This window comes from Nuphar pumila, chromosome 3 (assembly GCF_984573655.1).
Source record: "Nuphar pumila chromosome 3, dmNupPumi1.hap1.1, whole genome shotgun sequence".
In the NCBI taxonomy this organism is placed as follows: Eukaryota; Viridiplantae; Streptophyta; class Magnoliopsida; order Nymphaeales; family Nymphaeaceae; genus Nuphar; species Nuphar pumila.
The window spans coordinates 113230447-113302535 of record NC_143251.1 but is presented as its reverse complement, the minus strand read 5'-3'; the positions used below and the strand labels follow the sequence as shown (position 1 = coordinate 113302535).

Sequence of the window (72089 nt, the reverse complement as noted above, 5' to 3'; positions counted from 1 at the left end):
AAGTTGAAATGTTTGACTCTCACGTTATAAGGGTGAATGAAGGAAGTCACTTTTATGTCTTAGTTGATATCTTTTGGTATACATTGAAAAAGTATAGAAGATATTGACATTGTACAAGGCATAAAAGCAGACCACGTGCAAGCTATAAGAGAAGAATGAATACGCAAAAAGAAAAAGCGTGAAAAATGAAAAATCAAGAAAAGAGCTTAAAAAGAAAGAAAAGTTCAGTGCTTAGAAGTGTGATTGAGAAAACCTGTGTAGAAAACATATGAGTGAGGATAAGTAAATAATAATATGTTTTTATTGGATTTTCTAAGAATAAAACATAAATAATTGTGATATTTAGAAAAGTGAAAGAAATTCTTTTCTATGGTGGTATATAAAAGACTCTAATTATGTTTTGATTTTGAAATAACAGGAAATATTGGTGAAAATAAAGTCTTTAATTAACTACTGCTTATGAGGATGTGTAATATTTTGCATATATGACATAAATGTTTGTGGGTAGCATCACTGCAAACCCTCACGAGACCTTACTCGTCCACTGGGGTAACCCAGGGGTTGAAAGGGCTTGTTGCATGAGCTAAATGCAGCCGTGATTCCTACGAAAGTGAGTTAGGTGATAGTTTTCATTTCATGCTTTTGTCTAGTTTGCTCGAGGACTAGCAAAACATAAGCATGGGGGTATTTGATCATGCATATATTTCAAGGTGAATTAACATTAAAATATGCATGATTTTATGAAAAAATGTTTTAAAAACCTAAGTTTATGTTAGTTTTCGTTAAATGAGCTAAAATGATTTCAAAATAGAAAATGTATGAAAAATAGCTTTATTTGTATATTTTAGTACATATTTTAATGTTTGATATTAACATAATAGTTTAGTTTTAGTTTTCAATAAAAATAAAAATAAAAAAATGGAGAAAAATAGCTTTATATTGTTAATAAAATCATTTTAATTGTTTGTTTTTTTTAGAAAAGAAGAAAAAATTAAATATAAATATAAATAGTTAGAATAGTTTTATTTTTTAAATGAGTTTCGTTGTAAATAAATAAGTTTTGTTTTCAAAGTTTTTAACTTTTGAAAATTTTCTAATAAACCGGTTTACACGGTTTGTAATTTTGAAAACTAAAAAAAAAAATCTGTTACAAACCGGTTCAAGCCGGTTTGGGGTTTTTAAAAGCTGAAAATCGGAAAAAAAAAAAGCGTCTTTCACCCTGTACGCTTAAGCTGCCCTTTCCTCTCTTTCCCTCTCTTCTCTCTTTCCTAATCCTTCCCCTCCACCGTGTTTCTTACCTCTTTCTTCCTCTTCTCCCTAATTCTCTTCTCTTTTCTGGTGGAGGACAATCTCAATTCGACGACGGCGTGCACGAGGTGGAGGCCATTCTTTCCTAATCCCTCTGGTAAGTCTGTAGATTCTTCTTCTTCTTATTCTTCTTCTTATTCTTCTTCTACTTCTTCTTCTTCTTCTTCTTCTTCTTCTTCTTATTCTGATTCTGCATCTTCTTCATCTTCTTCTTCTTCTTCTTCTTCTTCTTCTTCTTCTTCTTCTTCTTAAATCGTGTTGTGTTAGTTCTGGAAAAAAAAACAGAAAAACGAAAAGAAAAAAAATCGATGTTGTTGTGCTTTGTTATTTTTGAAAAAGAAAAAAAAAAGAAAAAATGTTGCATTAGGTTCTGATTTAATCATTCCCGATTTTTTGTTTCTTCAGCTTCCTGTTTTTCGTTTTTTTTTTTTTCCTGCAATTTCGTTTTGAGTTTTTTTTTTTTATTCATTGAAATCCCTGTGTTAATTTTCTGTTTGATCTCATTGCATTTGTTCTTTTCGTTGCTGTAAGTTCATAAGTTTCATTTGTTTTGTTATTTTCCAGAATTTCAATTTTTTTTATTTTACTAAGTTTCTTTTATTTTCTTTCCTCATTTTACTGAATTCCTGTTGTTCCTTTAGTTTTCATGTTCATTTGATTCACGTTATTTTTCAATTTCATATTTTGAAAATTCAATCATTTTCCTGTTTTTTTTTATTTTCAATTGTTGTTTTGCAGTTATTTGTTTAGTTGTTCTATTTCTGAATGTTTTGTTTCTAATTTTTCATTTTCTGTTTTCTTTTATCGTTAACTTGTTGTTTTACAAATTATTTTCCTGTTTTTCACATTATGCATTTCCTGTTTTGATAATTCCTTGCTTTGTTTCTGCTGTTAACTATGTAATTTTCAGTTTTTCTTGCAATTTTAATCTCCTGTTTACTCTTACATTCTGATTTCCAGTTTTTTTAGATTTTACAAGCAATTTCTTAAAGTCATTTCCTACTTGTTATGTTTTCTAGTTTTTGCAATTGTCAACTTCCTGCTTTTATTCATTGTTATTGTTGTTTTTAAATTCCTGTTTTGTTTTTGTTTTTGTTTTTTTTTGTTTAATTTTTCATTGTCCGAATTTTTCTTTTATGTTGATTTCTTTGTTTTACATTACAGTCAATCTTTGTTTGTTTTTTTAGTTTTGTTTTTACAATTTTTTCTGATTTCTTTTATTCTGTTAACTATTGTTTCTGAAATTTTAATTTTCCTGTCTTTCCTATTTCCGTTTGCTTTCAATTCAGTGTAAATTCATGTTTTGTTTAAGTCTCTTTTGATTTCCTGTTGAGTTTTTAAGTCACTTGTTGTTTGTATTGCTTGATGTTATGCTTTCAAATTATTTTTTTTTAGATTTCATCTCATTTTTTGTATTGTTTTTATTTTCAATTCTTGTTTTCTTCATTGATTTCCTGTCATACAATTAATTTTCAGTTCATTTTCTTGCTTTTGTTAAGTAAGCATTAGTTATTAGTTAAGTAATTGTTAGTTAATTGTTTTCTAATTAGTTAGTTGTTAGTAGATTTAATTAGAATTAGTTTTCAATTGTAATTAGTCATTTAGATGTCTTTTCTTATTTCTTTCATATTTCTAGCACTTAAGTAGTATTTTTTAGTATAGTTTTACTTCTATCTCTGGTATTGCTCGTGTTCATTTGATTTGTGCAGGATAGCACATGAGTGGAGCTTAATCGCATACGTGACACAGAAGCACAAGAATAGAAGATTTTTGCTTCATTTTTAGAATTAGGAATTTAATTATGGGTTTGTAAATATCATTTTTTAAGCCCTCTGCGAAGGGTATTCATTTATTGTAATAGTCAGTTGTTTTTACTTTCCTCGAACATTTTACATTTAATAATTCGGCAATAAAGAATAGTTTAGATTTGTGTGCTTGAATACGAAATATTCTTGTTCCCTGAGTTCGACCCAGTCTCATCCACTAGTGAAAACCGGTTTTTATTATTTGATGTCTGGTTTTCACATGTTTTACATATAAAAATCTTTTCAAAATTACAACAATTTAAAAGAAGAATCACCTGCACATGACCCACCTACACCATCTATTCATACACGTCACGAGACAACGCCGAATGCAGGGTCTTCTCAGTCTGACACACGATGACTCATTCAAATAGTGTATATTGATAGTCGATCGTAAGTATTTTATTGTCACTTATTCAATACTTATAAATAGTATATACCAACAGTCGATTGTTAATGTGTATCAATTCATGTGCAGTGCAAGGTTCGAGCTACAAGAAGTAGTACGAGAAATTAGGAAGTTACTACTGCAGCATCTTTCAAGACCGATCGCTCAATGGAAAGAGTACCCGAAGGAGATGTTGGACAGATTATTGTCCTCATTCATAGTATGCAATTGTTTATCATAACTAATGTGTTTCATATTTAATTTTTTTTTATAGTCATGTGTGTTAACTTTCTGAAAGTATTTGTAGGCTTCGCAACGCTTTGCGACTGCGAACGAGGAGAAGGACGCGAAGGTAGTGTGGCAGAAGGTGGTTGTCAATCGATTTGCCGACATGCTGCATAATATGAAGACTGCAACAATAAATGCAGTTGGTGGGATAGATGATCCACTGCAGTGGAAGGGTCATGACCCTTCTACTATCAGAAGAGATTATTGGGAGGGAATGCGCGACAAGTGGGCGAGCAATGAATTTTGAAATCGCTCAGCAAAGGCTGCACAAAACCGAGCGAAGATGCTCGATGCCCATCTACACACAGGTGGATCTAGGATTTTTGGGAGCCACCAGAAGAAAATAGTAACTCATCAATATATATATTGTCAAATTTATAAATATTTTTTGCATACTTTTTAATTAATTTTTTTATCATTTAACCTTGCAGGAAGCAAAAAAATGAAGCATTGTGCTTTACAAGGATGTATTTGTTTAAACACATAAATGTAAGAGCACTGAAGAGTTTGTATCAGAGAAGGTGAGAGCGACATCGGTATGTATTTATTGTATTAATAAACATTGTAATATATAAGTTACTATGAATTACATTATCATAAACATTATAATTCTTAATTATTAATTTATATTATAAACATTACTTTGTAGGAGTCATACGAGTAGCAGATGGTAGAGCGATATGGCGATGACTCTACTTAGCATCCGCCTTTTGATCCTGTAGCATGGGTGATTGCAACCGATGAACCCAAAAAGGGTCGTGTGTTCGGGTTTGGGAGTAACATGAACACTACACCAGTCGTTGCCTCCTGCAGCCAGGGCTCTCAGAGTTCTCCCGCCAGCATCAACTCCCACTGTCTGATTGACCCTGTTATGTCTTAGGATGGTATTTGTCAACATCTTGAGGACAAAATGAGTGACTTTTTATAAGAAGTCATTCCCAACCTTATCCATAATGAGTTGTGCAACTTTTTTCAGGACAAGGAAACTTCGTCTGAATTCAATATGAGCTCCGGTGCCCGTCATGTATAAAGATTCATATAATTTGTTTCATGTCATTAGATTTCAAGCTAGTATATGCATGATTGAATACATATAAGCATGATTTCATCACTATAAAATTTTTGACTACCTTATAAAACATATATGCATGATTGAATCACTATAAAAGTTTTTTGACAACCTTAGAACACATACAAGCATTCTTTCATCACTATGACAACTTTAGAACACATATGAGCATGATATTAGCATATATGAAAGTTTTTTGACTGCTTGATAACACATATATGCATGATTGAATCAATATGAAAGTTTTTTGACAACCTTAAAACACATATATGCATGATTGAATAACTATGAAAGTTTTTTTATTGCCTTAGAACACATATGAGCATGATTAAATCACTATGAAAGTTTTGTGACAACCTTAGAACATATATGAGCATGATATTAGCATATATGAAAGTTTTTTTACTGCCTTATAGCACATATATGCATGATTGAATCAATATAAAAGTTTTTTGACAACCCTAGAACACATATATGCATGATTGAATCACTATGAAAGTTTTTTTACAACCGTAGAACACATATAAGCATGATTTCATCACTATGAAATTGTTTTACTGCCTTAGAACACATATATGCATGATTGAATCACTATGAAATTTTTTTACTGCCTTAGAACAATATATGCATGATTGAAGCACTATGAAAGTTTTTAGAACACATAAGCATGATTTCATCACTATGAAAGTTTTTTTACTGCCTTATAACACATATATGCATGATTGTGATACATAACATATTTATTTGACAGCCATATAAACATTATATGCATAAGTGAATCACTATGACATTTTTTTGACAACCTTACAATACATATCTGCATGATTGAATCACTATGAATTTTTTTTGTCAGTCTTAGAACAATATCTGAATTTTGTTATTGTCTTTCACTTTATTGCTAGTTTATGTGTCATTCAGCCATTTACTTTGATTGCATTAGACTAGGTGCATTGCATATAATTTATTTCATTATATTTTGTTTATCAATACTAACATTTGGGTTCTCTTGTAGGATGTTGGAGATGATCAACTTAGAGGAGCTGATGGAGGCATGGATGGAGGGGCAGATCGAGACAATGAAGAGGATGATGCCCCAAATCTTGGCGAGGATTAGATTTATCTGTTTAATTTATTTTACGTACTTGTAACTAATTAGAACTTGGCAAGGACTGTACTGTAACTTATAACTTTAGTTAAATTTGTTTCACTTGCTTTGTATATGTATTTTTTATGTGTACTTTGTTTTTTATACATAGGTTATATAAATTGTATAACGAGAAATTTTTCTCGATATTCATATTTTAAAAAAAAAAAGTTATATATTTTTTTTAAAACTTGCGACGGATATTATTCGTCGCTAATATCCATCACCAATTTAAATTGGTCGATGTTTTACTAATATGTCGCTAATCCCTCACTCAATTGGTGATGGACATTTGCGACTGATACGTATTCGTCGTTACATTTTAGCGACGGAATACATTCCTTCACAAAACCAAATCAGTCCTTATTTAGCGGCAGACATTATCCATTGCTAATTAGCGATGGGTTGGCGACAGATAAATTCTCACATTTTAGCTACTAGGATTATGTGACCGCCGATTTTCATCGTTAATCCGTTGCTATACACGTTAGCGACAAATTAGCGATAGATTAACGACGGATAGCGTCTGTCGCTAATCCGTATTTTTCTTGTAGTGTATCTAAATTATTGGATCACTTGGCCAGCCATTTGACATTCAACTTTATTCATGTTATACAACCAAATATCCTTTCAGAACTCAATGGAATGAACAACCACATCCTCATTATCATCTACATCTTCTTTGTAAGAGCACCATGTTACCTACAAAATAAAGTTTTATTTATTAATAAGTCCTATATTGTATTATTAATAAAATATATAACTACTTGTTTCATGTATACTTACATGTACTTCAGATTGCACTCCAAAGGACCCTTCCCTTTTCATCATTTTCCTCTTCATATTACTTTTCCTCTTTGTTTTCAACCTTACATGACCTACTCTAGGTATCAATATGTAGAAACCTAGAGTGTCGGAGAACCCAATTGCTTTGTGAAGCCCACAATCATCACAAAGTTACGAAGTTCGAGAAGTTCATAACACATATTTGTGAAATCTGACTCATATTTATAGACGCCAATATTCAACTAATGTGTTTTTACTTAAAAGAGGTTTGCATGCAATGAACATGTGAATTCCTCACTTTCACAAATTTATGATGCGAACTTGCGAAGCTCGCAATCATCATAAAGTTGTGAAGGTTGGGACGCTTGCAACACATATTTGTGAACTCTGATATATATTTGTAGACATCAATCTTTAACTAAGTTTTTACTTAAAAGAAGGTTTACATGTAATGAACACGCAAAGGTCATCATTTCACAAATGTGTGATGTGAACCTGTAAAACTTGCAATCATCACAGAGTTGCAAAGGTAGAGATTTTCGCAACACATATTTGTGAACTCGACCCATATTTATGGACCTTTCAATTGAATGACGTTCCTTCGCAAAATGTCATAAGTTTGCAAAAATCTATGGTGTGAACATCATTCAGATCCTATTATTATCATCTCTTTGTTATTATCGTCCACACAATATCTATAATAAATCTACATAATTACAAACACTTGTTATTATCATGAATTCAAAACTATTATTTTGCATGCAATCTCATGTTTGTGTAAAATTTACAGTATCTTCCAATACAAGTCTAGGGACGTACGGGAAGGCCTGAGACACATATTAAACATTGATGAATGTTGTTAGACATCTAGGGATTCCAGAACGAGTCAAACAGTGAGGTCAAGTTTCTATCAAGGTGCAATTTTGGGTTTCAGGTTCTAAAAACTGGACAAAAGTGTAACAAAAGCTAAGGATAGGATCTTAGGATCACTTACGGGTCTATATACATCTGAAAAGGTGTCTCCCATGATTTGATATATAGTAATACAATCAACAACCCTAATGGCTCACCGAAGAAGTATGACTGCACGACTCGGGTGCATTAGATGAACAAGGGCTCTATAGGAAGATGAGTGACCAGCCTTGGGGTCTAGTCCAAACATGATTGAGAGAGAGAATAGAGAGGGAAGAGTGAGAAAAGAGAGAAATTGAAAAAGATGTCAGGAGAGAGAAACACCTAAAGAGAGAAATTCAACTAGAGAGAGAAAGAAATAAATCAATTCCTTAAACTTACATAACCTGCAAATGGAGACCCTATGCCACTTTATACAGTGTGTGACCCGAGTTCGGGTCAAATCCCAATCCAAAAGTGAAATAGTAACCCATAAACCTCATACACCCTATAACTGCCAAAACAAAATCCTAACTGACAGTCAGAACTAGACTAAAGAGGAGATCAGTTAGCTTGACTAGGGTCTCTCCCTATCCGAATCCTAGTTATCCTACCTAAACTACTAAAAGTATAAATTAAATAAATGAAAGCAATACCAATTTAGACCCTTTTTACAAAATAGAAAAAATGAGAGAGAGAAGGAGAGAGATGTCCTCCTTATTTGGAAAGTAGGGGGCACCCTCATCTTTCCTTTCTTCTTCACAAGGGACATCCCACCTTTTGGCCCCTACTTTGACTTTGAGGCTCCTTCATTTATTTTTCTCCTCCTCCCTTGATGTGCCAACTACCCTCATAGATAAAGGAAGTTTCTTCCTTTATGGGGAGCTCTCCTTGTGTACCATGTGTCCTCCTAGTGAGAACCATATCCGTCTCTCTTGCTTGAATAGGAACACATGTATCCTTTGACTTTTTTAGCCTACACTCATCTACATAGGCTTCCACATCAGCATGACAGACCTCACATAAGCTGGAATTGCCCCCCATGGAGCATGAGGTGGCATCTTGGGTTTGGAGGACGAATCATGGAGCTTCTTTCACAGTATGGGCCATATAGCAAGTTCCGATGACTTCTGGATCTTGACCCGTATAGTCCCGACCCAGTTCTTAAAATGAAGGAATCTAGCATTCTATCTCAAAGACTCACTACACCCGGTCCAATAGAACAAAAAAAATAAAACATCAAGTCTTCCCAAAATCAGAAAAGCAATTTGACAAACTAGGCCCGATTATGACCGTAACAAAAGGTTAGTTCTATATATATGCATTTTTTCTTGCATTCTAAAGTTATATATATATATATATATATATATATATATATATATATATATATATATATATATATATATATATTTATGACAACCTTGTAGTATTTTTGTTTGGTTATTGCCGTAAGTGATTTATATATGTTTTCCTGTGTTTTATTTAATATTTGGAACTAGATTGTATGTTTAGGGTTGTTTTCACAGATATATATTTGTTGGTGTTGTAGTATTTATGTTTAGGTATGAATTATTTATGTTGTTTTGCTTGTCTTTTACTTAATATTTGGTGATTTTGTCTTTAGATAATGTTGTTAGAGTTGATTGTGTACAAGCATTCAATTACTATAATAAGGTTGATGTTGACTATGCACAAACATTCAATAGATTTAATAGGCTTATGGTCGAATTGTAGGTTTTCAAAGTGATTGTTTTAGGCAATTGTGTTAATTAAATATATGAAAGCTATATGAATGACATTTTCTTACATGATATTTTCATTTGTTTAATGATATATTGTGTGATTGGTGTAGGCAATTAATGATGGCCTCAGGTTGAAGTACACTATTGTCTCATTTATTACCTTAATTAAAGATCTATAATGGTATAAAAAAATAGCAACTTTAAGAAATTTATGACTTTGATGTCTTGTAACACTGGATATTTGAAGTAATTATTGAGCCTCTGATATAGTTATTCTTCAAACATAGAAAGCCAACAAATATAGATAAAAGTTTTAAATGATGATAATGTATATTCGATGTTATGTTGTATTGATGTTTACTTAATTGCTTTCAAAGTTAAAGAAACAACTAAAAGTGATATACAAGAGGTAAATGATGAATGAAATATTCACCTAAAAAACACTAACGAGAATAGTGAAAATCCGGTGGAGAATGTGCATATATCTCAGGCAGTATATGTTGAGCTCAGTCTTGAGATAAACATCTAATTGTCCTAAACAGTTGGCAACATTGATGTTTCTAATATGCACATGAAAGGCATGTACTTGCCTGAACCAATTAGGGATATAAATATCGTATGTGCGGGCAATAAACAACTTTCACTGACAATTAATGTAGTATATTATCAGAGGATCTTTGTAGAAGATTGTGAAGCTACATCGGCAAACGAGTGCTATTGATGTTCACTGTAATAATGCAGATAACATCCAACCTTCTAGGGCAGATGATATAACAAGGTATGAATTTATGGACTTTATAATCTATGTTTAAGATGTAGGTTGATGATGAATGTGTTATTTATATGGTTAAATATAAAATTTGAAAATATAGGAATGATGCATATATTGAAGCAAATAAAAAAATAAATATGATATTTTTTATTTAGTTTGTGCATCTTAACAACCAATTAGTGGTAGCAACAATCATGTAGACAACAAATAATTAGATGATAATAATAACTATACCATATCTGATGATGAAGACTCTAAAACAATAGGAGAGGTCCAAGACACTTATGCCATGGGACAATTAATGGTGGATGCCAATGATATATAAATGATAATTGAAAACTCAAACTCTTAGTATGTTGTATAAGTTATATAGACATTTATTAGGTAGTAGAATTATTTTTTTTATATTGATAAGATATGATTGAATAGGTTCTCATTTAATGGGTTCATGTACAATGAAGAACATTTGAAAATCATTAAACCAAATGCATCTCAAATGGTTGACGGGTTGCGTAATAAAAAACTTAATGACCAGGATGCTTTTCAGTGGCTAACAAGTCTAAATAATGAAGACATTGGTGTTGTCCAAAGGTGTAATGATCTAAAGCATTGTCATGAGTTTTTTAAAGTTCATATGATCAGGAATAACTATAAAACAAAATTCTTGAGGAACAATAATAATAGATTGATTGTCGTATATACAAGAAAAAAATCCACAGACTATGGTTGATTGCCCTTGAAAGATTCATAGCACAAAGGTGCACAACAAAACATTCTTTCAAGTGAAGAAGTACGAAAGACCACATATATGTAGTGGTTCATTAAGAAACCTTCTAGTGAAAGTGTCTTTCGCATGAATTGCAGGTGTTATTTGCACATGCCTGTATGATAACCCGAAGATGACTCTAAGAAAAATTATCAATGACATCAGTCGTGAGAAAGGTGTAGAGATTAGTTACAACAAGCATGACATATATGAACATACGAAGGAAGAGCTATATGATACATTTGAATGGTATTTCAGGATGCTTTATATATTTTTGGATCATTTGATGATGACAAACCATGGAATGCTAGGAGTCATTGAGACTAATAGAAAAGATTGATTTAAGTGCATGTTCTTATCCTTTCATTCATGCATCGATGGATTTTTAAATGGGTGCACTCCAATTTTATGCTAGATGATGCATTCTTAAAAGAAAAATACATGGGTATATTATTGTCAACTCATAGTATTGATCATTATTGTGAGATATTTTCGATAATGTTTGCAGTTGTAGATACGGAGAATAAAGAGTCATGGGCATTATTTTTGGACTATATGAAGCAATAACTTATACACTTCAATGACTTTAGCTAGAAAAGATGATTGATAGTTGTCTCAGATAAGCACCTAGAGCTAAAGCATGTTGTCCCTTATACATGACCTAAATGTCATATTGGATATTGCATGAAGCACTTAACAAAGAACTTTGCTAAAAAAATTAGTTCACTATTCAGTGCACTTTGGTAGAGTGCAACTCGAGCAATCACGAAATCATAATGCATATTTTCTTGAAAAATATAGGAGTAAGATTAAGCTGAATATAATTATATTGTGACCAATGTAGAATCACAGTTTTGGGCTATATCTCATATTTTTTAGGAAAAATATATAGGTGTTTAACATTTAATATAACATAGAGCTTCAATTCATGGATTCTCCCCATACATGATTATTTAGAGGCCCTGTCTCATGCTGATGACATTGATTGAGAAAAAAAGAATATCAGGCAAAAAATGCACAAGAACTACGTGTGGTTATTATACATTGCCACCGACGTTTGTATGAGGCCCATGACCGATCTCATGGTTACATTGTTAATCTTGGGAAGAGGAGATGCTCTTGTAATGAGTGATATATGAGTGAGATTATATGCAAACATGCAATTGTATGCATTTTGTATGAGGGTAAGCTACCCTGAGATTATTACCGCAAGTACTTCAATGTTAATTTGTATATAACTGCATACTATATATTTACATTATTTTTATTGGTAGATAATGTCTCACATAATACTTCATTGACTCTTATTTTACTCTATCCATCAAAGGTAATGTGTAAACCAGGGCATCTTAAGGTGAATAGGCGATAAAATAACACCAAAGGATGTTGTATCATACAAGTGTAGTGTATGTGGTGGCTTGATCACAATAGGTAGAAGCGTGCATAACAGTATGTTTGAGTACCTCTTATTGCAAAATATGTGTGTTTATTTATACTTTTATTGTGTGTGTATTTGTTAAAAATTGTTAAATGAATTGCTTCTATGTATTTATCAAAAACTTTTTAATGAATTGCTTAATGTCTTATATCTTCTATGTATATCTTAGGTCTTTTGTGATATAGATAAACCAACTAAAGGAAAACATGGTAACAGAAAACCAAAATCCAAATCCTCACCTGCAAGAATGAATTCAATTGTAGCAAGATATATAAGGAAACATATGTATTTATACAATTAGTGATAGTACGTATACATGTTTATATTCAATTGTAATTGTCCATGAAAATAGGTAGATGAGAACCAACCACATGAGTAGCCAGTAGCCACTTGAGTGTTATTTTTTCATTGACACTTTGTTAATTAGTGATGTAAGTATTAGGTTTGCATGTCTATTTGTATATTAGAGAGTCACACATGTTAGGTTTATATGTAGATTCATTTAAATTTAAGGTGAATGTATCACACTGCAAATGGTTGTCTCACCTGGTTCATGATTTGGGGCTTGTTCTTCTCAGATAACCAAAACTTATCATTTTTTTAAAGAATATGACAAGGTACCTGCTTAACAATATTGCATACTTATATTTACAATTACACTACATACGATGTGTGCTTATGTCTTCAACTGAATTTATATTGTAGGTCTTAATTTCTCTCAACTAGGGCAACCAACATTGGGCTTTGTGAGAGATAATCATAAAAAAAAGGAGTTTAGGCTGTATAATTTTACAGAGACCACAACTCATGAAGATGAGGACATCAAAAATCTAATATAAACTCATTACTTATTCAATAATATCTTTAGTTTTTTCTCATATTAGGTAGGATTAATGTTGAGTTTTATGTTTGTTTTTTTGCAAAGATGTTTGGTTACGACACTTACTCTGATTGGGAAGCCTTTCCCATAAGTGAGATTCCTCAACAATATATATATATATATATATATATATATATATATATATATATATATATATATATATATATATATATTCTTTGCAATTGTTACATGCTTGATTGTGATGTATTTGTGCTATTGTATATGAAGTTCTTCGGCAAAGGAATAAAATTTACTTTTATGCAGGTACATTGTCATGTCTATTTTGTTGGGTGTTTGGGATATAATCTAATTATTTATTTGCTAATAACCTTTTTCAAGATAATACAACACATGCAAGGGTATGCATGGTAAGATACTATGACAAAGTGAAGAAGGAGATGCAATTATAAATAATAAAAAATACGGAGGCAAGCAAGACAAAAGGTCTGTAGCCCAAAACAAAGGTTAGAGAAGCAAAGCCAACCATGACAAAAGATCCACATACCAAAAATAAAGCAGAGGAGGATAAGCAAGAGGCTTATGATGAGGAAACTGATATTAATGAGATATGAACTTTTTTTTAATTGAATTATCTGAATTGTCATTGATATGTATGAATTTGAAATCTGATGTTTCGTAATAAGATATTTTTAAATTTTACATTGTCATTGATATGTATAAATTTATACAATAACATTTTATACTATGATTTGACCAGGTCCTACAAGTTCTGGACCTCGAACCATACTGGATTAGCTAACCGATCCCAAATCGCCTTACTCGATTATCTGTTTTTGCCATGTCTTGCCCATACTACCTTGTTCACCACAACAAGGAACCTCTGGTCTCTTTCTCATTGTGTCCACCAGGGACCATACCTTAAGACACCCAAGCCATAGGTTCCAAAGCCAAAATATTGCAAGTTCGATCTACTTGAATCCATCATATTTCAGTTATAGTACTTGTCGATAGCAGATCTGAATCACCCTTCTGGTCCATCTCTCGATTCCAACGTCGGTGCATCCACTACCAACTCAAAAAAAATTGTAGGTATAACACCTTTTAATCTAAGTTATTGGAGTTGACTGAAACACGAGAAAGTTGACCAAAAGGATGTTGTAAGCTCATCGGAATGCTACAAGAATAATTTCACAAGAATCACTGCAGAGAGAAGGAAAAGGGTTAGGGTTCTAACGAGAAACAAAAAAAAAGAGCTTTAATGACTTCATATATGAATTAGCAAGCATGTAAAGGTAAGAACATTCTCAAAATGGTATTATGAATGTCACATTGGCTTTATGCAATTTTAATTAAAGGAGGTTCACAAGGTCACATAAGTGAATGTTGTGAGGTCCACAAATGTGACAAAAATTTGCCAAACTTGATTCAAACAACATAAGAAGGTAAGGACAGTCACAACATACAACATGCATTTATAAATGTCAAAACACATTTGTGGATGTATGTCATAAATATTTAGTTAAGGAGGTTCACGTTTCTGTGCAAAGGTTGTGAGGACCGCAAACCTTGTCATTTTAATAAAAGGAGGTTCGCATGTTTGGAGTCATTCACAAAAATGATTTGCAAAGGTTATACTATATTGAAAGAGGTATATAGAGAATATTTAGTTAACGAATGTGCGCACATTTGAGGTGTTATATTTGTGGAAAGGAAAAAATGTCCTAAAAAGTTCAAAAATCAGACATTTTAAATATGAGGAGGATTTATGCAAATTATGAGGTATTTTAAAAATTATGCCATTTTTGTAAAGATAGTATGGTCATTATATATATATATATATATATATATATATATATATATATATATATATATATATATATGTGTGTGTAAAAGTTGTGAGGACCACAAACCCACTTTAGAGGTTCACGCATTTGGAGACATTCACAAAAATGATTTGCAAAGGTTATCTATATTTGCAGAGGTATATAGGAAGTATTTAGTTAAAGAATGTGCGCACATTTGGTGACATTCGCAAAAATGATTTGCGAAGGTCATGTTATATTTGTGAAAGAACAAAAATGTCCTAAAAAGTTCAAGAATTAGGCATTTTGGATATGGGAGGATTGCAGCAAATTGTGAGGCATTTTCAAAATTATGTCATTTTATATAGTATAGTCATTTTTCACACACACACACATATATATATATAATGTTAAACTGTATATACTAAACAACTTTAGACTGATAGACAAAAATTTGTAAAACACTCTTAAATTTTTTGAAATAAAATGAATATTTTGTTTTAACAAAAAACAGGTCAAGCATACCCTTAAAGGCAATAAAGTATACTTTATTAATTTGAATTTAGAAAGTCAAAGAGATTTTTTTGTCTTGAAAAATGACAATGTATTGTCAAAAATGTCATTGCTTTTAAAATTACTTTTATTATTACAATCAATTAAGCAATGTTAACATTAGAAATAAGAAGAGAAAATATTGGAAGAATGTTGTTCAAGAAGACCCTCAGGGGTCATCTACATGGATTGCGGACGAGGTGATAGGTAGGGATGGAACAGCTAAATACATCAAGATTCAGGTCAAAATCAGAACCAAAACAGCCAAAAATTGCAAAACCTCAATCCTGGATTCGACCCATTTGCATCCCTAGTGATAGGCCAGAGCATACCTCACACTTAAGAGTCAGAAAGGGCACCACCGCTTGCCCCCAGTGTGAGATTCCAATTCATGCAAAGTTATTTAGGCTCTGTTTGGGTGAGCCTGTCAGATTTCCAGAATCCCCCCTCAACTCCACCAATTGGTTTGGCATAGTTGGAATGGGAGAGGAGTTCGGAGGAGAGCTCGGAGCAGAGTTGGGACTCTTCACTAGTTCAATTTGAAAGAGTTCTGTTGTGAACTCTGCTCCCATCTCCACCGACCCATCACTGTTCTCATCTCCATTCATGTATCCCTCTCAACTCCGGCTCTCAAACGGAGCCTTACAAGCCTCCAAGCAAAGTGTGCAAATTTTGGTGCAAATGAATCAAATACATGGCCCTTGACATGCAAGGCTTGTGATTGCAATTCACACGTCACATACATATTTCAAAAGGTAATCGAACATGCCCCAGATGAAGTCACCCATGCGGCTGTGCGGTAAGAATAGATCTAGTGGGTCTAGGTAAGTTTCATTCCAAGCATGGGATGCCAGATCTCCCCTGCTCATGGTGTACCTGTTGTAGAAGGGGCCAAAGAAACAAGGTCTGAGAACACTGAATAGGTAAAAATTGCCACTTGCATAAATTTAAACCGTAGATGTTATATTACACTCAGCAGAACACCACAGCAAATCTAAACGCATAATGCAGAGTTCAAAAATCATGAACAATTGTTTTTTACCTAAGTCTCAAGAGTTTATCTTGTGATACTAAATACAACCAAAAAGGCTGTGTTTCCAAAGTTCGCAGTGCAGATGGCCTCCTGCATTGTGGTGACCACAAAGATGAACTGATACAGGCAACCAGCAGAGACACTATTTTGCCATGTCCAACCTTGGCTTGACATGATCATTGCCTTAGCTGCAAATCTAGCTGCGGGCGGCAGCTATGAAGAAACTGATGGATAACAATGCACTAACATTCTACATATGGCATAAAAATACAAGCACGATACATTATGCTAGACTTTAAAGGCGAATTCAGTATATGTTATTTTTACTATCAGACGCTGCTCATATGGTTACCGCTTGGTGGCAGTCCGTCTTTGTGTTCTACCAATTCCTTAAGGTCTTACATTATTCACTTTCAAATACAAAATGGTATTTAATAATGTAATGGACAAAATAGATAGCTACAGCCTACCACCAACATGAATTCTGAAGCCAAGCAACTGATGTCAACATTTTCTTGGAGAGACCAAATCTTACCCCTACTGCTGTACAGAGAGAGAGAGAGATTCTGAAACTGGAAAGGAAAAGTAAAAAGATGTATAAATATGATTCCAATGAGAAGTTTAATTGTTAGTGATCTATTAGAAATAAAAAGATGTCTCGCCAGCCCTACATCCTGAGCTTTTCTGTAGTTCACCTTGATACAGGACATGCTGCTACATCATAAGATCCCAATACAAGGTAGAAACCAGAAACCCAGCAACTAGCATAAGGAATCTTAACCACAATAAATGAACAATTAAAGGAACAGCAAAAACTCCTAAAACTACAAAGATTAAAACAAATAATAAGACAGTAAAGGAAGTAAACATCTTATCTCACTCCTGCCATCTCTATTATCCCGACCAATATCATCATCCCCTTAGCTACATCATTTATAGAATGGGTAAAAGGTTAAAAAGACTGTGGTGATGTACATAAAGACACTACCATCTACACTGGTAAGACGAGTTAAAAAGGAAGTATCCACTTACATGACTAAAATGTACAGATACCCACTAGAGCAAATAGACGAAGTCTCTTTTATGAGTGAGGGGTGAAAAGGAAGGTCTGGTAATGGGAAGCTCTGCTGTTAGAGTTGCTCCCACCACCAGCCCCTCCCTGGGGAGGGAACGCCAGAGGTGGAAAATCCTCTTCTTTCAGTGAGTAATTCCTCTGGGCCGCCAATCTGGTAAAATAATCAAATCCCCCTGTTAAGATAATACACAAAGCATCACAAGCGGTCCCGACGAAGATGGTGAAAATGTTAACATATTAAGTATCACAAGCAATGTAAAGAAGATGGTGCAAACAAAAATATATTAAACTACCAACAGTATCATAAGACTAATAAAAACTGACTGCATCTTATAAAAACTAGTGGTCCGGTGCCTGGTCTCAACTTGCTCAACGTCAGAGAATTCAGCACTAGCATGTTACTAATCAACTCAATGTTTTATGGAAGAAACACTCGGTTCTCCTAGCAATTAAGCAACTTCACCGTGCAAAGTATCTGAACATTAAGAAATCGTAGCTTTCAAAAGGATGAAAACCTTTATATTCAAAAAATATCACAAACTATACAAATAAAGCTGGACAACATCAACATGATCAAGAGAACAACAATTAAGCCAATCATCAACCATAAAGCATCAGTCTCTCAGGTTTTGAGACTACAAAGATGTCCCAATTTTTTGTTCCAAAAAAACATCACTGAAAAAAAGGTGAAGATACACAACACCTACGACAACAAAACAATACAATGCCAAGAATCAGGCAAGTACATCAAATTTAAGTCAACATCTCACATCATTGATCATATAAAAAATGTGAAATTAAAGTATAAGTTGAGGATGTTTTAGTTCTTTTATGCTCCAAAATACTGCAGCTTCACCATACACTGTTATACATCTCTTTAAATCATATAAGCTCAGTGGATACGCAAATAGTTCCAAAAGAAAACACATTTGAATATCCTAATTTTGTTTACCTCATGCTGTATTGAAATTAGAATTTGCAGAGATTAAATAAATTTTATGGCAACCAAAATCCTTTTCTTTGTAGATATAAACTTACTGTCAGCATGCAGTTGTTTACTTGGATAGAATGGCCTACTGCCTTACAAAACTACCGCATAGGTGGGTCCGCTTGTACTGGATCTGGAAAAGGTCTACAACTCCACAGCAATGATAAAGAATTTTAATGCTACACATGAAGCTTTGAACTGCATAAATCCCAAACCTAGACAAGATCTGGAATACTTAAGGCTCTGTTTGGGAGCTGGTGTTGGAGCAGAGGGGTGATGGCAGTGGAGAAAAAAATGGGAGATGAGGCTGGAGTTGTCAACTACATCCTTGTGAGGATGTAGTTGAAAATGGTCCATCCCCACCCCCTTCTCTACTCTCAACACCATTCTCATCTCCCACAATAGGATTCCCAAACACATGTGAGGATAGGTTGCATTAATTAAACCCTCATTAAATACAATCTCCCCTCTCATCTCCTGCTCCTAAACAGAGTCTAAGTAGAATTTCGGTTTCAGAGCTGATTCAGAGAGCTGGTTTGACCATTTGCTTCTTCCAGTTGAAAATCAGATTTCAACCTGGCACTGGTTCCAAAAAGTCATAATTGCACTTGTATGATTTTCATGTGAGGCTCATGCTGCGACCGATGGGGTCAAGGCAATGGAACCAAGGATGAGGAGGACGAGAAGCTCTTGGAGGGAGAATATCTTGGCCAACAGCAAACAGGTTTCGGTGGCTGAAGGGCCGCTACATCCCGAGGGAGAGGCCAAGGCATAGGGAGTTTTGGGGCTTATGTGTAGGGAACTCCAGTCACATGAACCTCATGTTCATGAAGAAGCTTAAGGGCTATCTGGATGGTCAAGGGGTAGAGTTTGCATGGGGAAGAGCTAACCCTCTTCCTTCTGGCTTCTTCCTAGATTTGTCAGAGATGCTAAGGGACTGTTTGATGGTGGGTTCTCTACACTCTTGGGAGATTGAGTCCTTTATGAAATTGTTCAACAGGGCTCTTCTCCAAGATCATGGGATGGTTATAAGTCTTTGTCTGCCCTTCACCCCGACATCCATCCAAAGGCCAATTGAAACATTCAGGAGTGAGCCTTTCGGGCAGGCTCGTTCAGTTATGTGAGATCAAGGAGATTTAAAAGGGCCAAATGTATACTGAAGGTACACTTGAGAAAGGGATCTTGGCACGGACTGGGTGTGTGGTCGTTGCTGCTTTGTTAACTTTAGGTAACTAAGGATGTGCTACCATTGTGGTAAACAGAGGTTAAATCCAAACTTGGTGACATGTCGGCAAGGGTGGAAGGGAGAAGCATGATGTGAGCATTTGGGACAAGGGGGTGGTTCATTGCATGGCCGGGGGGATGAGGTCACCCTTTTCTCTAAAGGGAAATCACATACTCATCAGCTCCATCCCAATCAACTTACATGTAATGGGAGAGGGAGTAGGAGGAGGTAGATTTTGTGGTGGGAGGTATTAGAATATAGATCGGATATGGATCCAGTACTGGATCCATATCCATATAGAATAGGTTCACGTTATAATGTATTATGTATTATACATTACTAACCAGGGGCAATCTTGCCATTGTAAAAATATTATTGTAAACCTACTCTATATTAATGATGTTTAGTGCAGCACGCAGGATTATGAAGTGGCTGCCGATTCCAAGGAAATCCCCTCTCCTCTCTCCTCTCTTCCCACTCCTCCTTCTCGGTATTCACGATAGAACTGCCAGCTGAAGCCATTTTAACAGGAGGTTCCTTGGAGCCATGAAAAGGCCTGCTTTGGCCGCTCCGTAAAGTTCATAGTCAGTTCGAATGAGGGAAGTGCTCAACCGCATAGGTGAGGAAGAAGGTGAGTGCTAGGGTAGGCCACCCAGGCGGTATTTCAGCCAGGCATGGCTTTAACAGCCAAGAATCCGACAGGAAAGAGATATGTCCGCCAACCTCCATCGTGGCCTCGACGGTTGCTATTGTAGCCCAAGGCCCTAGGAGAATTATTACTTCGACTCAAGGGAAGAGGACAGGTGGGGTGGTGGAAAGAGGCACCCAGGTAATGATGAGATTGGGGTAATAACCCCAGCAGGTTTGCCCCCTAAGCCGTTATGGGTATCGAGGGTCAAGGGAGTGGCAAGAGTCTGAACAATAGGAATATTAATGGTCCCGTCCTTTCAGCCCCTCATGATTACTGGACCTTCAATTTTGGCAGGCTCGTCTCCTTTTTTTCGAAGCAGATTTGGGGGAACCAATGAGGCTATCAGATAGGGGGTTTAACGAAGGCCAGCTGGACGAAGGCTTTGCCTGTCCTTGGACGTGGAGTTGGGGATATCCACGGGGCAGCATTCAGATCGGGTCACCCCTATCATCAAGGGGCTAATGGCAGTTGCGGGGAGGGGTCAGCCTTCTTCCTCTACGAGACCCGGGGATCGTGCAGGTACTTCAAGTCACTCAAATACTACCCTAATTTCAGACCTCTAGGTGAACCTCAACCCATTACTGAATTTACCCTCAATGAGGCATCGTTTGACGATGACCTAACCTTGCAGAAATGCTTCAGGTTATCAAGCTGAGGATGTCAGACTCCACAAAAAGTATTATAGATCTGCACATTAGGAAGCCAGAAGTCATCTTGCCCATAAGTGCATAGTGAAGTAGGAGCAGAGTTACCGGAAGCCTCTTAGATAGGTGGAAAGCCCGCTTCCTGGAAACTCGCTTCGGAAGCATGATATTCCTCGCTTCCAAAACTTGATGGGAATCTCAATTCTCCCACACTTCTCCTATGCTTTTCACACGCTTCATCTATTCTTCTTATATGTTCTTTTAGGGAAAGTGAAGATGGAGGAACTTTTGAAGAGGAGAGGTTTTCAGCTTGCGAGCCGCTGCATTTTGTGTGAGGTTATGGAAGAATCTATCACTCTCTTATTTAGGGACTGCGACTTTATTCAATCGCTGTTACAGGGGGCATGGACGGAATTTGAGATTTTTAGTTGGTTCAGGGATGCACCTTTAAGAGATAGTTTAATAGCGGTTCGTCAGCAGCAGAGGGGTTCCAGGTGGTTGTTCAAGTGGTGTAGCTGGATTATGCTTGCTTGGTACCATGTTTGGAGGGAAAGGAACAGCAGGTTATTTAGAGAGGTTGCTCTCCCACCAGGGGCCATCATTTCAATCATTAAATGGGAATGGTTAGAAAGGATTCGACTTCGTTGGCCAGATAAAGAAGGGGTAAGGGTATCTCACTAGGGGACCATCTTTTGGCTGCAGCGGGCGTTACCCACTGCACGTTTAGGGGAAGGGATCTTTGGGCTCTCGGATCTTTTATTTAAAGGTTGGAAGTGATATCTCATCACTTTCATATCCTTTGTACTACTGTTTCCAGATAGTGTTAATAAATTTGCCTTTTCTTTAAAAAAATGGATTTTCATGTTCGACAGATCCACCATGATGGAGAATGCAGTTCTTCCTATGGATAAAATTCCACTCATTTGAAGGCATAGAACAAGCCTTGTCTACAAAGCTTTGTTGTTGCATACTTTCTAGGTCAAGCAGAGATAGAAGAAGAGGCCTCTCAGCCAGCTTTTGACCAACATTGTACATTGTCAGTAACCAACTATAGTGACCTTGTTTCTGAATAGATCTGTGAGTAACAACCTTACAGGCTTACAGGTGGTCAAGGTGCAGTTTTGTGACCTGATATGTATCAGGTTTAACCTGCAAGGAACTAACCTACATTGGTATCATCCCAACAAAGGACAGAAGCAGTTTGCAGGGAGTGTATCTGTCTATCTGTCAAAAAGATGCCTCTTCCAATGTATCTCGGTGCACTTCCTGGTGCTTATTCATTCAACCTTTCATTTGTCCAATTTTCCATGATTTGCACACCACCTATTGTTGAAAATAAATGATTCTAAAGCAAATGTCTAATGAAATATAATTTGCTAAAATGCATTCCCCAATTTCATTCTACCTTCAAGCCGACTCCTCTTTCCTTTTTTCAGTTACCTTCTCCACATTAACTATTTCCAATTATCTATTGATCATATCTCCATTTATTGACTGATAGACAGGAACCTCCAAGTGAATCCATACCAACCATCACGTTGCCATTTGAATTGGCTAACCCTGCCATTGATATCTATCTGCTACCAAGCAATCTCATAGAACATTATTCCTTCAACTGATACTTATAAATCCATCAGGTTTCCAATTGATTTGGCTAACCCTGCCATTCACATCTATCTGCAACCAAGCAACTGTGATGAAATGAAATGGAAAGCAAACCATAGTGCATAAGCACAAGAACAAGTCCTACCAGGGACAATACAAATGTTAAAGGCAATACAAAAAGCACCTAAGTGATACAATGGCTACAAAGAGCTTAAATGTGCACAAACACAAGTCCACAAAGGGACAATACACAAGCCAATCAATGATAAATACATGAGATCATAAGAGGCACCAAAGAGCACACACAAAAGAACACAAAAAACATAAAAAATAATAATCTTTATTGAGATAGAATGCTTAGGAAAGCATTACATCTAATGGGATAAGAGTTCCCTATTTATATAAAAATAAGCGAGCCAAGAGGACCCATATAGCCCTTGGGAAAGGCTCCAACAGCTAGAAATATAGTTGTTGGAGATTCCCAACAGCTATATTGATCAAAAGACAAAATTGCCCTTTACAAAAGTGCAAACGACAATAAAAAAAGAGGTCAATTCGCCCCTAAAGGACAGAGCCTATTACATGTATAAAATTACCATTCTTCCACCAATGGGCAGAGCCTATTACATGTACAAAATTACCATAATACCCTTAAAGCACTTACCTATTACAAAGGGAAGAAAAACAATTTAAAAGTATATAATATATGCATATACACTCATACGGATATATATATATATCTATATATATACATTTTAGCACTCCCGCTCAACTTTACGATGTGATTACCAAAAGTTTAAAAACACAAAATAAAGGGAAGGATCCAAGTCTTCATTGATAATCTTCACTAAATTCTTTCATCGTCTATCTCCATCTTCATGATATGATGCATCAGAAACAAAATTTCTTTCTCAACACATATCATCTTTAAGAACCTAAAGAGAGAACAAAACAGAGGTTCCAACCATGGTTGGCAGACGAGGAAGCGGGAAGCGGGAAGCGAGAAGCAGGAGTGGGAAGCGAGGCACTTTCAAAATTTTAGGAAGCAGGAAGTGTGGGATGACTTAGAAGCGAGTCACGAAGCGAACCGGAAGCGACCTAGGAAGCGAGGGGGAAGCGAAAAAAGAAGAAAAATAAATTAAAAATAAAAAAATGAAAAAAAAAGAGGAAAGTGTGGGGGAAGCGAAGGGGAAGCGTGTTTCCGATAAAAGGGAAGTGTGCTTCCTCAAAAAAAGGGACGCTTCTCCACGCGTTTCGGAAGCGCGACATTTCGCGCTTCTGAAACGCGTATTGGGGAAGCGCGCTTCCCCTACTACATAGGTGCTTTCGATAACTTTGGTTCCAACTACATAAAAGAAGATATTCAAACTAAATAAATTTAAAAAAAAAACATTTTAACACAATAGTTAAAAATAGTTATAGGTTATATGTATATAGTTTCAAAACAACTATATATTTTGAACAATATATATATGGAGAGAGGATGGTTAAGTTCCATAACAAAACATAAAGCTACTATAAACTAAACAATTTTAAAAGCGAGTAAGATATGTGCCTAAATCTATAATTTAAAAAAATAAATAAATATTAGCAACAATTCAAGCAAGATACAATAGCCATTAAGATAGATACAAAGAATATACTTCAAAATCATTTTTTAAAGAATTTCTCATTTAAACAATCATAACCATAAAAACAGCATATTTTCTTAAGGAAACATAAATTTTGAACATAGTAGAATTTTGATCACTAAAGTTCAAAAGACAAGCACATATTAGAAAAAATATCAATAAGATAAAAACAATTTTGCAATAATGTCCCAAAGGCTTAGGTAAACATTTCAAATAAAGATATAACTCATTAAATTTACTAAGCAAAATACGACAACACGTATATTAAATCTAAATATCCTCAACATATATATCCATCATGAAATCAAAATATATTTAATGCACATAATAATGGATGATAACCCAATAGGGTTCATGTACAAGAGGCAAAAGAGTCACTCACACAACCCAAATATGGGTTCCAGCATAAAAGTCACTAAGGACCAAGAGGATACACATAAAAATAATAATTTTTTTGAGAGATCAACACAAAATGCATGTAAATTTTTTAAGGGATAACCATTTTTCAGAAAAAGAAAAACGGGCAGCGAAAAAGATTAAGAAATACATGAGATTTTAAAAATTCCACATACAACAAATCATAGCAAGAGAAATGATATTTATAAATCTCAACAACAGTTTGCTCACTTCAAGCAATCACCTCTTTGACTCCAACTCAACATCCTCAAAATTCAAGTGTATCAGCGCATAGGACAAAAGATCAAACACAAATGTCAGCAATAACCTATGTCACAGGGATTCGGCTAGTTGGTTGCCGCACCCGCATCGACGTGACTCGATGCGGGTGCGGGTGTTGGTGCGGTCAACACACCCAGGGTCATTTTGGTCCAATTCTCAGACTTAAAAAAAATTGCCAAGGAAATTTGTTTTTCCCTATATGTCACAGGGATTCTCTAACTAGGTGCCGCACCCGCACCCGATGCGGTCAACCTAACCCTGGGTGCAGCCAACGCACCCAGGGTCACTTATGTCCAACTTTTGGACTTTATATATATATATATATATATATATATATATATATAATTTTTTATATTTTTGCCGCACCCCCGCACCTAGGTTTTTTGAAAGTGCCGCACCCCCGCGCCTGCACCCATGTGACATAGGCAATAACCATACCAGTGACCATGCAGCAACAATACCGACTATCTAAATTGACTACAAAGATCAGCTACAACCACAAGAGTTGCACATCGCTCACCTCACAAATGGTTGTAAAACTGCAATCAATACTATCAGCTACAACACGTGCATATAACTCACCACAACCATGGTTGTAAAAACTGATAAAATACAATCTACTATCCAACAAAAAAAGTCACTCAAATAAGAGGGAAGAGTGGAGAAACAAGATAGGGAAAAATACTACAATGAAGACAAATTGATGTCAATAAGCAAAAAAGATTTGAAAACAATATTCAAATCAAGGTAAAAGCAATAAATTTTGCAATATTATGAGATTTGATTCATAAAGACCAATATAATAATAAGCACATAACAATTGAGCCATCACTAACAAATATTGCTACAAGCATCCAATAAACAAAAGCCAAAAAAGAAATTGTGTGCTACAACTTACTCATAGAACCAGAGGTCAATCAACTGTCAGTCAAAGCCAAAACAAGTGTCAATATGACACTCATAAACTTGAGAATCTATACTGACAAGAAGATTGAGCTGCACACAAAAGTTACCCCAATAACTAATCTAGCTCCATAATACCGAGATGCACAAAAATCACCTTGAAAAGGCCGAATAATAATAATAGTTGTATCGAAGAGAAAAGTGATGGACTAAACTATAGCCAAAAGAAGGCAACAAGAAAAACCTCGAAAAACACTTTAAAAGGAGATTATAAACAAGAGCCGATATGTCAATCATATGACAATGCATCAAAAATTCAAAAAACATAAAGCCTTATAAGGAATGCAATGAGATGGTAATTCAAGAGGGAAATAGCCAATAGTGAAATAATCACAATGCCACTACATTCAAGTGCAATGAGTGCACTGATAATAAACACCTCCCAAGAGGCAAGAACACAAGTCATAAATGGGCACAACAACAGAGCACATAATAACATAAATATTTTTGATATTTTTTTAACTACATCCAACAATAAATTTTAAAAGCATTTAAAGGTTTATCTTTAAAAAATAACAAATAATTTTCCAAAGATAAGAAAAATGAGTGCTTTCTTATGCATAATACATGAGATAGACAACTCAAAAAATAATCATATATATAAAGATTTAAGACATATACCGGGTCAAGATCTCACTTGAATCCAAGACATACATCGATCAAGATTCCTTCACGAAGCACAAACTCAAACCAATGAAGTACCAAGACCCAAAGAGGCAAAATACCAAGAAAATTTTATTGGCTTTGATACCATGTAATGAAATCAAGCGGAAAGCAAACCATAATGTGCATAAACACAAGAACAAGTCCTACAAGGGACAATACAAATGTCAAAGGCAATACAAAAGCACCTAAGTGCATACAATGGCTACAAAGTGCCTAAATGTGCATAAGCACAAGTCCACAAAAGGACAATACACAAGCAAATCAATGGCAAATACATGAGATCATAAGAGGCACCAAAGAGCATATACAAAAGAACACAAAAAACATGAAAAAAACAATAATCTTTATTGAGATAGAATGCTTAGAAAAGCAATACATCTAATGGGACAAAAGGTCCCTATATATATATATATATATATATATATATATATATATATATATATACACAAACAAGATGGCCAAGAGGACCCATATAGCTCTTGGGAAAGGCTACAATAGCTAGAAATATAGTTGTTGGAGATTTCCAACAGCTATATTAACTAAAAGACAAAACTGAATATAACTGTTGAAGATTCCCAACAGCTAATATTGACTATAAGACAAAACTGCCCTTTACAAAAGTGCAAAGGACAAAATAAAAAGAGGTCAGTTCTGACCCCTAAAGGGCATAGCCTATTATATGTACAGAATTACCACTCTGCCCCTAAGGGGCAGAGCTTATCACATGTACAAAATTACTATAATACCCCCTAAAGGGTATTACCTATTACAAAGTAAGAAAAACAGTTTAAAATTATATATATATAATCAATACATTTTAACAGAAATGTCATAATACATTATTCTTTCAATTGGTTCACATAAATCATTTTCACCTCAACATGATCACTTTATGAACTTAGTTTTTTCTTAAGGTAAAACAACAAAACCAACAAGTGTACTCAGTTTGCACAACAGCAAGGCTGGTTGCACTCAAGAAAGGTGCATGACTGGGAACTTGTCCCTCAAGGAGAAACAGTTGGTGTTAGTAAGTTTACCCAGTTAAGACCCTGCTAATGGATCAGTCCAAATTGCAAATCATTTATTGTTCCCTAAGTTTTTTACTAAAATATTAAATAGACTTTACGGATAACTGTTCCTCTAGGAGCTATATGGGAATGCAAAGAAATTAATGTTCCATATTGTCTCAACTGATCAATGCTTATTTTATCAACTTGACATAAAAATGCTCCTAGAGTGGTGCTCTAAGAAATGAAACTATTAATCCTACATAGAGCTGGGCCAATAAGCTGGCACGCTTCTGATTATCCAATGATAGCAAACTAGGAATATGAATCCTAAACAGGACTGGGCAACAAATGAAGCTGCCAAGAAACGGCATGGTCTTGGCTCATACAAGGCTTGCCCAAGCTTGTTAATGACTTCAATGAGGAAGATGGAATAGTGTAGGTTCGTTAGGGAATAACACACATAACTACACATGTAAACAAGCCTTTATAGACAAAAAGGGAGGTTTTCAAGATAATGTTATCGCAGCAGTGTGCCCTTGGCATTATATTTGTAAGGTCATAGTTCAAAATCTCAAATCCACTCTTTTCCTCTTTAAATGTTTTTATTATACAAGCTGGGGAGGTATTCGAACTAGACCCCTCCTCTGAGCATACCTCAGCTAGCTCAAACTCAACTGAGTCAAGCTCCAATATGACTGTTCAAGCTCAGCAAAAAACCTAGCCCACTAAGTCCCACACTCACCACCACCACCATCAACACCCCCCCCCCCAACCACCACCACCACCACCACCACCAAAAGAACAGAGGAAAAAAAGGGCCCCCCCTTTGCAGTTCACATGGCATCTCATTTGATCTACCAATCACACCAAAAGGGTGATATTACAACTGGCATGAAGCTCGTTCTTTCTCTAACCCATATTGTTCATACTGCATCCTACTCAGTTTACTAACCACACCAAGGGGGTGATGCTCTCATTTGGATAATGCTCATTTTCACTTCAACCTACAGTCATCTCCTTCCAAAACAATTTAAAGAACGACTGAGTTGCAGCTTGAACTACTTGAATATTTTTTTACTCAATACCATGTATGGTGTTCATCTTCTTAGTCACTTTATGCCAGACACAGACAGGTGCACTCAGTTGCTACTTTTGTAAAACATTTAGCATATCATAAATATTCAATTTCTTGCCCCTTGTTTTTCTTGCACCTCAATTATAAACTTATCTTTAACCCAAATAACAAAGGTTTGACTATCAATCACAAGTCCACCACCACTTTTTAGTTTATATCTTTCATGGTGGTTGCTCATCCATTGGCAAAGGCATAAGAACAAGTAGCGCCTTCTGCTCAATGGACACGGTATCACATCATGGAATGGCCTTGTCTACTGTGAGCACTGCTCAGCATTAGTTACTAAATTCCCTAATTTGATTGGCATGCTATGTATATTGAGGACAACTGTTATGTAATTAGCCAAGAAGGTGCAGCAAACTTTTCCCTTTCAATTTGGCTGAACACCTTGTTGGTTTCCTGATGAATTCCTTATCAGTTGCACATGATTGCAAGCCACTGTACAAACTTTTAGAGCACTGTGCATCAGCAAGAGTAAGAGAAAGTGTGAACTAAGCATTTTGCAGTGGTATAGAGTGTTGATGTATATTACTCCTTTATATAAGATCCATACTTCAATCAAGGGGCCATTTCATCGAGTTAAATTGTCAACATCGGGAGGTTATCCAATAATATGGTACAACCAATGGAAAACATGGTACAACCAATGCCACTGATATTTTGAAAATATTGCAATAACATCGGAATTTTGAAATGAACAAAAAATATCGGCAAAATATCATGATATTTCAAAATATCGGCAAAATGTATATATCACGATAATATCATGATATATAAGCACATAAACAACCTATTTTTAACCTTTTGATTAAAAATCTAATATCAAAATCTTTCCCAAAAAAATAATCTAATCCTCCAATTTTCATTTGATTTGGTTCAAAAACCAAATCAAAACGATAGATTTGTGAGATTTTATGTGATCTGGAGCTTTTTTAAATAGAAAATAAGAGGAGAATGAAGGAAGGAAGAGGAGAAGGAAAGGAGAGAGAAAAAGAAAGAGGAGAAGGAAGGAAGAAAGGAAAGAAGAGGAAAAGGAAGGAAGAGAAAAAAGAAGGAAAGAGAAAACAAGAGGAGCCAGAGAAGGAAGAGAAAAAGAGGAAGAGGAGGAGGTAAGGAACGAATGAAAGGAAGGAAGAAAGAAAGAGAAAAAAAAGAGAGAAAAGAACGGAAAGAAGAAGAGAAAAAAGGAGGGAATGATGAGAATTTCTATTATTTGTATTTTTACTTAGTTTTTTATATTTTTATTTGAATTTTTTAAATTTCTGAGATTTTCCAGAGAAAAAACAGCTTTTGAAAATCTCTGACAAAAAACCTCACTTAGAAATTACCTTGAACGATATAGATGACTATGGCACAAAGTACAAACCACAAGAATGGTAATGATAAACCAAACACAATAGCTCACAGTTAATATTATGCAATTAAAATGGGTAGAGGGGATCAAAAAGGCCAATCCACTCGGAAAAATGAGCACAATGCTCCCAAACTAGTGAAAAGCACTAGTCGAAGCCTAGGCAACACCCTCCTAAAAAGCCTAGCCAATTCCTTAGGCATGACTAGTCGACCTAATCGGGTCCATAATTTGAAAAAAAAAAGAAGAAAAAATTACAATAAATTCTTAAAAAATATATAAATTATATATTCAATACAATTTATGAAGTTAAACAACTGAAACTTCAAAAAAAAACATGAATGAATCTAAATAATTAAAACATAACTACATTTCTAACATTCAACTCCATTTGAACAAATATTTGTTCAGATGTGTCACCTAGATACACACAAAAGAGTAAAAACATTTAAAATAAAAATATAGAAAACATAAAAATAAGACGAAAAACTGAAACACTTTAATATTTCAACATACTCAAATAAAACATTATTATAATGTTTTAAATATTATAAAAAATGGGTAAGCCCATGGAGTTTTACGCTGCCAGGACAGTGATCGTAGGTACGGAAGACAGAGGCAGTGCGGCTAGGTCTCTGACCCTAGGGGCGGTTTCTCTGTGTAAATATTAAAAAAATATATTATAAAAATAAATACAAAAACCAACCTTGGTGCCCCTTTTCCAACCTAGGTACTTGCCTAGGCGCTCCTAGGCAGTGGACTTGCGCATAGGTAGCCTAGTCGGAATTTTAACTACATAGGCCCTAATTGGACATATAGTGACACCTTTTTCTTCAAGCAGCAAGATAATTAAACATGGATGTAATGCAACAAAACCATACTCAAACTTTTTGAAAAACAGCTTGATAATCTGAAAAAACAAAAGCAAAAAAAAAAAAGATAATGGGTATGTTCAGTGTTATTAAAAACGCGCCTCAAGGCGCAAAAAGCGCGCCTCGCCTCAAGGCGAGGGGCTTTATGCCTTGAGGCGCATATATAAAGCGCAAAACCTTCGAGGCGTGCGCCTCATACGCCTTGAGGTGCACGCCTCGAGGCGAGGCGCGCCTCAAACTGAGGCGTGTATGCCTGGGGCTTTTGGTCAAATGAGGGTCAAAGCCCTCATTTGACCAAAAAATAGGGTTTAAAGTTTAAACAAACCCTAATATTTTATGTTTTCACGCAGACTCTCTTTCTCTCATGCGCAGTCTCTCTCTCGTCTCTCATGCGCAGTCTCTCTCTCACACGCATACTCTCCCTCTCTCTCATATTTTTCTCACACAGGTACTCTTACCTCTCTCACACGCAGTCTACTGCTTTTTCTCATTTTCTTTTGGGGGAGGGATCAAATTGTTTACGAGTTTTGAGTGAGGTTTCATTTAAGAAAATGAGACTTGTGAAACTTGTGGATAGAGAAGACCAAAAAATATTACTTTTGGGCAATGGTGCATCCTGTGGCATGTGGTCCAGTTAGGCATTTTTTCAGAACTTTCAGCACTGCGCAACGAGTTCAATAAGTCTGGCAAGTTTACTGAGAAGAGTGGAGTGGATAATTGTTCTTAACGCAGTTCGTAGCTCTATCCAATTTCAGGATGTTACATATTTTTGCAGTATGTGTACCACCCATCATACAAAAGGATGCACACAACTTATTTCTTACATTAAATCCCACTTTGAGCTCCATGAGCATTTCTGATACTGATAGCATGAAAAGGAGAAGAGTGGGTACTTTTCCACCACAAGTTAGTGCCTTTCTGTGAGATAGTTTTTTCATGTCCTGGTGAAGTAAAAAGAAAACTATATTCCAATCAAAAAGCTCTATAGAACTACTTGCCAGTTAGTAGGAGTTTATTTGGTTGTCTTCTGATATCGGTGTTCAATCTCTGATCCTAACTTGATGAAGTGTGGCAATGAGATGCTACTTAAACAGCAACTAGTTTTGTCTTAATAAACAACTGAAAAATAATACATAATGCATGCTTCAATAGACAATAAATTGTGAATACATCACCATGCCTTTCATGACATCCCTAAGGTTCTTTGACACTTTTAAAAAGCCTCACATTACATCATTTCTTTCTGCCTTGCAATTCCTCATTATATGAACATCAGAAGTTTGAGGGGCAATATCGAGGAATGTGTGTTTACGCCATATTGGTTACAAAAGATAAATCTCATATATTTTTCAGTTATGTAATCAGTTTTTAGTTACTTTTATATGTTAATCTCACATTTTTAGTACTTATTTGAGATTTTCTATTTCTTATTGGTTGTGATTTCATCAATAAAGCATTTCTTTGTTTATTTTTATTTTTAGATATTTTTTTTGAAGTTTTCAAAAAAAATATTTGAGGCTTACGCTTTACGCCTCGAGGCTTACGCCTCGCCTCAGTTTTTGGTGGAGCGCCTCGCTACGCCTCAACGCTTTTCACAACACTGGGTATGTTACACCAGTAAAATGATGTTTTGCAAAAGCACCCATTTATACAAGGGTAGCATTTCAATATATTTGTAAACATCAGATATTGATTGGTATTTATTTTAATTAGAAACAATCATGATCAGGTGTTTTGTTTATACCTATACTCAACATATTCCAAAGAAAAACAACTTGTATTTAACAACTTGTTATACATAAAAATAGAAGCACTACCACTTTTCAAGAACATGAAGGAGGCTGTTTTTAGTTTCTATTTATATTTATTTTCATATCAGTTCTTGATTCTTTTCATCCAAGTTGCCTCAATTGCCCCACCAATGACACCCTATCCTCCTCCTCAGCCTTTGGTGGCCTCACCTCCTTTTATTTCTCCCCTACCCACTGAGACCAGGTCAGCCTGGTAAGGACCAGGAACAAACCCTGTCGAGCATGTTTTTGAGACACCTCAGCAACACCAACACTGCTCGGGGGGCCAGCAGCAGCAGTGACAAAGCAATCAGGAAGCAACCTCATTGAGAGTCAAGTACATCAAGTTGTTGCTCACGCCCATATAGATCACCCAAATGACTCCACTCAATATAATTGTGCACCCCTGTCACATAGATAAGGTTGTGGGTACAAAGGGTACAACATGAAAATCTCAATGAAGATGGGTATGGGTGTGTGTGTGTGTACGAAAATGGTTGCTACAAACTTTTGTATGTACAAACGCCTCTGGATCACCATGGTGCAGGTTGTTTTGATTCAAACAACCTCAGATGGATTCACCATGTCTAAAATAGTAAGGATCAGCTTTTGAATCGTGTTTTTTCAATGAAAAAACAAGATCTTATGACCCGGGAAAGTATCGCACATTGTAGGCCATTGATTTTTGAAGCCTTTAAAATAGTAGGAATATATTTGCTATGACTGTTTGACAAACAACCCAAGATCTCACCCTGTAAGTTGTTTTCACATAATCCAACCACAGATGAGTTCAGCATGGCAGATTTGTCATGGGTCGAGCACTGGATCGTGTTTTTTTACCCAAAAAAAGCATCTCCTTGCGTCAACAACTTTTGGTGCATTTATGACAATCAATTTTTGCATAAATGGAAAATCACGCTCAGTTTCTCACATATTGGAATCCAACAATCAAAGATCCACACTAGATGGACCATGTAGATCATATATGTGTGGTTAAAAAAATGGGATTTGCAATATTTTTGTACATACAAACGATTCTATATATATAAGAGAGAGAGAGAGAGACTATGTAACACAGACTCTTCTAACAAGGCAACGCACCAGCATCGCACCGGCACCGATGTAGGTGCGACACTTGGACAAGGCTTTCTTTGTGTCAGGTAAGGTTAAACACACTGAGGTCCATTTCTGTCCAAAAATAGATTCAGTTAACCCTAACCAAGTCCATTTTTATCTATTTTATATAGATAAATACATAAATGCACACATACATGTGTATATATATAATAGCATGTGTCGTCGAACGCCTCTGGCATCGGACGATGCTCAGACGCGCGGTCGTGCACCGCGGGTTAAAAAAAAGTCTGTTTGGCGGCGGCCTTTACCGCCGCTAAAGCGTTGTATCAGCGCAAATTCATCCGATTTGCATCGGACAAATTGGGTGTTTGATGATACACACACATATCCGCCCCCGCACCTAAGTTTTTTGAAATTGCCATGTCACACCCTCCGCACCCGTATCTGCATCCACACCTGCACCTATGTGACATAGGAGAGAGAGTTTAGAGCAGTAGAGTGTTGAGATGGGCTAAGGGATTCGAAGGGTGGTGCCGGAGGATTCTCTACCTCTAAAGAAGGTGCAGAGGAGCTCTGCTTCTTAGTAAGAGTGGGGGATTGGGGATGGTACAGAGGCAGCACCTGTTCAAGTGGAGGCTAGAGAGTGGTTCTTGAGCAGAGGTGGTAGGTGTTACAGCTGGTGGTCAGGATGGAGTTGAGGCTGGTGGTGGCAAAGCCAGAGGTGGCTCAGTAGGTAGTGGAGGTGCAGATGTGGAGGCCACATGAGGAGCAGCGGTGGTCAATGCACAGAGTAGTCCAAACACATTTAATAAAAAATTAATATAAACAAATTAGTCATCAAAACGGAGACTAATTTGTCTATGTTTATTCATTTTTTGTTTATAAATACCATTTCTATTTATTATATATAAAGAATAAAGAGAAGTACACCTAAACAGGGCTATAATTTTATAAAAAGAAGGCATGAGTAATCCTTAGTTACTGAAGCCACTTACTAGTTAGAACATGCTAACAGGGAGATTAATCATCTACCAGAACCCTAGACCTGCGCCCATGGTGTACAAGGGACCAAAACAAATTCTCAAACTGAGATTTGATCCAATTAATTCAGAAAATAAAATGAAAGCCAAGGTGTCCTGACCTTTATATCAAATCAGAACTTTTAAAACCCAACCCAAGCACAAAAAGAAAATTAAAAGGTCAACACAGCCTTCTGTGATGGCATACTTCTATCATTATTAGGGACATATAGAAAGAGTGTGACTCCATGAATAAAGAGTAGTGTGTGTTGATGAAAGAGGAGTGGTGTCATTGGGAAGCCCCTTTAGTATGGAGACAAAAGAATCAACTTTCTCATATGGATTGTGCACCCATACCATCATATATTTTTGTACAGTACTGGCGCACCCCAAATGGGGTGACGCTTGACTCACTCAGAGCCTGAATTGGCCACCAAAATGACAACAGTTATACTTCTGTCTGCACATTTATTCAAAATACAAAACTGAAAACGGTATAAAGAACAAGCACTGAACCATGTACTTAACTTCTCTATTAAAAAGAACCAAAGTGCCTACCTTTGGAGTTGGGGAGAAGAAGGCTGGTCTGGAGATGACTGAGCAGGTGAGCCACCCTTGAACAGGCCATGTCGCTGCTCATACAAACCTGGTGCCACACCTCCATCACCAATCTGTGTTGCCTCATTTACACTGTCAAAATGGACTGGGCCCAAGGAGCCAAACTTGAGCTGCTCCTGTGATTGAGCGTAGCCAATATTATGCTCATAAGGGTACAACATTACCACTGATAGAACACTGGGGCCGGACCCACTCAGTGATGACCCAACAGCATTAGAATTGACAGCCTGAAGAGGGTACATGCCATATGCTACATTGCCTGTGCCATGAACAGGATTGGCAGACGTAAATGTGCCGCTTTGTGTAGGAAACGAAGTGAAAGCTTCATGCCTGTACGAATCCCATAATCGATCTGTACGGGTATCAGGCCCTCCCGGATGATCAGACCTCGAACTTAGTTTATCAGCCTGGCCACGGATATCATATTTGTTGTAGTTTCGTCCAGAGCCACGTGGTTTTGAGTTGGCGTTCCATCCTCTGTCACTATCACCATGGTCATTTCTGTCATAGTTGTAGCTCCCTCGGTGGCTTCGGTTGTTTGCTGAATGCCTATCCTGGAATGGAACTGGTTTCTAAAAAAACCAACAATGACAGTTTCATTAATTGACTATTCCTATTACTGACTCTAGGACAGAAACCTGGTTTAAATTATGATGCATGGAAGAAAATGTCCTCATGAAAGAGTAGATGTATAAGAGTCAATCAAAAGGTCATGCTCGAGCCACATTGCAAATGCCAAGTGACAATCAAAAGATCAACAAAAAGATTGTGTTGACTATTGGCAAAACTGTTAAAAATGTAAATGTGTGTATATATATATATATATATATGTTAGGTTAGTACCTAACTAGTAAATAGTAACTAGGTATTAGTGTTTAACTAGGTTAGTTCATTTTTACTTTTTCAGCTACTTTGTAGTTAGAGACATTGGAGAGAGAGCCCAACAGCTCTATTGGAACCGTTGGGACTTCTCCCATTGTCTCTCTTAGGAGCCCCTTGTTGTGGGTATAAAAAAGGGTGAAAACCCCTCTCAAACTATGTCACAGGGATTCACCAAGACAGGTGCCGCACCCGCGTCGACACGACGCGACACGGGTGCACGTGTGGGTGCGACACCCGGTGCGGTCAACCCGACCCTGGGTGCGGTCAACGCACCCAGGGTCATTTTGGTCCATTTTTTGGATTAAAAAAATCTGCTTTGGAAATTAAAAAAAAGAGACCCTTGCTTTAAATTCATTTAAAATGCATTGAACAACATTATTTTCAAGTGAATAAATTCTCATTAAACTCTCTCTCTCTCTCTCATTTAATAGTAATAAAACTTCCTCTCATCCACCAAAAACATAAAACGAGTTTCTCAACAAAGCAGCTTTGGAAAGTGTTGATAATAGAAAACGGTTTCCTAAAATCTATCTTGGAAATTAAAAGCTTTCATTGAGAATAGGAAAGGTCTCCTAAAGTCCAACGTGTAAATTAAACCCATATTTTGAAGTTTTAAATGATTTTATTTAGATTCTTGGAAATTAAAAGCTTTCATTGAGAATAGGAAAGGTCTCCTAAAGTCCAACTTGTAAATTAAACCCATATTTTGAAGTTTTAAATGATTTTATTTAGAAGTTTCAATTTTGGACCCCTTCTATATATATATATATATATATATATATATACACATTTTTGCCCCTGCCGCACCCCCGCACCCTAGATTTTTGAAAGTGCCACACCCGCACCCATGTGGCATAGCTCTCAAATGTATCATTCTTGGTCTTAATCAATAAAATATTATTTTCATTCCTTGTGTTTGCCATTTTAGTGGGTGTTTGTGCATAAGCCTATTTTGTGGCCTATGAATTTCTTTTGGCGTTTTGGTGGAACTCTTTGAGTGTCCACCTTGATGTTTTGGTGAATACATTTTTGGAGGATCTTGTTTTCTTACATGGTATCAGAGCTTGGAGATTAAGCTGATTTTTTGGTGCATTGGAAAGCATGCCACTCAAGATTTTGAAGAGATAGTCTCTTTTGCAAAATTTATTCAAATGCTCGTGTGTTCGTAGTGCTTTCTTGGTGGCAGAGTGCTCGTGTGTTCATGTTCTTCGTTGGAGATGCTCTCTTGGTGGTAGAGTGCTTGTGATACTTTCGATTATCTCTTTTTTCTTTTTCCTCTCTATCTTCTTTCTCTTAGCCCTTGTACATGGATGACAATAATAATGTCACCCTAAAACCCATTAAACTCAATTATGCAAATTTTGTAACATGGGCTTCAATCATGAAGCACTTCATATGGGAGAAAGGGTTGTGGAGATTAGTGGATGGGTCGGATTTGGAACCCAAACTAATTCTTATTAAGATAGAAAAAGAAAAAGAGGCACCTTTTATGGAGGCGGAGAAGACCAAGGCTATGGCCACGTATGAGAAAAAATGAAGACAACGAAGGACGGGGCATGCTAAGATTATGTCTTGGCTTATTAGTAGTGTTGATATCAAGAAGTGCTCAAGTTTAGCTAAGTTTGAACATGCAAATAAAGTATGTGAATATCTCAAGAGAATGTATTATCTTAAAGATATTGCCTACATTTGCAACTTACGAGACAAAGTCCGTACCATGACTCAAGTAGAAAAAAGTATTAAAGAATACTTTTGTGAGTTGTCTGACCTTCTGAATAAGTTGGCTCTTCCTGAGCCACAATGGCATTGTCCCGAAGACATAGAACTTCGGCAAAGACAAATTGATGTGTAGCATTTCTATCAATTGTCTAATACTGGAGTTTGAGTCTACCAAATCGACTATTCTTCATGAAGGAAAAGTTTTCTATTGAAGATACTATTGAAGAGCTAAGTATCAACGAAAATAGACTAAAAAAGAAGCCATCTAAAGAAGATAATTTGATAATAGTCGTGTCTAGGTCAGGAAACCATGTCCTTACTTACAAACCACCACATTATGGGAGACCAAACAATAATAACTATGAAAAACAAGATAATGAGTTTCAGAAGAAAAAAATTATTTGTTATTATTGTCGTGAACCAGAATGACATCAAGACATATTGTCTTAAATTAAAGAGACCCTATAAAGAAGGTATCATAGATTGCACAAGAGTAAAGTGAGCTCAAAGTTACACAAGAATCAAACATTGGGAGGATGTCTTTGACTCAATTTGTAGAAGCTCTCCAACCTCTACTCAAAGGAGCTTCATCAACCAGAGTCGCGGTCACTTCTGTTGGTATCTCTAACCCCGGTAAGATTCTTTGGATTCTTGACTCAGGTGCCTTATTTCATATGAGGCCAAATGGTGATATCTTATCTGAATATCATAACTCAAGCAGGTCAAAAGCTTTTACTGTTTATGGGACATCCATTGAGATAAATAGAATAGAAAATATCGAAAATGTTTCAAAAGGTTTTTTTGTTCCAAAATTAGATATATTTTTAAGTTAAACCTAAATATTTTGTCTGTCTCTCAATTATATGACTATGGGTATAATGTTTTTTTCTCTTTTATTGGTTGTCAAGTGCAGGATCGCCAGTGAGGGAAGTTAATTAAGGAAGGCCATAGGAAAGAGGTTTATACTATATGGATTTTTTAGAAATACTCAAAAATATCTTTTGTTACAATGTTCAGAAGCTGGATTTAGATTTATGGCATAAAAGACTAGGCCATCTTAATGTATCCAAAATTCAACACTTTTCAAATATGGAAAAAAATTTTAATTTTGAAAATTTTACATGTGAAGATTGTATTCTTGGTAAGAAAAGATTGTCATTCCAAGAAAGAACTTTTGTCTCAACGTGACCGCTTGAGTTAGTACATTCAGATATTGGGGGCCAGCGCCTGTTATATCTAAGGGTGGGTTTGCATATTATATTAATCTTTGTTGATGATGTTCTAGACAAACGTGGACTTATTTTCTCAAATATAAATCTGAAGTTTTTTCATATTTTTAAATATTTCACAATTTGATCAAAAATAAATTTCAAAAGAATGTCTTTATCTTTTGCACTAATCCAGGAGAAGAATTTTTATCAAAAAATTTTAAAGATTATCTAAAATCAAATGGTATTACACATCAAAAATCGTGTCCCTACACTCCACAACAAAATGACTTGCCGAAAAAAAACATAGGCACATCATAGAAACCACAAAAACTGCTTATCTCAAATCAAGTACCTAAAGAATTTTGGGCCGAAGTCACTTTGCCTGCAGTTTATCTAATTAAAAGAATGCTATCTATTATCTTGAAAAATATATCACCAGTTGAAAAAACTCTTTAAACTTAGACTATGGGTTTTTGGATGCAAATATTTTGTAGTCACTTATAAAAAATGATATAACTTTCTCCCCATGCTATTCCTTGTGCCTTTTGGGGGTATGAAAATAACCAAAAAGGCTATAGATGTTTTGATTTTAAGAATAAGAAATTATATGTTTTAAGAAATGTGTCTTTCTTAGAAAAAAAATCTGAATTTGAGAATCCTAAGGACATAACTGAGTATTCTTTCCTATTGGATCTAACCGAGTATTCTTTCCTGTTGAATATGATTCCAAAGTTTGGTGATTGTGTTATAAATCTTGATGAAGATCAGAATGTCAAAAATGATATGGTGAGTGAAGAAAAATCTCTTGACAATGAGATAAGTGAAAAACAATCTAAAAATAAAAAATGTATTTAATATTTCAGGTGCATTAGATATGAGCATCCATGTGCCCTTGAAAAATATACTAATGAAAACAATGTAGAAATACAAACTAAAAGGTTATCGAAAGTATCAAAACCTCCTGGGAAATTTGTGTCCTATGAGTCATTTTCACCTAAGTATCAAGCTTAGGTTATATTGATACATTCCTATATAGAACGCACATTCTGAGTGGGTAGAACCCATGATGATACAATTAGATGCTTTAGAAAAGGTGAATACTTCGACTGTCCAAAATATTCCATTAGAAAAGAAACTCATAGGTTGTCGATATGTCCATAAGATAAAGACCAAGAGTGATGGAACTCTTGAAAGGTACAAAGCTAGGCTAGTTGCCAAAGGATACCCCCAAGAATATGGAATAGATACTCTCAAGAGTATGAAATAGATTACGAGAAAACATTTGCACTTGTTGCTAGGATGACCACAGTTAGAACCATAGTAGCCCTTGCCTCTATGAAGAAATGGCCTAAGTCTATATGGAGGCACCGCCCGGTATAGTTATTCTTAAAGGAAAGGCTTTTGGTTTAGATAAGGCACTATATGACCTTAAACAAGCTCCAAAGGCTTGGTATAACAGGTTTAGTCAAGTTATACTTAATGTTGGATTTCAATCTTTTTTAATTGACACAGTTTTGTTTGTTAAGATTTCTGATATAGTTATTATTATTATTATTCTTTATGTGGATGATATCAGAATCATAGGAGGTGACAAACAGGGAATTGAAAACATTAAAAGCCTTCTTAAAATACATTTTGAAATGACTAATTTGAGATTTTTAAAGTATTTTCTTGGTTTAAAAGTTGCTTATTTCTCTAGAGGATATTTACTAATTCAATCTAAATTTGCGTTAGATATTATTGCAAAGTCAGGTATTTTAGATGAAAAGAAGGTTGACACTCCTGAAGTTGTAAATGTCAAAATGAAGATTTATGATGGACAACCATGTCGAGGCTTTGTCATATCTCTCAATTACGAGACCTGATACTACACATGCACTTCACACAGCAAGCCAGTTTAAGCATGCTACCACCATTATTCATATAGGAGCAGTTTTGTGTATTATTAGATATATTAAAACTTTTATTTTTCGAGGACTTTTTTTAGTTGTTTCTTCCTCCTTAGATTTACTTGCTTACTGATGCGGAGGTGATCCAAATAACTTACAGTCAACCACTGATTTTTGTGTGCTTTTAGGTGACTCATTGATCTCATGAAGGTGCAAGAAGCAGCATAAAGTTTTTTTCTTCAACCGAAGTAGAATATTAAGTCATAACCACTATGGAGGTGGTTTGGCTAAGGAGATTGTTGGCTGACATAAGTGTTTCAAATACAGGAGCATCAAGACTGTGTTGTGACAACAAAAGTTTCATCTACATTGTCAGCAACTGAACCTTCCACGAACGAACAAAACACATTGAGATAGACGGTCACCATGTACGAGAAGAATATCTACATGGCACTATTGATCTTCCTACATTACTTCAGAATATCAATTGGCAGACTTCTTTACTAAACCTCTTGTTGCTCCTAGATTCCACTTTCTTCAGTTATTTAACCATAAGTTTGAGAGAGAGTGTTAAAAATGTAAATGTATATACATATAAATGTATATACAACGTGTGTGTGTGTGTATATATATATATACATGTTAGGTTAGTACCTAACTAATAAATAGTAACTAGGTGTTAGTGTCTAACTAGGTTAGTTCATTTTTACTTTTCCAGCTGCTTTGTAGCTAGAGATACATTGGAGAGAGAGCCCGACGGCTCTATTGGAGCCGTTGGGACCTCTCCCAACGTCTCTCTTAGGAGCCCCTTGTTGTGTGTATAAATAAGGGTGAAACCCCCTCTCAAATGTATCATTCTTGCATGGTCTTGATCAATAAAATATTATTTTTATTCCTTGAGTTTGCCCCTTTAGTGAGTGTTTGTGTGTGAGCCCATTTTGTGGCCTGTGAACCTTCTTTTGGTGTTTTGGTAGAACTTCTGAGTGTCCACCTTGTTGTTTTAGTGAATACATTTTTGGAGGATCTTGTTTTCTTACAAAAACTACACAACTTTATAGGTGGCAGTAAAACAGGGTTGGCATGTTTCCTCAACCTGACTTTGTAGTCAGGCAATCATTTTCCACGAACTACACCGGAAAACCTCCCATGATTGAATTACCAAAACTAACTAGAATGTTTTGTCCAAGAGGCACTTGACAAACAATATTGGAATATAGACTGGTCTTAACCAATCAGCTTGATATAGAGAAAAAAAACTAATTTTGTGCAAAGTAAATTCCGAAAGGAAAAGAATCAATACAAAGATAATGAAAATCTCTCATATTGTCAGGAAAGATAATAAGGTGCAAATGAAACATAAAATTCAGCAATTAATTCTTTATTTTCCACAAAGAATAACTAAGGAAAAGAGTAAATTCTTTGTTTCCCAAAGGATACCATTATTAAATATTCAAACAAATAAACTAAAGAAACCAAATAAATTGCAATGCATTGGTAGCTTTCTTAAAGATCATTATGGCAAAGCAACATTAATTGCACATGATCTATAAAAGGATTACAATCATTAAGAAAATCTGCTGAGCAGAAAGAAAAGGAAGAAAAAGTGACAAATATAGACCAAATATCTCGGTATGAGAGATGACAAAAATTTTGTCATGTTGGGCCACAGCTATGTCTAATAGACATTCCTTTTAAACTCTGTACTATATCCCCTTATTTATTAATTATACTGGAAAACTTCAAAAAAATGGCTGTATTACTGTTCCACAGCTGTATCCATGTGACATAGGTCCACAGGATAACCATAACAAGTGAAAAAAAAAAAGATAAAAGTGGCAAACTCTTTCACTTATCATCATTCAGCAATAGCACCCCAAGGGTTGTCATATCTCATGAATCCCAGTCAGCAACTGGACTAATATCACACATAGAAAGAGGGATGAGGAGAATATATATATATATATAAGGACATGACCCTGTCCTCAAAAAAAAAACTTCGCTAATAACATCACATTATAGACCAACATTTGACTCCCATAATATTGACAACATTCAAAATATAGAAAGATAGTCTTCGTAAGAGTTTTTATTTTATAAACACAAACTTTTTTATCCAAATAAAGCATAAGTTTTAGGCAAAAACAGCTAATTCAACAAATTGCATTCTAGAATTCAGCTTTGATCCCTCATGCATATTTCAAGATCATAAAGACTTGGTAATTAGAAGAAAACAAAGAACTTCAGTATATGAGTTAAGTCAATCATTTTGGATAGCAAGGGTAGGCATCCCAACATAAGATTTCATAGTTCACAAAACAACCTCTGATTAAGCAAAGCAGGAAAAAAAAAAGACCAAAATGGCAAAAGTATTAGACTCTTGTTTCCAAATGTTGAAGGGATAGCCCTTCAGAAGTCTTACAACTTTCAGGAGCCCGGCAGATTTAGTAATGGTTGAGTAGAACTGGTGTCACAATTGAAAGGTGCAGCAAATATTGTAAAAACGCATATATGTACACACACACACACACACACACACACACACACACACATATATATATATATATATATATATATATATATATATATATATTCTTGTATATATTTTCTTATGCAAATATTTCTCTTTCCATATTTTTATTTATTGTAGCCAAGTCTACTAGCCATTAGGACTAGTATTTGTATCTGTTAGACTCTTAGTTGTCAAAAGCAGCGTCTAGGCTTTTGGGTCTAGGCGGTAGGGCCATGTTTCTCTGCCTGGGCAGGGACATAGTGGTTATTTTTTTGTCTCCTTTCTTTTTTCTTTTTTTTCTTCCTCTCACCCCAAAAGTTTTTTTTTTGTTCTCTCCTTTTCTTATTCTATTGCATTTTTTTTGTTCTCGCCTAGGCCCCTTAGTGGCTTATGTGAGTGCACTTTTGTGCCTTGTGATCATGCTCTTGAAGCTCATGGATTCACATTTTGTTGGTGGACATCTACTACGCATATATGAGGACCACCATCAAAAGAAAAAAGGAACTTACAGGATTTGGCAAATAAGTTCCCGTGCCACTCCGATATCTTGGCATCTCTTCACCATAGCGCTGATAAACTCCAACGGGTCTGCTGGAACCCGGTTGCAGAGGAGTAACAGGCACAAAACGTGGTCCATAACCCATGATCTGTGTAAAAAGACCCATGTTTGGTGCTGATAATGGTCTTCCCGGTCCATCGCACGGAAAATGACCCTGTAGATAAACAGGTGGCACAACCAGTTGTGGTGAATAAATTACTGGTGTACGAGGACCCTGACATATCCGGCCATACTGTAGGTTCTGCCAGTGGCTGTCAAAATCACTGTTTAGAATGTCTACATTGAGCTCACACCTTGGCTCAAGTGCTGGAATATCCATAGAACTTGTGTTCACAAAAGCTTCAGACTGCTCCACATTCTCTGACTCATCAAAACTGGAAGTTGCAACACTATGTTCAGATACATTTGTGTGACTGTTCTCCAGCAAACTATCATCCCAGTCAAAGTGTCTAGGTGATCCACTAGAATTCCCTACACCAGATGGGAAATTGTAGACTGGAATCGCCACAAAAGGAACCGGAGGTCCTGTAGGATAGAATGCAATCTGTCGAGAGCCAGAACCTACAAGCATTGGTACAGGAATCATGGGATCCGATCCACTGGAACCCATTTCATAGCCAACAGGCAACAAAGGAGGGACTGCAGAAGTAGACTCCCCATTCCTTGAGGATGTCAGATGCCAGTCCTTATCATCTGCTTCATCCACCACGGATGGCACATCATTCTCATATTGCCAACCAGCTTTGGATTTGTCAGGTGTAGTTGGGAGCCCTCCAGGAGCTGTTTTTCTTCCCCGCTTGTCTCTGGCAGACTTGGGCAGCTTCGACGAATTCGCCTCATTTACAGATAAAGGTCTCATGCTTGCAGACTTTTCTGATGCATAGATATCATTGCCTCTGCTGTTTTGAAATTTCTGATGCTGACCTCTCATGGAAGTACTACTAGAACCACTTAACCGTGAAGATGATACAAATTCTAACCCACTAGAGGAGGCATTGTCATTTTCAGGCCAGAATGTAGCATCACTGTCATCCTGGTTTGATTCAGTCAAAGTGGAATTTTCGTTACTAGAGTCAATGATCTCCTCAGGACTGGAAGCCAATCCAAGCCCAGAAAAATAATGCGACAGTGGAGAAGAAACAAGACCAGGTGGGAATGGAATGCCAGATCCCCAAGCAGGGTCAATCAAGGAGAGATTTGTAGGCACCATTCCTCCTAAATTTCTCTGTGCATAGCCCAAGAGAGAAGGTTGTAATGGAACAGGTATGTGTGAAGACGCTAGACTCATGGGTCCAGGAAATCCATGTGCTCTAGTAGCTGCCACCATGTTAACCAGATCTTGCTCTTCCTGCTGCAAGTCTTGCTGGGACTCGCTACCATCGTCATGAACATAACTATTTAATGCACCTGTCATATTAGTGGCAGCACTAGCATCTAAACTCTGCTGTGAAGAGATGTGACTGAGCGACAGGGGATCATCGGAAGAAGCAGGCAGACCCTGGTGAGCAGCAGAAGTTTCAGAGAGCATGTTCCTTCTTCTATTGTTGTAATCAGGCCTCACAGTGATAAAATGGTTCTTTCCAATATCCATTGGCTTGTTACCCCGTCTTCCTCTAGTTGATGCCTGGCCGGATGTCTCAGTAAGTTCTGGGCTAGATCGTGTCCTTGCAAACTGATGCCTGGCTTGGGCTTCTTGGTTATTTGGAGAGTAATATGATGGCTTCAAAACTTTCTGGGTCTTCTCAGCATTTACAGGTTGATTACCATAACTTTTCTTACTCAGACTGCGATAAACTCCAGCAGTATTGCTCATCCTCGGCACATTTTCTGATGAGGCACCATGGATGTTCAGAGTACCATCAAAGAGAGAAGCATGATCAATCTCTATAACCCCATCATTAGCCCCCTTTTTCTTTGTTGTTGAGTGGTTTCTGAAATTAACAGATCCATCTGTTGGATCTGTATTAGGAGGCTTCAACTGCCAAAGATCTGGACCAGGGGCATCTGGACGGTTCCTGCCGCCATGCCTGTCCCAAGTGTTCATGAAGAACTGATTGACCTCTGCAATAAGGTTCTCCTTGGGACACTCAAGTAACCTGGCTAGCTTCTTAGCACCAAATGCAAAGGCACTTCGTATCCTAAAGAAATTACCTGCGACCATAAATCATATCATTAAGATAAAAACAAAGAAATAGAACAGCAGTTCACAAGTTATATATAAGATTTAATTGCTGGTTTTCATATTTGTTTTCAAATTATTTTTCCATCTCCCATTATATAAATGCAGCTTCCTTAACAACAAAGATAAACGCATGGCAAATTCCAAGCTATTAAGAAATAGGCACTTCAGGACACACCAAAATAATGAGATAGGATACAGAAACTTGCACATAATTGGAAAGCTAACATCATATCTCCAGCATAACCAATGTGATTGTGAACCACAATGCAGTGTCTCTGACTTTCATATTGTGAGAATGAGCATAGAGGCATATAATCAAAACCTCAGAAATTACAAGAACACCTGCCATGGTACAACTTCAATAACTGATATTATAAAGATAAATTGAAAAAACAGAGAATCCAGTGGGTCGCAGTAATGGTAGTCATCAAGTCCTAAAAGAAACAAGAGAATGAGGGGGGAGAACCTAAAAAATAAGCTAGATTACATATAGAAAGAGGGTTGAGGAGAATATATATATATATATATATATATATATATATATATATATATATACATATATATATATACATATATATATATATACATATATATATATTGTAATGAAATATGCGGAAAAACTAAGAGTGCATTAAGCACTTACAACATTCACTAATGAACAAACAAAAGGGCTAACACCCAAACCCACAAGAGACAACACAACATAAAAATATAAATGTCTCTTATTGAAAAGAGAGAGAGCTCTCAAGAGTGAAGAATACAAGAGGGGTTCACCCCTATATATACACAAAAAAGAGGAGAGGAGGGGTGGCCTTAGGCCTAAAAAGGAGAGCCACCTAGGGGGCTCCCCATGGAGTCGTTGGGAGCCCCCAACGGTCACAAATGTGACCGTTGGGAGCCCCCAACGGTCACAAATGTGACCGTTGGGGGCCCCATCGACTCCATGGTGGGGCCCCTTATGTGGCTGGAAATAAAACAAAAAATATAAAAAATAAAGTGCAAAATAATTACAAAAAGAAAAACAAAAAAGACAAGTACCCCTATCGGGTACTTGTGAAATGTCTAAAATACCCATAGTGGGTATACTTAGACAATATATATATATATATATATATATAAATATATATATATATATAGATTACATATATATTTTAACACCCTCCCTCAAGCTTTACGGGGATATAACCGAAAGCTTGTTAAGGAGAAACAAGAAACGAAGAGCAGCAAGGGCTTTAGTAAATAAGTCCGCCAACTGGTACTCGGATGTGACGTAAGGAAGTGTTATGGTTCCTCATAGGAATTCATCACGTACGTAATGGCAGTTCATCTCAATATGCTTAGTACGCTCGTGGAAGGTGTGATTGCTTTCGATATAAATTGCGCTTTTGTTGTCACAACACATCTTCGAAGGAGTAGAGATGACAATGCCCATATCACTGAGAAGACTTCTTAGCCACACAAGTTCCATGGTTGTAGTGGACATATCTCGATATTCTGCTTCCGTTGAGGACAAGGAAACTTTGCGCTGCTTCTTGCATCTCCAAGAAATCATAGTCACCTAAAAAAATACAGAAACCCGTAGTTGAGACTCGGTCATTGGGATTTCCTCCCCAGTCCGCATCAGTATAAGCAATTAAATCAAGTGATGAGGAGGAGGAAAGAAAAACTCCCTTAGTTATGGTGTTTTTGATGTATCTGATGATCCTTAAGACTGCACTCATGTGCACGGTTGTAAGTGCATGTTGAAACTGACTGACTGAGTAGACGGCATGAGCTATGTATGGCCGAGTGATGGATAAGTAGGTTAGCGATCCAACAAGTTGCCGATAGGGAGTAGGATCCTCGAGAGGTGTTCCATCTTCCAATCTTAACTTCGCATTGATGACTTCAGGGGTTTCTATCATCTTATCATCGGAGATACCAGACTTGGAACAAATGTCTGCAGCAAGTTTCATCTGAGAGAGAATGTACCCTCGAGGAGAGTACGTCACTTCAATTCCTAAAAAATATCTTAAGAAACCAAGGTCAGACATGTCAAAATTTTCTTTTAAAACTTTCTTAATATCATTAATTCCTTGCTCATCACTTCCAGTGATGATCATATCAACAACATAAAGTAGTAAAATAACTACTGAAGACCCTGCATTTTTCACAAATAAAGCAGTGTCAGTATAACATGAACGAAAATTAAAACTAGTCATTACATTACTAAATCTATCATGCCAAGCCTTTGGGGCTTGTTTTAAACCATATAATGCCTTTTTAAGTTTGAGAATTTTATCTTTACCAATACATACTCTTGGTGGGGGATCCATATAAACTTCTTCATTTAATTCACCATTTAGGAATGCATTCTTAACATCTAGTTGATAGATGGGCCATTTTTTGACTGACGCAATGGCGATAAGAGTCCTAACACCTATGTCACATGGGTGCGGGTGCGGGTGCGGGTGCGGGTGCGACACGGGTACGGCGCAATTTCAAAAATTTTGGACACGAGGACTCGGCTATATATATATTTAAAAAAAATAAAAATATATATATATATATAAGACTCGGTCAAAGTTGTGCCCATTAGGGGACAGGTGATGAGTTGTGAAGGCATTCTGTACACTTTCTTCATACAAGAATAATTCACTTTTGGGCACTTTCTTCATACTGTAATAATTCACTTTCTTCGTACAGGAAAAAACCACAAAAACTTGAGTTGTGCCCATTCTGTACTTAAAACTTGAAAGTGTACAGGTTTTTTAGTTGTGATGGGTTTTTTTCCTTACAGCTGTAGCCCAGAAAATTTCAAAAAAAAAATTCAAAAAAAAATTCCAAAAAATGAACCAAAATGACCTTGGGTGTGTTGACCACACCCAGGGTCGGGTTGACCGAGTCCGAGCCGCACCCGTGTCGGTGCGTGTCGACGCGGGTGCGGCGACCTTGGAGCCGAGTCCGTGTGACATAGCCTAACACTAGTCATTCTAGCTACAGGTGCGAAGGTTTCTTCATAATCTATACCATATTCTTGAGCATATCCTTTAGCTACTAACCGGGCTTTATAACGTTCTAATGAACCATCACTTTTAGTTTTAATTTTGAAAACCCATCTACATTCAATCGATTTCTTTCCAGTGGGTAACGAAGTTATTTCCCAAGTTTTTGCCTTTTTAAGGGCACTAAGCTCTAAGTTCATGGCTTCAACCCATTGGGGAATGTTTTTGCCCTCATTATAGTGTGAAGGTTCATGAAAAGAGTGCAATGCAATTAGTCATGCTCTATACCTAGGCGTTAGGGACTCATAGGAAACAAACCTATTAGGAGGGTTGGAGATTCGACTGGATCTCCTTAAAGAGGTTTCTTCTATGTTGGATCCTTGAGAGTATCTTTCTAAGGCGCTTATTTGAGTTTGTTGACCACGCCTAACATAGGTTTGGATTGGTCTATCACTTTCATCTACAACATTGTCAAGAGGAACATCCTCTAGGTCATTCAAAGACTCATTAGAGATTTCCTCTTCTTGAGGAGTCTCATCTTCTTGAGAGAGAAGATCAAATAAAAAAGCATATTCACTTTCGTCAATATCTTTAGTTTTCATAAAACCATTTTCATTTTCCAAAAAGGTTACATCTTTGGATACATAGAGTTTGTTATTTTTCAAGTCAAAACATCTAAAACCTTTTTTATTTTCTCCATATCCTAAGAACACACATTCAATAGCTTTAGGAGATAATTTGTCCCTTTTATAAGGACAAAACATTTACACCCAAAGATTCTTAATCTATTGAAATCGGGTGTTCTTTCAAATAGTTTTTCATATGGAGATGTATTTTGTAAGGATGAAGATATCATTCTATTTATTAAGTAAGTTGAGGTTAAGGCCGCTTCGGCCCAAAAACTTTTTGGAATTTCCTTAGAAATAAGGAGTGTCCTAGTGGTTTCCATGGTGTGCCTATGTTTTCTTTCGGCCAAGCCGTTTTGTTGGGGAGTCCTAGGACACGATCTTTGATGACAAATTTCATTTACTTCTAAATAATTTTGAAATTCATTTGATAAATATTCTTCACCCGAATTGGATCTAAGGGTAGAGATATTACTTGAAAATTGATTTTTAACTATCATATGAAATTTTTTGAAGAAGTTAAAGACTTCGGATTTTAAATTGAGAAAGTAGATCCATACATACCTAGTGTAGTCATCAATGAAAGTAACGTAATAGGAGTACCCTCCTTTAGACATGACCGGGGAAGGACCACAAACGTTCGAATGGACTAACTCAAAAGGTCTTTTGGACACAAAAGTTCGGTTTGGAAAAGGAGTGGATTTCATTTTGCCAAAAATACAACTCTTGCAAACAAAATGTTTCTCATTACAAAATTTCTTTCCAAATGGAAAAGAGTACATTTTTGAGAAACTTGGATGTCCAAGTCTTTGATGCCAAATTTCAATATTTTTATCTTGGACATGGTTACAAAAAGAGTTGATGGGGAGTTTTAAGTTGCTCATATAATAGAGATCTCCCCTCTTATGGCCTTGCCCAATCTGCTTCCCGGACCGGAGATCCTGTATAGAGCAATCCTTAGTTGAGAAAGAGATTTCAGATCCATGATCACATATTTGAGCAACATAGAGGAGATTTAAATTAAGTTGAGGTACAACTCTCACTTTTTACTTGTAAAGATGTACCATCGGCAGTTGAAACATAGGAGTTTTTATAGTTATTACACAAATCGGAAAGCTCATTTTCAAGTGGGGTCATATGAAAGGAAGCTCCGGAGTCAAGGATCCAAGAAGACATACCTGGAGGAGAGGAAGAAGTATGGCGGCACCCGAAGTTGATGGTATCTTGAGTAGAGTTTGTAGTGCTTCCGATAGTTGAGCAAGAGAAAAAGATTCCTTCCCTTTGATGGTTTCTTCTTTCTTTTGAGTAGCTTCTTCAACGGAAGCAACCTTATGTTTAGGTGCTTCATTCAACTTAGGGCAATTAGGTCTTATATGACCCAGCTCTTGACAATAATGGCAAATGGCTTTTCTATAGTTGCCATTAAAATTATTTTGCCTCCCAAAATGTGTGGGTTTGTAAGGTTTCATATAGTTGCCGGGTTTTGATACGGCCAAAACATCATCTCCTCCTTTAATCATGCCAAGACGAGTTTCTTCTTGGCATATTTCGGCTATGGCATCTTCCAAGGGAAGAGGCTTAGATCTATGAAGAAGGGAAGATCTAACTTGTTCATATTCGGGCCTAAGCCCATGTAAAAATTGGAAAAAGTGTTCTTTTTCCATTTGTTCTCTCCTTAATTCCACATCCACACTAGAAACCCACTTTGGTTCTAGTAAGGATAGTTCATCCCATAAGGGTTCAAGAGTGCTAAAGTAATCTCTTACACTCATCTCCCCTTGCTTGATAGTCCGGATTTTTTATTGAAGAAAGAATTGATGAGCAAGGTCTTTTTGAGTAAACATTCCTTTCATAAAGAATCATGCTTCGTTAGCCATCCGAAATTTAGCAATATTGGCGCAAATCTTGAGCTCCACATTGTTCATGAACCAAGCAAGAATCTTGGCATGCTTACTTTCCCAATCTTCTACTTTAGATTGGTGATCTTCGATGGCCTTCATGCGGGCATTTCCTTCAAGGGCTTTTTCTTGATCACCATCCATCTTAATTAGTTGGAGTTGAGGTTCCGGAATGGTGCCCATAACGTATCCCCAAAGTTTTTTACCTTTGAGGTTGTTCTCCATGGCAGCGGCCCACATCATGTAGTTGGAACCATTGAGCTTGAAGGAGAGATCAATCTTTTGTTCTCCTTCCATTTAATCACTCACAAGAGGAAAAACGAAGAGAGATATAACAAAAAAAATATATAGCTACACAACAAGCTATATTAAGAAGAAGAGCATACACAAGGCTCTGATACCATGTAATGAAATATGCGGAAAAACTAAGAGTGTATTAAGCACTTACAACATTCACTAATGAACAAACAAAAGGGCTAACACCCAAACCCACAAGAGACAACACAACATAAAAATATAAATGTCTCTTATTGAAAAGAGAGAGAGCTCTCAAGAGTGAAGAATACAAGAGGGGTTCACCCCTATATATACACAAAAAAGAGGAGAGGAGGGGTGGCCTTAGGCCTAAAAAGGAGAGCCACCTAAGGGGCTCCCCATGGAGTCGTTGGGAGCCCCCAATGGTCACAAACGTGACCGTTGGGGGCCCCATCGACTCCATGGTGGGGCCCCTTATGTGGCTGGAAATAAAACAAAAAATATAAAAAATAAAGTGCAAAATAATTACAAAAAGAAAAACAAAAAAGACAAGTACCCCTATCGGGTACTTGTGAAATGTCTAAAATACCCCTAATGGGTATACTTAGACAATATATATATATATATTACATATGTATTTTAACATATATATATATAGAACTCCGCCTGTATATAACTGTTTAGTTACCCACTGTCGGTCCCAAGCCTGGATAAAGGAGGAGGGTTGCGGTAGGCCTGTGACAGCCAGTATAAAAACTTAGTCATACCCTATGAATATGAACCAATATGAGAATTTCGTTGGGGCGTTCCCTACTGAGCGACGCGATGTACTGTATAGGCCCGGAGGCAGTGATAAATGGGCAAGGGTTGCTAGGTCGTCGCCCGGAAGCGACGCGTCACACCGACGCCCGGGTGTGGTGTCAAATAGGCAAGGGTTCCATCACTTTGTTGGACGGGTGGGGGTAAAGAAGTTAGTCCAAGACCATAAAATTAGGTTAGCCACTTGGAACATAGGATCTTTAACTGGTAAGTTGGTAGAGTTAGTAGATGTTATGTGTAGGAGAAAGATTGATATTTTATGTTTACAAGAGACCAAATGGGTAGGTGAGAAAGCAAAAGTGATAGAACCTTGGGGATATAAGATTTGGTATACAGGAATAAATACGAATAGGAATGGAATAGGGATTGTTATGAGTCGTGAGTTTATAGATAATGTAGTTTAGGTTCGTAAGAAGGGTGATAGGATTTTACTTATTAAATTAGTATTATGTTCGAAGATTATTAATATTATTAGTGTTTATGCACCTCAAGTAGGTTTAGATGATTCCATTAAGCGTCAATTTTGGGGAGATTTAGATGGAGTAGTACAAGGGATATATTATTGAGAAAGGCTTTTCATCGGCGGTGACCTTAATGGGCATGTAGGCATTAGTAATGATGGATTTGAGAGTATCCATGGAGGCTATGGTATAGGAGAAAGAAACGAAAGTGGTGAAAGGATTTTAGATTTTGGTTTGTCCTATGATATGATCTTAGCAAACACTTGGTTTAGGAAGAGAGAGTCTCACCTAGTAACATTTAAAAGTGGGGTTAATACGAGTCAGATAGATTTTTTCCTACTTAGAAAAAGAGATAGGGGTTGTTGCATCGATTGTAAGGTTATACCGAGAGAAAGTGTAGCTACACAACATAGAGTCTTAATTTTAGATCTTAGAATTAGACAATGCCACAAAAGGGATAGACATAGGATAGATCCTAGAATTAAGTGGTGGGCACTGAAAGGAGCTAAACAAGGAATGTTTGTAGAGCAGGTATTTAAGGAAGTTGATTGGTGTCTCGAGGAGGATTCAGAATCAATGTGGAATAAGATAGCGGGTGGCATGAGAAAGGTGGCTAAGGAGGTATTGGGTGAGTCTAAAGGCGGTGCACCGCTAGGTAAGGATACATCGTGGTGGAACGAGGATGTCAAATTAGTTATTAAGGTTAAAAGAGAGTGTTATAGAAATCTAAGAGTCGTGATAATGAGAATTTGGAGAAGTATATGATAGCAAAGAAGGAAGCTAAAAAAGTAGTTCGGAACGCGAGGGATAAGGTATATAAGGAGGTTTATGACAAGTTGGATACCAATGAGGGCGAGAAGGATATTTATAGGCTTGCAAAGATGAGAGATAGGAAATCGAGGGATCTGGGTATGGTTAGAAATGCAAAGGGTTTTAGTCAAAGATGAGGAGATTAAGGAGAGATGGAAAGATTATTTTGATAAGCTATTTAATGAAAGTCATGCTCAAGATCTTGGAGACTTGTCCATTCCTTTTCATGAGATGAATCGTGACTTCATGTGCAAGATTCAAAAGAAAGAAATTGCAGAGGCTTTGAAGAAAATGAAATCAAGAAGGGCAGTTGGCCCAGATGGTATACCTATCGAGGCTTGGAAATGCTTGGGAGAGAAAGGTTTAGAATGGTTGACAAATCTTTTTAACAAGATTTGGCGGACAAATAAGATGCCTAATGAGTGGAGGAAGAGTACTTTGGTGCCTCTATATAAGAATAAGGGTGATATACAAAATTGCACAAACTATCGTGGTATAAAACTCATGAGTCATACTATGAAACTTTGGGAAAGGGTGATTGAGTCTAGGTTGAAGAAGATTGTCATGATATCGGAGAATCAATTTGGTTTTATGCCTGGAAGATCAACTATGGAAGCTATACATCTTCTTAGACAACTTATTGAGAGAAATAGAGACAGGAACAAAGATTTGCATATGGTTTTTATTGATTTGGAGAAGGCCTACGATAGAGTACCTAGGGACGTTCTCTGGTGGACAATGATGAAGAAAGGTGTTTCTCTCAAGTACATTAGTATAATTAAGGATATGTATGAAGGAGTACTAACCAATGTCCGCACTTGTGGAGGGGTGACAACCAATTTTCCTATAACGGTTGGGTTGCATCAAGGATCTGCTTTAAGCCATTTCCTATTTGCTATAGTGATGGATGAGCTTACGAGATCAATTCAAGAAAATGTGTCGTGGTGTATGTTGTTTGCTGATGATATTGTTTTGATTGATGAGTCTAGAGCTGGGGTTAATGCTAAGTTAGAATTATGGAGACAGACATTGGAAGCAAGAGGTTTTAAGTTGAGTAAGAGTAAGACAGAATACATGGAATGTCGGTTTAGTAAGCAACGAAGTAGTGATGGGAGTGTAGTGAAGCTTGGTGAGCAAGAAATACCGGTGGATGATTGTTTCAAATATTTGGGATCTATCATTCAAAAGTATGGAGAAATTGATGGAGATGTAAATCATAGGATAAAGGTTGGGTGGATGAAATGGAAAAGTGCAACTGGAGTATTGTGCGATCGTAGAATGCCATTGCGGTTGAAGGGAAAGTTTTATAGGACGACTATTAGGCCCGCTTTACTATATGGTATGGAATGTTGGGTTGCCAAGAGACATCATATTCAAAAAATGAGTGTAGCTGAGATGCGTATGCTGAGATGGATGTGTGGAAATACAATAAAAGATAAGATTCGGAACGAGGAGATACGTAAGAAGGTAGGCGTTGCACCCATTGAAAATAAGATGAGAGAGAATCGTTTACGGTGGTTTGGACATATTCGGCGAAGGCCTAATGATGCTCCAGTTAGAAGGATGGAGAAATGGGAAAATATATTAGTTAAAAGAGGTCGGGGTAGGCCTAGGAAGACATGGATGGAGGTGATAGGAAAGGATATGAATGCTTTGAACCTCACCGAGGACATGGCATTGGATAGAAATGATTGGAGGAGAAGGATTCATGTGGAAGACCCAGAATGATTTTCTTTTTTGGTTCATATCGCCGACCCCAATTGTTTTGGGATGAAGGCGTAGTTGTTGTTGTTGTATATAAGGACATGACCCATTGACAAATGTCAGATTAACATGCACCAATATGTAAGAGGATATTAGGAGATAGCTAACTTTGTCTTGGATACATTTCACATATAAAGATCATTTTGTGAAAAACTTCACAACGATTATTGAGTTGGTATGAAAAGATACTACAAGATGATATCATGCCATCTTGACTATGTAACGAGCACACACACACACCATTCTTGCATATTTTTCTATTAAGAATAGTATACAGGGGGACAGGATATGGTGGTAGTTTGGAGTGTCTCTTTGACGTAGCATCTTTCTGATGCATTCCTGAAATTGGTCAGGGCATAAAAACTATGAAATATTTCAAAGTTTGATATACACATAGATCACACATTCATGTCAGATGGTAAAGTTCTTCCCCCTCTCACAATGATTCTTGCATGTGCCAGTTCCACCATTGCTACATTAATAGCTTTCACTTTTGGGTCAGGATCCCTCCACTCAGTCCTTTTACCCACGAGGAACAAGGAAGGACAAAGGGGTGCCTATTGGTGACCCATGGAAAATCAGACAAGTTGGACAGACTCAGATGCAATAGAGATCAATCTTTCCAACATTTCTCTGTAAGAAAATGGTGGTATTTCACCGAAGCACTTGAATCAACCAAACAAGTGTCGAGAAAGCTATGTCACACGGACTCGGCTAGGGAGGCGTCGCACCCGAGTCGACACGCCCTGACACGGGTGCGGCTTCAGACACGGCCCGGACTCAGTCAACGAGTCAAGGCCGAGTTTGTCCTTTTTTGGACTCGGTCAACGTTGACTAAGTCCAAAAATTATCCATTTTTAGGATAAAAAACAAAAAAAAAAATGATCTTTTTATATATTTTTTCAATATATATATAGCATGAGTCTCAAACATAAGCCTCAGGAAAAAAATTCTGGGGGGCGCTGCCCCCTTACGGCCCCCCCTAGACCCCCGCCCGCTGACCGCGCAGCGGGACCCGCGCCGGGGGGAGCCCCCTGACCCCCCTTTCTGCAAGGGCAAAAGTACAATTTGCAAAGTTTATAAAAACACTCATGCTGGTGCCAAACTTTAGAGGACAATATCCACATATATGCACACAGGATATATTATTATTATTATTATATATATTTTAAAATATATATATATATAGCCGAGTCCCCGTGTCCAAAATTTTTAAAATTGCGCCGCACCCGTGTCGCACCCGCACCCATGTGACATAGCTAGAAAGAGACTTCACATAAGACCCGTAAAAGGGTAAATATGGAAAACACAAAATAAAAATAAAAAAGGATTTTATTCAACCTATGAATTGCTTAAAAAGCATTTTCTTCAAGTGAGATACAATGGGGGATGCACCCCTTATTTATAAGAGAGAGGGGAGGAGAGTTCATAAAGAGCTCTCCCTCTAGCCGTTGCACTAGCTCCAACGGCTAGAGTTTGGTCAAGTTCCAACTGGAACTTGACCAAAACCCTAACTATCTAGTTCGATGTGAACTAGATAGTTATGATACAAAATAAGAGAAAAATAAAAAATAAAATAATAAGAGAATAAAAATACATATAATTCTTTCACATTTTAACCTATGTCACAGGGATTCGGCTAGCAGGGTGCCGCACCCGCATCGACGCGGGTGCGAGTGCGGGTGCGGGCACGGCACCGGGTGCGGTCAACCCGATCCTGGGTGCGTTGACCGCACCCAGGATCATTTAGGTCCATTTTTTTTTAGATTTTTTTTTTTTAAAATTGCCCTATGAAATGGGCTGCGGAATTTTTAAAAAAAAAATTGCTGACTCTTGCCTTTTCAATCCAGATCATTCTTTTTCGTAAAGGATTTTCTCTCTCCATAATAAATGATAATGATGGTGGTAGCCTTGCTGATCCTTCTTTTTCGTAAAGGATTTTCTCTCTCCATGATAAATGATAATGATGGTGGTAGCCTTGCTGGCTATTAGTATTCATTGTTCTCCTGACGAGATGGGTGCGCTGTCGTGCAGCTGTATATAAAATGAAATTTGAAGAATCCTATGGCGTGGCAGTGGAGTCGTAGGCCTCATGAAGACTCTCTCTCTCCAACAAACCACATCAAACCTTGCGCTTATATTTTTTTTCGTGAAGACCAGGGAGTTTCAGACATGATTGAATCATGACAGTCAGCAAAACGCAGCAGGCTGCTGCTGGGTCGATCAGATTGCCAATCCTTTCGTTTCATCAATTTTGTCCCGTTGCCTCAAAGTACACAACATGCAGAACGTGGGTAACGAGTCTTCAAACAAACACACCAGCAAAAAAAATTGGACCCCCAACCCGCGTCGGGGGAACCCCGGACCCATATATATATATATATATATATATATATATATATATATATATATATATATATATATATATATATATATATATATATATATACATTTGCCCCTGCCGCACACCCGCACCCGCACCCATGTGACAGATTTTAACATTCTCCTCTCATCCTTCAATGTCTCAAAAGACCTTCAAGTAGAACCATACGGATACATCTAATTATTGGAAATGATTGTCAGATGCGCCCATTTCCTCTGAAATGCGTCATGTCAGCTCAATGGACGCTAGTGGTTCAGATTGATAGAGGGGTCTTGAAATTTTCAACAACAGTACCTAAAGCAAAGCAATTTTGGAGATGATGTCACATAGCTTGATCTTTTCTTACAAAATTTACTCGACATCTTCCAGTATTCGATGTATTTAGAAGTTAAGGTTATGTTGCACAGGCTTGTCCGATAAAAGAAGAACCAAATACGGCAACAAAATCACAAAGGCATTATTATGATGGCCTCTCAAAAAACTATTCCCATATGACAGTTGCAGGATTAAGGTTACTGACTGCCAAGCCTATAGTTGTGAGGACGCAACTTTTTTAATTCTCAACCCAACCTTGACTTTGTTTTTTATTCCTGTGGCATTCATAATAAATAATCTTATTCTAAATACCATCCAAGTTATAAGCCTAGTAATCTTTTGTGTCCTTTTCATGGACATCCTTGTTGAACAACTATAGAATCACCTGCTTCTTGAAACTTAACTGGTACACAAAACATAGTTATAAGTGCACCATTACATTACAGATTTGTCCTATGCCACCTGGGTATGGGTGCAGGTATGAAGGGTACAACACGGCTATATATATATATATATATATATTTCATAGCTGCGCAACCCTTAGGTGTGCATCTGCAGTGGAACCACACTGGCCATCATCATCGGGTGTGCATGCAAAAATGCTAAAAACGTGTTTTTTGCGCTGTTTTGAGCTTTAGTGTCCAAGTTTCACTGGGGCCTTTAGTGGCAATCGAAACTGTCATCAATGCCCCCTAGGGGGCGCACCTGGCATTAAAAAAATTGTTTTTAGGGGCAGTTGGGAACCACCGCTAAATCCTTTTTTCTGCGATTTTGACGTTGTTTCAGCATTTTTTGCGGGAAAAATCGCTGAGCGTCCATCACACATGCAATGGATGCTCAGCAAGGCTCCACTGGTAGCTGCGCTCCTATGGATTGCGCATCTACACATCTCTCTCTCTCTCTCTCTCTCTCTCTCTCTCTCTCTCATATATATATATATATATATATATATATATATATATATATATATATATATATATATATATATTTTGTTTGTTTGGACTTTGACACAGATCTAGTACTGATCTGGGTCAGCTTCGACACAGGTATGATTCAGACTTGGGTTGAAACAGATTCAAATCTGGTCTAAATAAGACGGGTTTGGACTTTGACACAGGTCTAGTTCCGATCTAGGTCAACTTTGACACGGGTCGGATTCAGACTTAGGTTGAAAATGATCCGGATCTACGGTCTGGCCCAGGTCTGAATAAGACTTCGGTCCATTCAGACCTGACTTAAACCAGGTCTTATCATAACACCTGGTTTGTGCCAGGTGTCATGAAAGACATTAGAAAAAAGAAAAAAACATGAGAGAGAGAGAGAAACAGATCTGGAGCAGGTTTGGCCCAGGTCTGAATAAAACTTGGGTCAATTCATACCTGATGTCCTGGCCCGCCGAGGTACCCCGCTGCCAGTGAAGAAGGGGGAACAGGTTTGAGTGGTGGTGGGTGTGTTCTCTCCCTCCAGCACCGACAGAAGAAAAAGAGGAAGAGAGGAAGGTAGGTATGCTTTTTCACCACTTTCTTCACCGACAAAAGAAAAAGAAGAAGCTAGGAAGCACCTCTTCTCCAACGTCTTGCATTGAGATTGCTATCTCAGCCTGCTAATTCATCCTGTTATGAAAGAAATTGGAGCACAACATAAAGAGAAACGAACTCACCAGCAAGCGTGCAGAGGATTTAGTATATGTTCATTCTAATCTTTGACTACTTTCGCGAACCAATGATGAATACAGGTACTAATTGCTCTCTTAGTTATTTGACTATTTCTTAGTTTCTTCATTTAAATATATTTGTATTTAATATTTTCAAATTAAGTTTGTAACGCAAACAAGGATCATCCAAATTTCGGGATGTAAGCCCAGAAGAGCGTGACTTAGAGAAAGAGCATGATTTCAACATTACAAACATAGACTTATCTGAGCCTAGCCTTACTTCTTATGATGCATTTGATGATGAAGAAAAAAATTATTATGATCTATTACCTCATCGTCATATACATTATGTAGGATATACTTTTGGTACGTAATTATGCATCGTTTGCTTCTTTTATTAGTATATTGAATAATTTACTTCTTTTTTGCTTTACTTATTTAATTATTTTTATAATATATTTAGGTTAATTTAATTGTTGTGTTAGTTTTTATGATGAAGAATAGAATTGTAGATTGTTAATTTGATTTATTGCATGCATGATTATGAATTGATTTGATGATATTATGATAATTGTTTTTATTTCATTAGTGTTACTGTTAAAAATTTAAAATTTATATATATATATATATACCCTCCCGCACCCCCCACCACCACACCCAAGTTTTTTTAAAGTGTCGCACTTGCACCCGCACCTATATGACATAGGTCATACATATGAGCATGAAAACAAGCATACACATGCGTTAAGAGATATTCAATGGAAAAATACAACATAAAAATTTTGTATTTTGAAAAACATAACACATATAAGAATATAAGAAAGGGCATACTTTTGTAAAATATAATTTTTCACCATACATATCCATGGTCTAAAAACATATATTTTATATATCAATAGACAACAAATCGTAGTTTCGAAAAGAACATTTTAATATAATCTTTTAAAAATACTTACCGTACATATGAAACCAAAAGGGCCAAGATACATACCGAAATGTGAGGACCTTGAATCCATACTATACAAATCTTTTCCAAGACCACGATGTCTCGCTTTGATACCATGTCATGAAAATGGCACAAATCCCGATGCACTTCGGAATGAATATCAAGAACCAAAAATATAATGTATTTGAATACACACTCGCCGTAGAAGAAACAGTGGAACACAATTATAAAATGAATAATTTTATTAAGTATGAAATTTAAATAATACAAAAAAAAATACAAAATTACAAACAACCTCACTACAAACACTCAATGATCAAAAGCCTAAAAACTACCCATCAGTCTCTCAACCCATACACTTGCACGTACCTACATCTTTATAGAAAGAAGAGGGGAGAGAAGATAGACAAAAGGGGCTAAAAGGGAGTACCCTTCTAGCCGTTGGAGCTAGTCCAACAACTAGAATTCTAGTGCCTCCAATGGCTAGAAGTCAACCTAGGTTGACTAAGATATAATATATATACATATATATTATATTACATACAAATAAATATATATATATATATATATTAATATATTATATATATTAATATATATACATCCATATATACATATATATACATCCATATATACAAAGAAAAGACATCCATCTTAACATGCGGGACCCGACCCGCGGCATACTCATATCCGTGTCAACACGGGTACAGCCGCCCAAATGGCATGTCACGGTTACATAGTATTTATTAAAAAATAGCCACAACCCCAAACTTACAAGAATGATTATTTCCATTAGTTTTGAGCTTAAAGAATCATTTAAATTCAAATAATCAGTGCAAACAATAACAGGACAATGAATGAACAAGACAGGTATGAGCATATTTATACAACTTGCATCATGACCCATGTTGAAACTCCAGATTAGAGATCATTAATACCTTTAAGTGCATTTTAAAACTTTACGCACTAAGCCATCATGAAAGCAGCAATTCCACGGCCAGATCATTTCAATCAATATGGAATTGAAACATAAAATCATAAAGCATACAATTTTATCAAGAAGCAAAAAGAAGAACACATGGTGTGCGTTAATCTTTCACCAATTTTCTCTTGCTTAAAAACTCAGTCCAAACAACATAACAGATCTAGAAAAGCCAATGAGAATTGAAACATGGATAAAACTACCAACCAATGGCAACAGATGTGATTCTTGCTAGCTAAAAGGTAATCCAGAGCATACCCTAATTCAGCATACGCTATCAAAAGGAAAGAAAACACAGCAGCCATCCACATAATCAGGGTTAAGGCCAGATCACATAGAAAGATCACAAGATTCAATAAATCAAAAATGGCATAAATCCCAGACCTTTACTGACACTTCGTCCTAGATTGTTATTTGTCCGTAATGGATCAATGACATTGAAATGCTTTGACACGAAAGGTTGCCCTTGATTTTCCTGCACTCCAGGGTAAACAGCATATACTGTGCTACATGCATCAAGAAAGCGCTTGCCGAGTAATAACTCTCCAGCATCTTTCCTAGGAGGTTCCGCTGCATTATTTTTCAAGTCTGAGTATGAGAATATGGGCTTCAAGCTATCATTTAGTTAATGCAAATTATGATACAGAAAAACTCAAATAGAAATCTGGACTACCTGTTATGTCAGGAAGTTGACTAATAGGGACAGGGCCCCAAAGACTAACGCAAAAGTTTTCCCAGTCAAAGTTACTAAAGAACTCCAAGAAGCGATAAAGAACCTAAGAAGGTTGTAGAGAACATCATCCAACTGCAGGATTAGTAAATAAAGCAACTACCACACATATGACTGCAGAAAAACAGGCAAATTCAATTACCTCCAGTGGTCCAGTGAAGGAATTATTAAACACATGAAATATATACAGAACCAAGGTCTCTAAAGCATATGTAGAAATAAGTCCATGGTGGGCCCCCAATATACGGCTCTCATAGTAACACCAAGCCTTTATCAATATGATACTGCGCTTGAATAAATGATTTTGATTTATCAAATTGTCAACCTACAAGAATGGAAAATCTATCTCAAAATACAACTACTAGATCAACAGCTAATAAATTTATCTGATGCTTCTCCTTGATGTCAATTTAAATTTGCATGTAAATCTTCAGAACACCAGCACCTCACCTCCTCAAGAAAACAAAGCGTACATAACCCACCAAGCTGATTAAAAGATATATCCACCACAATGTTTTCTACAAGGCACTTGATTATCTTCACCTAAAAAAAATAGAAAAGGAAAGCCAGCATTTAAAAATATATATTAAAATCCTACAGTAAATAGGCTAAGAATCAGAACACAATCATAGATGCAGCACATATTGTCAGACATATAAAAGATCCCAAGGCTGTTGCATACAGATGGTGGATTGCTCAAATAAAACATGAAAGGAAGCAGGAAGAAAAAATAATTTAATGGACATGGAAAGAAATAACAAAATCTGAAAAAGAAAAAGAGGAAGCAGTACAAGGTTCAAATGTTTCAAATTGAACAGATGCTCAAAAGTGTACTTGTAGATTAGTCACTGGAAACAAGGGCTAACCAAACAAAAAAGAAAGCAAAGGGAGCAAGGAATTTCAGTGAACAGACTAAGCAGAATTTGCACCAAGACAAATGGACCCCAGATTTGACTAATGGAGGGACCAAGTAAAATAGACTCTACATTTGACTACTGGAAAAAGATGGGACCAGAGACCAAACAAGTAATTGGACGTATAGTGACTTAAAGTCACTAGATGCCTCAACTATCAAATAGACACTATTTATAAAAGAAAGGTGCACTCGTGTGCTATTTCTCATCAGAAATCCTCAGATCATGTGCCTTTGTTAATTTCATAAAGTTCTCTTTCTAGAAGTATGGACAGGGGTGTTCAATATCAGATAGTCGAACAACACAGGAACTCATTGGTAGAATGCACAATGCCTGACTATACTGACTTTACCTGTCCTCAGTTATTTTAACCTTCTACTTCTAACAGCCTCATACAAAGACCTCACCATGCTTGGACCTTCGGTCAGCTCCTATGCATTGGGCTTTGCCTAGGCACCGCCTGAAACCATGATGCAGCATAAAAGGGAAAAAAGAAAGAAAAAAAAACTGCATGCCGTCATATGATTTTTGGTGACTAGGGGAGCATCACCTTGTCACCAGCCAGCACCACCTAGGCTGATAAGGTGAGATCTAGTCATGTTTTTTACTAGATAGGCAGCTCCTTTTCCCGAAAATGCAATATGAACACCTTGATGGCACGCCAATCAACTTCACTCTACGCTTATCTTATTCTTTCTTCAAACCATCTTTTGCAATCATTGGCTTTTCTACATAAGAAAAGCAGCAGTTTTCCCCATTTTTCTACCTAATGAACACCCTCTCATAGTTAGGCAGAGCCCATGTTGTGACCACTCACATGACTCAGGGTAGGGTCAATGACCTAACCCCAGAAATCTTCCTATTTTTTTCCTCCAATAGTCTCTTACATGAACAGATGAACTAGATTTTAATCTTTTCAGATTTTCAAGGGATACGCGCAACATTGGGCAGGTTTAAAATGTCCCTGTAAGAGTTTTATTCTTGCCCACTTGGTCCAGCAGGGATTATAAGTACATGCTTGACCTCAAAGCATATGAAAGGAAACTCACAGTTCCCATATACAATCAAGTTTTTAACCATTAGAGCCTTCTAATCAAGGAAATTGTCAAAGTCAATCCTCCTAACAGATTGAAGAGCAATCAAAGATCAAAGGCTAATCATTGATCTAGATGCATTATTCTAACCAGCTAAAAGTATTCAATTTTTTTCTTTACTAAAAAATCTGCATATTTTAAATCCAGGGCAGGGATTCTATATAAAGAAAAAGATCAAAATTAAGATATATATGGTTGCAAAAGTTCTACAAACCTTTGCCCATCTTACAGAAGAATGCACTATAATTTGATGGCCGATATAGATACCTTTGCAATGTCTATTTTTGCAATTCAAGCAAGTTGGGACTTTTGTCTCTGAAGATCAGAAAAAGCTTGGGGAAATAAATGATTATGTGGTGTTTGGTTAATTAGCTAAGTAAAGAACAATGAGACATTTAAATTTGGTTGAGCAACAGGCATACATGCACATCATGAATGTACCCACATTTCAGCATATGCAAAGAAATTGTGAACTAATGGAACAGACAAGAAAAAACTGTCAAAGTCCTTTTTAAATAGGACAAATGGAATAAGAAACATAGACTGAATTTTCTCCAGGATATCAAAATGTATCATTTCTGTCCATGAAATGGTTTAGTGTTCAAAGTAGAGATTCTAGTTGGAGTAACCACAAAGATTACAATTTTGAGACTAACAACTAAACAAACTACAGACAGACTACCTAAGCAAGACCAAAACTCAAAGACCTCAATAATGTCAATGCCAACACAAAAAGACAAAAAGGAAAAACAGATCTTCAATGAACATATAGATACCTATTCACTAGTATGTACATGATTTTGTCCACATTTAAAACAAAAGAACAATCAGAAGTAGTTTCACAAGCGTGGAAACAGTGCTTGCAAAGGCCCTCAACATGACCAGGTTTTAAGCACTCAAAAAGTAGCAGACTCTCCAAAATGAAAAGCATAAAGACTGCTCATCCACAAAGCACATCAGCAAAAGAGAAAAAGATAGATTCCAAGCTACCCAAAAAACGAATAAAAAGATGAAGCAGGTAAAATAACCCTGGCATACACATGTGGGAGCCAAAATACGAGGAAGAGATACGGAATACACACTTCTGCTTGAATGTACTGAACCTCCTTTACACGAAACTCTGCATTCTCTCTCTTCTCCTCAATTTCAAGCATATCCCGGACATCATTTGCCCACGTATCCTTTAGATTCTGGTTCTTGCTGAAGGCCGTCAAATCAATATCTCCATCAGGCAAATAGGTCTTTAGAGGAACAGAACCAAAGGTGAAGACCTATAGATTTCTAAGAATGTTAGTAATACCCTTCAGAATGACAAAAGATATTCAAAAGAATATGCTCAAGAAGGTATAAAATGAATGTGAAATGTAAAAGTAAAACACAGAAGTCAATCACAATAACCAATATTATGAGACAAGCAAAGAATAAAAAGGTCAATCAAGCTACATAAGCAAGCAATATGGTTTTAGAGGAACAGCGTCATGCATGTGTGTTGGATCGTTCCAGAAACAATGAAAAAATGAATTTTATGGCACCACAAAAGAGAAGCATTTTGTTACCATAAATTAATCCGTTTGAGAGAGAGAGAGAGATATGCATAATGACTGCAGACCATGGAACCAACATCAAACGGGCTCTGCTACTTCATCTGTCCACAGGATACCTTATCATCAGTTGTCAATATCCAATCTAATACCTTTATGAATGTTTGTGACTGACAATGCCAACAATAACCACATTATTTTCCCCCGATAGGCAAGCCAGAGAGCCCCAGTTCGGTCAGAGTTCAGATCCTTTGGCTAAGATAGTGCAACTCTACAATCCAAGTATCACATTCAAACCTACATAATCTTGCATCCTTGCTCCTACAAGACACTGCTTATATGGCAAAACTTCACCGTTTAAAAAGAATGCAGATTTTAGTCATTCTCCTATCTAAACATCAAAAATTGGACATATGATGGATGAACCCAAGCATAAAGAACTTCTCCAACTCCAAGATAAAACCTAACCTAAGCTACAAGTGACTAACTGGCTGTCTCAGTAATTTCCCTTCATAAATCACATTTGCTAAAATAATGAACCAGTCATTTGCAAGTTATGCTCACTTGTAAATTTGATATGTGTCAGGAAGTTCTAGTGTGGGGATTGGGAAGGGCCCTCCCTCTCTAAAAATTAAAGGGACGTATACATTACATTTACATATAAGTACTTATATTAGCCACTTATGTTCAACACCAGAGACAAAGGCTGGACCCAAAGAGTTGGGAAGCGGCTGCCAATTTTGGTCCTACATCTTAGAGGGCAATGCACATTAAGGTGCCTAACTTCCCCCCTCTACTTTTTAAATTTTCCTTATGCTAACTTGGCAAATGGTTCTCGGTACAATGCATGTGAGGTTATTTCAAGATGTAAGAAAATAAAATTAATTTTAGTTGCCTATTTAATACCAAACATAAGCACCTGTGCTTCGGTTCAATTTGGCATGAGCTAGGCTTTCTTGCCCCCTGATGGAAACCTTGGCTCTGCAACTGCAGAGTCCAAGCACCACTATAGAATGTCTGGTCCTCCACTACTAACAAGGCACTAGCATTTACCATTACCTAAGATTCTAATAACCATGTCCTTGAATGACAGAAACCTCCAATACCTTCAACACATCGTACAAACGAACGGTATTAGAAAAATGGAGCTTCTCAATACACATCCAACCTCCGGGCTCTTATGAATTTGGCTATGATGAAACCTATTGCAGTAATAAATAGCAATGCTACAAATATAGGGAAAATCTTGTTTCTTTTATTTTTTTAGTAAAATCTTGGAAAATAAAAGTACATATAAGAAACTAGAAAAATATAAAAGCATATAAAAATATAGAGAAAAATAAAAAGTAAACAACAGACAAAAATGTTTTTATTGCACTAATATCATGATAAAATTGAAATATTTTCAAACAGGTGTTATTGTGAAAATGTCATGATTTTTTTGGTATTATGCTGGTTTCAAGGATAAATATCATGATATTTTCAAAATATTGCCAATGTTTGTTACCCATGATCATAGATAAAAATAAACAATGCAAAATGCATTCATGTCCCTGAGGATGTGCAACACTTCCTCATGCCTTTCAGTAATCATACAAAGATTTTTGTTCAGAAAAGGAAATTTCACAAGAATAATCAAGAAAATAGGCTTTTCTTGGAAAAAATAGCTAAAGATGACTATTAATGAAACCTATTATAATAAATATCTGCAAGGGGCTACATATAGCTACTGCTGATTATCTATACAAACCAAGAGTGTACTGTCATAAGGTATTGTGGTTCAATACCATAAGACACACACATGTGTGCATACCCACCCACACCCGCACTCCTAGACGTGCACACACACACACATGACGCATGTACTTTTACACGTACCAAAGCTTGGGGGTACAATCAAGTTCTCAAATCTCTCAGCACCATGCCATAAGAAGGTGCTCATTGCGCTAGTTTTAGCAAGCATGTTCAAAAGTAACAGGAAAGTGACTGATTAACCAAAGTGTGACCCTAGCAGCTAGTGAGAATGATTTGTTCTTCCACAGACAGGCCTTACAGTAAATTTGAGCACAATCAATATTCGAGTTCCAGTGAGCCATGGAAGAACCAAGATGAGTAGGAAGTGCCTACACATATGAGCAGCAGCAGTCCTGACAGCTCTTCTTGTTCTACTGTTTTCAACACTTTCTTCTTCTCTTTTTCTTTTTCTTGGTTGGAGAATGGAGAGCTTTATTTATGGTAGGTAAAGCAAAGTAGAGGTAGGATAAGTAACAGAAGAGGTACCCCATGAACAAAGCAAAAAAAAAAATCATTTCAAAGGCACTATTCATTCAGAGTTTTCCAGTTTCAGGACAAACAGAACAAGCATTACAATGATGATGTCTTAAAAACAAATGAAGATAATTCAGGCCTTTTCCATCATTAAGTTTCATGTACCACGCTTCCAAGAAGAGAGAAACAAAAACAATGCAAAAAGCATAGTTGCATGAAGTTGAACCTTTACCTGACAAGAAAAGCAATTCATAATTAGTTGCTGCACATAATTGGCAACCGCATTCCTTCGCTCTTCAGAAGGTTGATTTGGCTGTATACATGCAATCAATTCTGCAGTCCTCTCTTCTGCTTTCAACCATCTCTCCCTGTCCAGCTTTCGCGTTACACTTGCTGAAACATTCGGTAAAAGGCCATTGGGCAAAAGGCCGTTTGGTTGCGCCCAGCCTTCATTGTCGCCCATGCAACTTCCTGTAACTAACCCGTGTTGCCTACACTGTCCCTCCCTCTAATGAGAGAGCACCGTCAAAGTCCCCCTGGGAGCTGTGAAAGACATATACCTCAATGAAGTAAAAAATGACTCAACCATAAGATTTTCCTCTTGTAAGAGCCTCCGTCCAGAATTTCAGGCAATGTTCAACAACTATTGAGCCCATCCATCACATTACTCATACGTACACAACTCGCATTACAACCATCATTACCATATAGCGTGCAGGAATCCACCTGAATGAACGCTACAAGAATGCACAAAATTACAGACCAAAATCATCAATCCAAATCGGTCACAACAGCCCCCCTCCCAACATGCATTCACTAGGCCCAATACATACTGCAACATGAAACGAGGTGAAACCCACTTTTCCCTTCAAGCTCAACGGCAGAAAACGAATTGCACACACCAAAAGAAGTTACAGATTTCCCAGAATTTCGCTCCTCCAAGAACTCAAATCAGTACCTCAAAAAACAAACTATCCTGCAACAATAAACAACATAAAAGAAATTACTCAACATCTTGAGAACACAATTAAAAACACAAAATCTCATCAAGCCATCGAACAAAATAACAGAAACACCAACGTAGGTCATGAAATCGAATCGATAACTTTCTTAGACTCTCCCCACTTAAAACAACAAAGGGACCACACATTGAAACTCACGAAAGAGTAACCCTTCCAATAAATCAAAAGCACACCCAATTCACCGAGAAATTTAACAACCCCACGATGAGAAATCCAATGAAGGCAGCGACCAAGAAACAAGAAGCCGAAATAGAAACCGCGGAATCAAGCGGGGCAGAAGATGAAAAAGGGATCAGAAAACCGAAAAGTGAATTAATGGAGACACCATCAAACCACATAGGCACCACCAATCGGAATCAAAGCCTATTTCTCCCCAAATACTCAACCGATCGCCAAAAAACGGAAAATGGGGCACCCAAAATTTCGAGCACACACATTCAGAAACAGCACAACCCACACTGACAGAGTCGAAACCCAGTAGAAAAAACGATGACCCATCTCAAAATCGGTATCGATAGAGCAGAAGAATCCGAAGAAAATGGAGGTAAATGGAAGGAAAGCAAACACCAAAGAGCCACCTTTGCTTCTTCTTCTCTCTGGTTTGGCGAAACGATGAGAATAGAAATATGGGGTTATGGTGGTAGATCGGTTTATATTAGTGGTTATACAAGAACCCCTCAAGGGTTTGCTCTCTCTCTCTCTCTCTCTCTCTCTCTCTCTCTCTCTCTCTTCCTTTTTTTGCCTTTTTTTGTGGGTGTTTTTCCTTTTCGGTTGCGTTGAGAAGGGAAGAATAAAGATAAACAGAAATGAGAAGCAAAAGAAAGAAAATGGATACTGTTAGCCACCCTTTTAAAAAATCTATTATTTTTTCACTCAAAATAAAAACAATTATTATTTTCTGTATATTTTGGGTCAGCGTGAGTTTTGGCATTTCTGTTTAAAATTTAGAGGGAAGTTGGGATACTCTCTTTATCTTTGGCTTTGTCCTCCCACAATTGATGATCCAATTATTTTTAAGGCAAAATAAGCTCACGGCTTAAGTCAGGGAGCACGCCCCCCGCCTTCTTCCTTCTTATTTTGGTTTTCTGGGTGACTCTTCTCTTTTCTTTTCTTCTTAGGGATAAGCACCCCCTTGTCAGGGTTAGCACTTACTTAGGAAGCCTTTACATCATTAGGGTTACAACCCACTTAATTAAGGCTTTTGGTTTTGGGTTGGCATTAACCCCAAGGAGCCTTCACTTCATAATTTTGATGATTGTTAAGAGCATAAATGGTGCTTAGTGAAATAAACAATCCTTAATGAGAGTAGAGCTTTTTTATTAAAGGATCATTATGATTTATGCAATGTCATACACATGTTCAGGGGCGGAGCCAAGATCTAAATTAGGGTGGGCACAAATACAAAGTAAAAAAAGTAATTACTAATAAACTATATTAATTCATGAAATTAAAAAAATCAAAACTCTAACTGATAAAAAAACTTTATATTCTAACCAAAATAAAATTAAGCAATATTTATGAATTCATGCCTAATGATAATTAGAAAAAAATACAAAAAAAAAGCTTAAAACCATAACTAAATATTTATGTCATTTAAAAAAAAACTAAATCAAAATCTTAATTCCTACAAGCATAAGGGATTATCCATGTATGTTAATTGATAAAAAAACATAATATTCTAACCAAAATCAAATCAAAAAATATTCATGGATTCATGCCTAATGGTAATTTAAAAAAAAAAAAACACAAAATACCCTATAACCATAACTAAATATTTCATGATATTCTAGAAAAACTAAATCAAAAGCTTAATTCCTACAAACATCGTAAATTATGCATTTATGTGAATTTATAACAAAAGCCCCTAATATTTTAACCAAAATCAATCACACAATATTAATGGATTTATGTCTAATGATAATTTTAAAAAAACACATAAAACCATAAAACTTATGTCATTCTAAGAAAACCAAATCAAAACCCTAATGACTACGCACATTATAAATTATGCA

The 72089-nt window shown here is 36.6% G+C and overlaps 1 protein-coding gene across 7 annotated transcripts; it reads right to left on the bottom strand.

Moving 5' to 3' along the window:
• Positions 1-15650: 15650 nt before the first annotated feature.
• LOC149843341 (uncharacterized) lies at positions 15651-70847 on the bottom strand. 7 transcript variants are annotated; one of them, XR_016430864.1, is made up of 12 exons: positions 70656-70847; positions 69288-70031; positions 66329-66517; positions 63689-63781; positions 63381-63563; positions 63182-63284; positions 62893-63078; positions 44383-46583; positions 35604-36235; positions 17658-17873; positions 17096-17549; positions 15651-16468 (listed from the first exon to the last, which is right to left on the bottom strand). XR_016430864.1 is itself a non-coding variant. In XM_089999730.1 (11 exons), exons 3-11 carry the CDS (start codon positions 69516-69518, stop codon positions 16321-16323), a joined length of 3966 nt encoding a protein of 1321 aa, XP_089855856.1. In that variant the 5' UTR covers positions 69519-69792; positions 69889-70031; positions 70656-70847; the 3' UTR covers positions 15651-16320. The 7 variants fall into 7 exon arrangements, 6 of the variants coding, with proteins under 6 accessions (XP_089855856.1, XP_089855855.1, XP_089855859.1 ...); XM_089999730.1 differs by lacking the exons at positions 17096-17549; positions 17658-17873 and having other exon boundaries at positions 69288-69792; positions 69889-70031; XM_089999733.1 differs by lacking the exon at positions 15651-16468 and having other exon boundaries at positions 16748-17197; positions 17658-17851.
• Positions 70848-72089: the final 1242 nt, after the last annotated feature.

Excerpts from the sequence above, each read along its gene's own strand:
- LOC149843341 (XM_089999729.1), bottom strand. The coding sequence starts at position 69,518 with ATGGGCGACAATGAAGGCTGGGCGCAACCAAACGGCCTTTTGCCCAAT. Across the intron at positions 46,584-62,892 it reads AGGACGAAGTGTCAGTAAAG|GTAATTTCTTTAGGATACGA; the intron begins GTCTGGGATTTA and ends TTATGGTCGCAG. Across the intron at positions 36,236-44,382 it reads GAACTTATTTGCCAAATCCT|AAACCAGTTCCATTCCAGGA; the intron begins GTAAGTTCCTTT and ends TGGTTTTTTTAG.